This window comes from Rhinolophus hipposideros, assembly GCF_964194185.1.
Source record: "Rhinolophus hipposideros genome assembly, chromosome: 21".
In the NCBI taxonomy this organism is placed as follows: domain Eukaryota; kingdom Metazoa; phylum Chordata; class Mammalia; order Chiroptera; family Rhinolophidae; genus Rhinolophus; species Rhinolophus hipposideros.
In genome coordinates, this window is record NC_138067.1 from 46,533,396 (window position 1) to 46,599,373 (window position 65,978).

General features: G+C 42.9%; 3 protein-coding genes across 4 annotated transcripts in view; 1 reads left to right on the top strand and 2 right to left on the bottom strand.

Moving 5' to 3' along the window:
* LOC308489933 (cationic amino acid transporter 3-like) overlaps positions 1-4,926 on the bottom strand; it is a gene marked incomplete at its 3' end in the record, with an annotated part of 5,375 nt that extends 449 nt beyond the window's left edge. The window contains exons 1-9 of the mRNA XM_081031548.1: positions 4,539-4,926; positions 3,791-3,946; positions 2,221-2,398; positions 1,905-2,017; positions 1,515-1,737; positions 1,208-1,347; positions 1,001-1,103; positions 593-795; positions 238-404 (exon numbers count right to left, since the gene is read on the bottom strand). Coding sequence (XP_080887674.1) covers positions 238-404; positions 593-795; positions 1,001-1,103; positions 1,208-1,347; positions 1,515-1,737; positions 1,905-2,017; positions 2,221-2,398; positions 3,791-3,946; positions 4,539-4,911 — 1,656 coding nt within the window. The 5' untranslated portion in view covers positions 4,912-4,926. The remainder of the gene's footprint in view (positions 1-237; positions 405-592; positions 796-1,000; positions 1,104-1,207; positions 1,348-1,514; positions 1,738-1,904; positions 2,018-2,220; positions 2,399-3,790; positions 3,947-4,538) is intronic.
* Positions 4,927-15,461: 10,535 nt separating this feature from the next.
* Positions 15,462-15,755, top strand: LOC308490113 (large ribosomal subunit protein eL42-like; the record flags this gene model as incomplete). The annotated part of the gene is made up of 1 exon (XM_081031909.1): positions 15,462-15,755. The coding sequence occupies one exon, from the start codon at positions 15,462-15,464 to the stop codon at positions 15,753-15,755; it is 294 nt and encodes a 97-aa protein (XP_080888035.1).
* Positions 15,756-37,519: 21,764 nt separating this feature from the next.
* On the bottom strand, positions 37,520-60,619 carry NLRP12 (NLR family pyrin domain containing 12; the record flags this gene model as incomplete). 2 transcript variants are annotated; one of them, XM_081031885.1, is made up of 10 exons in its annotated part: positions 37,520-38,442; positions 39,059-39,229; positions 41,713-41,883; positions 45,926-46,096; positions 47,560-47,730; positions 49,482-49,652; positions 52,318-52,488; positions 53,910-55,611; positions 57,947-58,027; positions 60,331-60,619. In XM_081031885.1, the coding sequence occupies 10 exons, from the start codon at positions 60,617-60,619 to the stop codon at positions 38,355-38,357; spliced, it is 3,186 nt and encodes a 1,061-aa protein (XP_080888011.1). In that variant the 3' UTR covers positions 37,520-38,354. The 2 variants fall into 2 exon arrangements, with proteins under 2 accessions (XP_080888011.1, XP_080888012.1); XM_081031886.1 differs by lacking the exon at positions 41,713-41,883.
* Between the last annotated feature and the right edge of the window lie 5,359 nt (positions 60,620-65,978).

Genomic DNA, 65,978 nt, shown 5'->3' on the forward strand with positions numbered 1-65,978 from the left:
GGAGGTCCCCTACCCCCCAGGCCGGAAGGAAGACCAGTACCATCTGGGCCAAGCATTCAATGCCTGCCTATATTGGATGTCCCACTGGATGTCCCCAAATGGAACTAGTAAAGGACTGAGTGTGGATCATGGTTTTAGCAACTCCCCTTGTTCTTCCCTGGTCCAGCAAAGAATGTCTAGACCTCAAGTGAGTTCATTTGTTCCAGGTAGATAGTTTGGAGATATAAAGTCACCTGCCTTGAAGTTAAGAGGAGTTGGGTTCTGGGGCTGTCTCCAAATGATGAAAGTGATCCCCAAAATAAGCAGAAGCAGCAGTCCAGCTGATGTTGTACATAGTGGGTCTCCAGAGAACAGATGGCTGGGCCATTGGGCCAGTATCAGGCACAGGATTGTCAGCAGGAGAGCTGCAAGGGTCAAGTTGGAGAACAGGTCCAGCTCCAGAAGCCAAATATGTCAAGACCTTGGCTCACATCCCACCCTCAACTGTCCATGTCAAGAAGAGCCATCATATCTCCAAGACTCCTCCTCAGCTGCCAAAGACACACATCCTGTTAATTTCAGGACACCACCAAAGAGAAACCCCACTGCTCACCAAGCAGTAAGGCACATCCATAGACGGTCTGGCCAGATTTCCGAGTGGGGATGGTGTTGATCGGGTTACACAGACTCTTTAGAGTCTTTGACGTTCCTGCTTCAGGTACAGATGCCAAAGAACTTGCTTCAGGTTCAGGCTTTACCTCAGTTATTTCCACCTCTGTTTTCTCGTTCTTGTGTATATCCTGGTCTGGCTGGTACCTGAGTTAGAGGTATTAAGGAAGTATTCACACCAGCCCCTATCCATCCAGCATCAGGCAGCCTAACCACCTCTTCCTTCCCTGCCTTAAGTGTAGCAAGGCACTTAGGAAGAATGAAGGCAGAAGGCATGAAGGCAGAAAAGGATCAGCCCTCCATCAACCCCCATGATGTCAAGATCCCCAGTCAGGAGGTAATGGAGCCTCACCTGAGGACAAGTACAGAAAAGGCCACCAGGGAGTAAGCAAGCAGTGTCCCAATTGACATGAGGTCCACAAGATCACTGAGCTCGAAGAGGAGTGCCATGAATGCTAGAATAGGACACAAACAAGGTCGGGGGAGAGGTATGAAAAACCACTGGGAATATCCAAGTTGAGGAAATTGATCAAAAAAGGAGTGGCTTTTATTTATTCACCTGCAAGAGTCCCAGAAACTATAGTGGCTATGATGGGGGTGCGTGTGCGGACATGGACCCGGGCAAGTCCCCGGAAAAGGAGCCCGTCCTCTGCCATAGCGTAGATCACCCGAGGCATGGGGAACATGGCACCCAGGAGGCTGGAGGAGAAAATGGGAACGTGTGTGAGGACATGGAGAGCAGGACAGACCAGGGCTTCTGCTTCCTAGCCTACATGAGGCAAGGTGTCTCTCCTTCTCATCTCTCAATCCAAGGCAAGAACATCTGAGAATCTAAAGTAAGTGAGGAGAAAGTTTTTGACACTGACCTGGATGAAAGAGCACAGAGGGTGCCAGCAGCCACGACATATCTGGCAGGGCCCCATCCAACGTAAAGAAAAGCCTGTGGCAAGGGGCTGTCAGAATGAATCTGGTAGTAGGGCACCATGAGGGTGAGTGCCGCTGAGACACCAAAATAGGCCAAAAAGCAGATGAAGACCGAGATGACAATGCCGAGGGGGATGGAATGCTGAGGATTGCGGGCTTCTTCCCCTGCAGGACAGGTGGAAATATTGGGTCAGGAAAACACACTGACATGAAGGCACAAAATTTTCTTGCTTCATGAACCTCCAAACGCAGGCTAACCTTCTACCAACCCTGTGTCCAAATGCAGCCCATACTGTGCCCAGACCCCAAATGGGACAGAATGACCGTGTTACCTGCAGTAGCAATGCAGTCAAAACCAACAAATGCGTAGAAACACGTAGCTGCTCCGCGGAGAACCCCATCAAAGCCAAAAGGTGCAAACCCTCCAGAGCCCAGAGGGCCCAAGCTATAGAGAGAAGAATGAGCAAGAACTTGGGTGAGATGTGTTCAGCCCTCTGTACTGGACAGCTCAGTCAGACCACAGTCCTGGGCTCCACTCCCCTCGTCACCTGGACCCATCAGCCCAGATCTCTGTTCCCCACCAGATTCCCAGCTATGCACCCCACCCCCACACACACACTCTACTATGTCCAGGAGTGCCCTCCTGACCTATAGGTGTCATTGGATCCAGATTTGGCCAATTCGTAATCCTGCTGCGTGAGCTGCCAGTGGTGCACATCACCCTTAATGACGCCAGAAAGGAAGACGAAGCTAAGGACCAAAAGGTTCATGCCTGTGAATATCTTGGTGACCAGGGCTGACTCACTAGCTCCCAGAACCAGTAAACCTGTGGGAAAGTGAAATAGGAAAAATCCAGAATAAATGAATTCATAGAAAAGCAGACTAGTAGTTTCCAGTGGCTGGAGGAGGGGGATGGGCAGTGACTACTTAATGGGTACAGGATTTCCTTCTGGGATGATGAAAATGTTTTGGAACTAGATAGAGGTGATAGTTACTCAACATTGTGACTGTACTAAGTGCCACTGAATCATACACTTTGAAATGGTTAATTTCTTATTGAGGTCATCATCTCACAGTGTATACATGTATCAAATCACCGCGTTGGACACATTAAACTGACATGATGTGATATAGCAATTATATCTCAATAAAGCTTGGGAAAATAATAAAATAAAATGGTTAATTTTACATTACATGAATTTTACCTCAATAAAAAAAATAAATGACATCATTTTTAAAAACTCTGGTCTCAGTACGGAGGAAGAAACTTGTCAAAGTCAATAGTTCTCAGCTGGAGATGACTTTGTTCCCCAAGGGACATTTGGCAATGTCTGGAGATATTCTGATTGTCCCATTTGAGGGGATAGGTGCCATAGGCAATATTCTATCTTTCTTTTTTTTTTTTTTTTGCATTTTTCCCCTTTCTTCCGCCCTGCCCCCCACTCCAGTTCAAGCCATTGTTTCTCAGTCCAGTTGTGTAGGACACAGCTCCCTGGCCCATGCTGGTGTTATGAGCCTTGCACTCCCCCTGGCTGAGGCAGTCGATTGCCAGTTGTCAGTCACGGCAGCTCTTGGCTGCTGCCAGCCGCTCACGTTAGCCACTGGCCGCTCATGGCAGCACACAACACGGCAGGCAGCCCTGGCAGCACACAGCAGCCCGCAGCAGTTCACAGCAGCTTACGCCAACCTCCAGCTGCTCATAGCTGCCCAGCTCCAGGGAGAACTGTTGTTCACAATCTTAGCTGCAGAGGGTGCAGTTCACTGGCCCATGTGGGAATTGAACTAGCGACCTGGGCATTAGGTTCATGGTACTCCAACCACCTGAGCCACCAGCTGGCCCCCTATCTCCTCCTCCTCCTCCTCCTCCTCCTCTTCCTCCTCCTCCTCCTCCTCCTCCTCCTCCTCCTCCTCCTCCTCCTCCAAGATCTTGCTTCCCAGCTTGTCAGTTTGGCTCAAATAGACTCATAAAAAAAAAGTTTTGTTAATGAAATCCTATAATGCACAGCCCCCCACACACACACACTAAAAACTGATCCAATTCAAAATGTCAGTAGTTCCAAGGGTTACAATGGTCTACATCTTGCCTCCCTTCCTTCCCACTACAGATCCCCTTTCCAGTCTCTAATTCCCCCCACCATTTTGCCACCTCCAAGCCTTTCAATCCCAGCTCCCCCTCCAAACCCCACTATCCCCATTCTGTCTTTGATCCCTGCCTCACCAGTGAGCAGCAGCACCAGGCCCAGAGAGAAAAAGTCTGGGTACTGGGCCAGGTTAGGCACATGCAGAGAAAAACTGCCCTGCAGGACCCTTGAGATGTGGTTCCCAGTCACGCTGTCAATGGTGGAGCTCCAGGCCCTGGCCACACTGGCACTCCCTGCAAGACAGAAGAAGTAACATTCATTTGCAGTCTGCACCCCCACTAAAGTACCATGGGATATATTTTTGGGGGCGGAAAAAAACAAGACAAAATACCTAATCTCAAAGAATTTCTTTTCTTTTCACGGGGTGGGGAGAGCAGACACAGATGTTTTACAGAACAGGTAAACTTTTTAATGTATAGGAGACCAATGTGGTGCAAGTCAACAGGGAAGTGGGACCTGGAGTGTTGGGAGACGAGCGTTGACATTTTAAATCTGGTGGTCAGGGAAAATCTCACGAAGGCGACAGCTGAGCAAAGACCTCACAATGGTGAGCCTTGGAGAATGTCTCTCACCCACAGGAATTCTTCCCGACTTCCTACAGTTCCCATTCTGAACTAAGAACTTCCTGGTTCTTAGTTCAGTAATTTAAGGAAAGCAGGATAGAGTTGAGTAGAATGAAGTTTTGGGGGGTTTCCTGACACTGTTACGCACTTCCCTCACAAGGTGGATAAAGTGTTCATGAATGAGGGTGAAGACCCCAATCCTTCCTCCTATGTTCCCGATCTTAAGTCTTTTGTTTCCCCCGCATTGGCCCTGTCATCTCACCAATGACATAGGAGAGTATGAGGGTCCATCCAGTGATGAAGGCACACAGTTGTCCCACTGTGACGTAGCTGTATAGATACGAAGAACCGGAGCATGGTACTCGGGCCCCAAACTCCGCATAGCAGAGCCCAGACAACACAGAAATCAGGGCAGCCACCAAGAAGCAGATGACAATCGCCGGTCCAGCTTTGTCCTTGGCCACTGCACCAGCCAGGATGTACACTCCTGCTCCCAGGGTGCTGCCCACACCCAAGGCCACCAGATCCATGGTGCTCAGACAACGGACCAAGCAGCTCTCAGACTCTCCCCTGGTCTCCAGGGGCCGCCTGCGGACCAGCTTCTGACCAAATTGGCAAACACGCTGACACAGCATCCTAGATGGAGTTGAGGAGGCGAAGATCTGCAGAGAAAACAAGACAGAAAGCCATCAAGAATTACCTAGAGAGGGCCGGCCCAGTGGCTCAGGTGGTTAGAGCTCCATGCTACTAACTCCGAAAGCTGCCGGTTCGATTTCCACATGGGCCAGTGGGCTCTCAACCACAAGGTTGCCAGTTCAATTCCTCGACTCCCGCAAGGGATGGTGGGCAGCGCCCCCTGCAACTAAGATTGAACACGGCACCTTGAGCTGAGCTGCCTCTGAGCTCCTGCATGGCTCAGTTGGTTGGAGGGCGTCCTCTCAACCACAAGGTTGCAGGTTCGACTCCTGCAAGGGATGGTGGGCTGTGCCCCCTGCAACTAGCAACGGCAACTGGACCTGGAGTTGAGCTGCGCCCTCCACAACTAAGATTGAAAGGACAACAACTTGACTTGGAAGGAAGTCCTGGAAGTACACACTGTTCCCCAATAAAGTCCTGTTCCCCTTCCCCAATAAAAAAAAAAAAAATCTTAAAAAAATATTACTTAGAGGGCTGCTGGATGGCTGGGTTGGTTAGAGTGGAGCTCTCAACAAGGTTGCAACAAGGTTGCTGGTTCAATTCCCGCATGGGATGGTGGGCTGAGCCCCCTGTAAAGATTGAAAATGGCGACTGGACTTGGAGCTGAGCTGCGCTTTCCACAACTAGATTGAATGACGGCTTGGAGCTGATGGGCCCTGGAGAAACATACTGTTCCCCAGTATTCCCCAATTAAAAAAAAAAATTACCTAGAATAGTCAAATTCATGGAGAGTTTTAATACATTTCAAAGTTACTGGAAGGATTGTTTGAAGAGAGAAGCAAGCAAAATCTCCCAGTATAGTGCCTGGGACATAGTAACTGCTTATCTGGTATGAGTTGAGTAGATAAGAGTGTGGAATTTTGAAGCCATATCACCCAGGTTCAAATCCAGCTCTGCCATGTTATCAGCCGTCTGATTTTGCAAAAGTTACATACCACTCTTTGTCCTCCTTTCCTCTGTAAAACAGAGGAAACTATGATTATTTAATAAGCATCATTATTTCCTCACTTCTTTGATCAGTGACTGTGGGGTTTGGTTATAAGAAAGCTCACACGCCACACATTTCTCCACCAAGGATCCTGAAACCTGGTAGTTTTGTTGTTTGCAGAGTGAAATGGATTTAGAATTTGGAGCTGGGGCAGAAAGAGATGGAATTTGTAGGAAGGGAAAGATTCTAGCCCAGCTCAGAGAAGGCATCAAACCAAAATGTCCTCCCAGTTGCCTGGAGAGAGGGAGGATTAATCTTCAATCCAAATTCAGGAATGATGGAACTCTATTTCCTACTCCTTTGGGGCATGGAATGTCTTCTCTCTAAACCTCTCTGGGCGGGGGGACCTTTAAAAGAAAAGAAATTCTGACACAAGCTACAACATGAGTGAACCTTGTGGATATTATTATGCTAAGTGAAATAAGGCAATCACAAAGACAAATACTGTATGATTCCACTTCTACAAATTACCTAGAATAGTCAAATTCATGGAGACAGAATAGAATAGTGGGGGTTTGAGTGAAAAACATGAAAGGATTAAGTACAAATTGGCAGTTGTAAAACAGGGATGTAAAGTACAGCACAGGGAATATAGTCAGTAATACAGTAATAACTATGTATAGTGTCAGGGAGGTACTAGACTTATAGGGGATTCACATCATCAATTATATACGTCTTATCACTATGTTGTACACCTGAAACTAATAAAATATTGAATGTCAACTGTAATTGGGGGGAAAAGCAAGAAAAAGAAAGTAGAATGGTGGTTGCTAGGGGCTGGGGGAGGGGAAATGGGGAGTTATTAATTAACAGTAAGGAGTTTCTGTTTTGCAAGATGAAAAAAGAGTTCTGGAGATTGGTTGCACAACAATGTAAATATACTTAACACTACTGAACTGTACACTTAAAATAGTTAAAAATATTTTTAAATGGCCAATTTTATGTCATGTACATTTTACCACAATTCTTTAGAAAATGTCAATAATAATAGAGTCGATGGTTAAGGCAGTAAATTTTATGTGCATTTTACCACATTTTTATAAAATGCCGCTGATGGTAATAATAGGGCCAGCTTCCCAGAGTTGCTGGCTGAACAAACAAATCAGCTGTACATGAGAGACTGAATGAAATCATTGACCCCTCCATCCTAAACCCTGAATAACGTTTAACCTTTAATGCTGTTTACCCATGAATTAAGAAAACAGCCTTAGAGCCTTCAGACACTCATTCAGTCTCCCCCACCCCCACTCCTTCTCACACGCACGCAGCTTCCAGTTCCTACTACTTTCATCTGGAAAATGGGTCTTTTCCACCCTTGGCGTGGAGCCAGACTGAGCAACTGCATGCTCGGACTGCTGAAGTCTCTAGGAATATCTGAATTCACTTGTCCTGTCTCCTACAGAAGAGGGGTTACCCAGACTTACCGGACTGTTGGAGCCCAGCCTGGATCACTGGATCAGAATAAGTGAGGTTAAGATAAGCCTGGTGGAGCTAGAGCTGATAATGGCTCTAAAACGGAGCTGGGAACCCATATCAGACAACTCTATCCTGGAAGGGCAGGGTGGGGGTGGGCGGGGCCAAGAGCCTCGGCACTGATGCTATCAGACTCTGTGTATGTGATTATTACTACCTTCAAGGCGCCGTACTAAGATTTTTTTAAATTGTGGTAAAATTCACATAACAAAATTTGCCATCTTAACCATTTTAAACTGTTCAGTTCGGTAGTGTGAAGTACATTCACATTGTTGTGCTGTCACATCCCAGTTTTCACCTTGCAAAACTGAAACTTTGTCCCTATTAAACACTAACTCCCCATTCACTGTCCTCCCAACCTCTGACACCCACCATTCTGCTTTCTGTCTCTGCTAATTTTCTAGATACTTCATAGAAGTGGAGTCATACAGTATTTGCCTTTTTGTGTCAGGCTTAGTGCCCTGAGCATGATGTCCTCCAGGTTCACCCATGTTATAGCGTGTGTCAGAATTTCTTTGCTTTTAAAGGTTGAATAATATTCCATTGTATGTATGGACTACTTTGTGTTTATCCATTCTTCCATCGATGGACACTTGTGTTGATTCCACTTTTTGGCCGTTGTGAATTATGCTGCCCATGAACATGGGTGCACAAATATCTCTTTGAGACCCTGTTTTCAATTATTTTGAATATGTATCCAGAAGGAGGACTGCTGGATGACATGCTTCTAAGATGTTTTAAATGCATGAATTCATTTGACCATCATGGACCCTGGAAGTAGGGGCTATATAACATGGGACACTACTCACAGCCCTTCTTTCTCTGTCTTATTATATCTGTTTGGGATAGGAAAACTTTCCCCATTTCCCTCTTAGAGCTTGTGGCTAGTCAAATAATTAAAATCACACAAGGCAGATTAACAGCAGAAAAATCAATTTCAATACAGGTGCATGGGTAATTCACATAAGCATTAAAATTTCAAAGACAGGAAGGCAAAATGAGGTACATATGTCATTCTGGACTAAGAAGAGTAAGCAAGGGTCTTAGGACTTCACAGGGACATAAGGCAATTAATTTATAAGGAGGTGAAAAGAGTTAATGTTTAGTAAAATGTTTCTTGGGCCATCTTGAAACAATAGAACACAGGGAGGACTTTGATCAAATCGTCTTTGCTAGGTTCCTTCCTGTCTATCATGCCTAGTTCAAATTAAACTATAGATATTTATGATGATATCTCCTTTCCTGGAGCAGATCCTCTATCTTTTATTTTTTTAATTAAAGTTTATTGGGGTGACAATTGTTAGAAAGTTACATAGATTTCAGGTGTACAATTCTGTATTACATCATGTATAAATCCCATTGTGTGTTCACCACCCAGAGACAGTTCTCCTTCCCTCACCATATATTTGACAGATCCTCTATCTGAAAAGCTTTTAGGCAATAAGTGGGAAAGATAAAAAGTTCTTCCTGAGCCTTCTGGGTCTTCATTGTTTCCAGCTCAAAATATTCTGCATGCCACAGTGACACATCTGGGAGTTACTCATTTTGAACCCCCACACACTTCTCAACTTTCCAGTCTGCACAAGACCTGAGATACTCAAGTGTTGAGGACACCCCCGACCCCGACCAGAAGACAGGGAACTTAAAATCTCTGATGTTTGTTAATTCACACGACAAAAGCATTTAACAAGCGTCTGATTACTGAACATCTACTCTTATCCTGCAATGACCTTTTTCCCCTCTGAAGTCCCAGGGTGCCTTACTGCATTCCCAGCTCATAATATCATATATACCTCAGTTTCCCTTTCTGTCTCTGACCGTCTCGTGCATGTGGCGTCTCCTACTCTCTCCTGCACACAGTGTTCCCACACATATGTAATTAAATTTGGTCATTTTCTCTTGTTAATCTTGCACACAGGGACCAAAGAAGATAAAGATGAGTGCGATTTGATCCCATTCTACAAGAAGCTTCGTTTGCTGGGAGACCTGAGAATGCAGGCGGAGAAAGACAACACGCTGTAAGGTGTAAGAAGCACTACTGGTTCACGGACGGAAATACATGGGAGGAGGAAGGGGAGTTGTGCAGTGAAAGCATCTGGGGAAAGATTGACAGATCAGATTATGAGATGATCAAATTACCCACACGCTAAAACACTGGGCAAAACCCACCCAAATTGGATTCAAGTGTACTCATTAACTCTTAACATTGATCTTTAAAAAGCCAGTCACACAAGGACATGATGGAATAAAGGGGCTTAAGCCGTTATAGAAAGGAGCAGTTGATTGTGTGAAATCTCAGAGTTGAAATAAAGACTATTTTAAGTATATTGAGAGTCAATAGACATAGAAAGAAGCCTTCTCAGAGCTTCCCTTATCTGTCTAAAAGCAGAAAATTCTGGGAAATAAGGCTGCCATAAATTCCCTCTTTAGAGAGGAACAACTTCCAAGAGGAGGAAATGGAGTAAACCTGTTACTATTACTCCCCACTGTGGGGAGTTTTATGGCCCCAAAGAAAATGGAAATACCATTCACACTTGTGTAAATAAAAATTATCACGAAGTTTCTTATCTCCCCTTTGTTCTCTTAAAAACCTATTTTTCTTCCTAAGGAAAACTATTTGTTCTTCCCGTAGAAGACTTTTCTGCCCCCTTGTCTTCCCCTACAAAGTCTAACTTTAACCAGTTAGCAAGCTAGCTACTTTTGTTAGCTCCTATATACATAAATAATCCCTTATGAGACAGGGAGGAACCTAGCCAGGCTCATTTGGTCAAATAATCCTGTTAATCTATCTTTTGTCTGTCTATTTTCCAGGCCTCTAGTCACAGAACCTAAGAGAGTAAATAAAAAGTATTTTTCTAGGGCTGGCCTGGTGGCTCAGGCGGTTGGAGCTCCATGCACAATGACGAAGGCTGCTGGTTCAATTCCCACATGGGCCAGTGGGTTCTCAACCACAAGGTTTCTGTTTTGACTCCTCAACTCCTGCAACTAACAACGGCAACTGGACCTGGAGCTGAGCTGCGCCCTCCACAACTACGATTGGAAAGGACAACTTGACTTGGAAAGTCCCAGAAGTACACACTGTTCCCCAGTAAAGTCCTGTTCTCCTTCCCCCCCCAAAAAAGGTTTTTTCTCCCCAATGGTAGCAAGGTTAAAATGCTTCAACAACAACAAAAAAAAATTAAAAAAAAAAAATGCTTCAACAACGTGATGCAGCTACTGAATAAAATATGTGGTCAAGACAAAAAAGTAGAGTATAAATGGCTCAGTTGGTTGGAGCCATTCTCAACCACAAGGTTGCCAGTTCGATTCCTTGACTCCCACAAGGGATGGTGGGCTGTGCCCCCTGCAACTAGCAACAGCAACTGGAGGAGGAGCTGAGCTGCACCCTCCACAACTAAGAGTGAAAGGACAACAACTTGAAGCTGAATGACACCCTCCACAACTAAGATTGAAAGGACAACTTGACTTGAAAAAAAAGTCCTGGAAGTACACACTGTTCCCCAATAAAGTCCTGTTCCCCTTCCCCAATAAAATCTTAAAAAAAAAAAAAAAAAAAAGGGCTGGCCCGGTGGCTCAGGCAGTTAGAGCTCCGTGCTCCTAACACCGAAGGCTGCTGGTTCGATGCCCACATGGGCCATTGGGCTCTCAACCATAAGGTTGCCAGTTCAACTCCTCGAGTCCCGCAAGAGATGGTGGGCTCCGCCCCCTGCAACTAGCAATGGCAACTGGACCTGGAACTGAGCTGCGCCCTCCACAACTAAGACTGAAAGAACAACAAATTGAAGATGAACGGCACCCTCCACAACTAAGATTGAAAGGACAACAACTTGACTTGGAAAAAAGTCCTGGAAGTACACACTGTTCCCCAATCAAGTCCCGTTCCCCTTCCCCAATAAAAATCTTAAAAAAAAAAAAAAAAAAAAAAAGAGTATGGAGTCATCCATTCAACATTGCCAAAGGCCCGCTATATGCCAGGCACTAAAATAGGCACCAGGATTTAGAAATAAAGACATATTCCCCTCTTGAACAACAGTGGGACATTTGGAAATGATTTACAGTCACACATCACATAATGACACTTTGGTCAATGATGGACCACATATATGATGGTGGTCCCATAAAATTATAATGGAGCTGAAAATTTCCTATCACCTAGTGACATTGTAGCCACCATGACATCACAGTGGAATGCATTACTCACATATTTGTGATGATGCCGGTGTAAACTTACTGCACTGCCAATTGTGTAACAATACTATGTACTATAATTTTACTGCACCTGCCTTTTCTATGTTTAGATATGTTTAGATAGACAAAGACTTACCATTGTGTTATAATTGCCTATAGTATTCAGTACAGTAACATACTCATAGCCCAGGAACAATAGCTGTACCATACAGCCTAGGTATGCAGTAGGCTACACCATCTAGGTTTGTGTAACACACTCAGTGATGTTCACACAATAACGAAATTGGCTAACCAAGTGTTTCTCAGAATGTATCCCCATTGTTAAAGCGACACATAACTATATATGGAATTCTTATATTGAAATAATTCCACATGGTTAAAATTCTAACTTTTCAAAACAACCATAAAATAACAGAAGGGATTATGCAAATAGTTTAAAATAATATTAGAACAGTGATTTGAGCTTTGAGAATATCATCTGCAATATCACATTGTATAGAATTTGAAAGACACAAAATCTTTGATGTGGGGGAGGAAGAAACTTCCCTCTACCCTTCTAGGTTCTTCTGGATGGTCTAATAATTAAGTTGACATGAGACGGATTAACAAGACAAAATGACCAAAATTAATTACATATGTATGGGAACACTGTATACAGGAGAGAGTAGGAGAGTAAGAGTAGGCACGAGAGGGTCAGAGACAGAAAGGGAAACTGAGATATATATGACATTCTGAGCTGGGAATGCAGTAAGGCACCCTGGGGCTTCAGAGGGGAAGAAGGTCATTCATTGCCGGATAAGAAGAGCAGATGTTCAGTAATCAGATGTTTTCTCTGCCCTATCGACAGGTCATACAAAGTTATTTCTGATAGTAATTCTTATTATGGGCAAGACCCCAAATTTAAATTATTTAAGGGAGAGGTAGAAGTTTCTCATGAGCCCACAGAATCCAGAATGCCTTCAGTTCAAAATAATCCACATGCCAAAGTGGCATATCTTGGGGAGGGAGTGCTGTTCTGAATCCCTTCACAGGCATTATTTTTCTCTTATGATTCATGAGAATTTAACTCACTTCCACCTGTGCTTTTTCCCCACCCCCTCTTCTTTCCAATATAATTTACCACTATATTTAATTCATCTGATATTGCTTTGGTAAAGGTAAGAGATATGCTTATATTGGTTTTCTTTTTCCTTTTTCCTTCAATAATTATCCTGTGTTTCAAATAATCTCCCTGCAAGGTGAGCATGCCATTACCATCACCTCTCCCTTAATTTCCTAGCCCCATGACCTCCATCTCTCAAACAGTAACATCTGTTCTTTTTCATGTACATCCCCACGTCTACGAAACTGTCACTCAATTGTGTAACCATAATTGAGTTTGGGTGCTTTGGGTATACATTAAATATGATTACGTAAAATTGAGGTTGAAATCATTGTGACCTGTGATGCACAATCAGAAACCCTGTCCCCCACTCTTCAGTGTTTTAGTCCGTCCATCTTTGCCACTCTTCCTGCCTCCCTTCTCTGTCTTGGATGGAAACACTTCTGCACCTTTCCCTCTGTCGCCTTCTCTCTTGCTTTTTGCTCCTTATGTCTCCTGTTTTTTACATGTATTGGACTCTATGCCTTGGGCAGGGAGATATCCTGTCCCTGCCCTGGTTGCATTTAGCAAATTGTTCAAATGTGTTAGGCCAAGCCAACTGTAACAGAGAAGAAACTAAATCAGAGGAGAGTTGGTAGAAGACACATGACCAGGGAGGAAGATGAACAGATTCTCAATGCAAGTATAATCACAGTTTCTTCCACTTACCAGGAGGACACTGGTAGCAAAGCAAACAGACACCAAAGGTTTTCTCCGTTACCTTATAAAAGGAGGGATTCTAGAAATAATTGCAATTGTTTGTTACAAGCTTTAGTTTTTAATTTGCTAAACAGGATTTTCTTATGAAGGACCTCTGTCGAATCAAAAAGAGAAATTTAAACACCCCTAGGTTAATTTTTTTCTTTTTAATTTTCTGGGAGTACAACATTACAAACAAACAAACAAAATTGCACATATCATAGGATAAAGGTTGATGAGTTTTCACAAACTGAACGTACCCATATTAAGAGCATCTATGACAAGAAGAAAACATTACCATCACCCCAGAACTTCCCCTCCCCCCACGTTCCTCCCATCCAGTCCCTACCCCTCCAGGGATAAACACTGTCCTGATTTCTAGCAGCATAAATTGACTTTATCTAATTTTGTATATTATATAAATGGATTCATAGTGTGTGCTCTTTGGTCTGGCTTCTTTCATTCAGTTTTCGGCTTGGAGATCCATCCGTAGGGTTGGTTGTTGCATGTCACAGCTTGCCCATACCTGTTGCAGTAAGATATTTCATCATTGTATACCTTGAATTTACACAATATTATATGTCAATTATATCTCAACAAAGCTGGAAAAAACATGTATTAATAAATGTATCACGGGGTGGCCCGGTGGCTCAGACGGTTGGAGCTCCGTGCTTCTAATGCCGAAGGCTGCTGGTTCGATTCCCACATGGGCCAGTGGGCTCTCAACCACAAGGTTGCCGGTTCAACTGCCACAAGGGATGGTGGGCTGCGCCCCCTGCAACTAACAACAGCAACTGGACCTGGAGCTGAGCTGCGCCCTCCATAACTAAGATTGAGCAACTAAGATTGAAAGGACAACAACTTGACTTGGAATAAGTCCTGGAAGTGCACACTGTTCCCCAATAAAGTCCTGTTCCCCTTCCCCAATAAAATCTTTAAAACAAACAAACAAACAAACAAACAAACAAACAAATGTATCACAAATTATTTATCCATTCTATTATTGATGGGCTTTTAAATAGGCTGCAGTTTGGGGCTATTACAAAATAGTACTGCTACTAACACTTAGTAGATATCTGATAATGAATATGTGAACAAAATGTGTTGGGTGTTTACGTAGGAGAGGTCACACCAATTTTACTTCCAATAGCAGAATATCTTCATTCTACATTCCCACCAGTCCTTGTTTTTTTTCCATCATTTTCATTCTAGGTATTCTGGAGCTATATAATGGTATCACTTTGTGGTTTTAAACTTGTGAAGGATGATGAGACTACAACTCAATATGTGAACTAAGTAAAGTTGAGTTTATTGATTACTGTAGCAACGAAGTGCTATGCTGGCCAGGTACAGTCTCAACAAACAGAGCAAGTTGTAGGGAATTGTGGACGTTAGGTACAGATGGACTTTCAGAGGCATGAGTGGTGGACATCACCTGTAGAATTAGGATCACTCAGGTGTAATGCTTGTCGATTACTTAACACTGGGGATGTGTGTTTATTGGACTTTGCCCATTCCTAATTGGCTGACTTTCAGAAGTTAGAGGCTATTACTTACTGATTGTCTTGCAAAACTGTGTTCACTGACGTAAGTTATTGTTGGTCAATTAAAGGAATTTAAAACTAGTTCTGCTGGCTACTTATCATGCCAACAGAACAGTCTTTTCCTAAGAGTGTGTAAACATTTTCATTCTCATTCTCATTCTCCCCTCTAGGTCCTCACTTGGACAAAACCACTGGAGAGATCCTCAGGGATTGTACAAACATTGAACACTATTTTTCATTGTAGAGATCTGGTTAACAGTTAGAGCCTTGGTTAGCATGACTTTATCCTGTTGGGTTTTTGTGTGTTTTTTTAATCATTTATCCATTCACCTCTGGGATTGTGGATATGCAGAAGCATTTAAGATCATGGACAACAGCTTTTTCTGTTAGGCGCGAACCCCAGGCAAGAAATGCTGAGTTTCCAGTTTTCATCGTGTGGACATCTCTACTGTAAAGATGGTCAATGTGCCCACAACCCGAAGGACTTTCTGTAAAAAGTGTGGAAAGCATCAGCCTCACAAAGTGACCCAGTACAAGAAGGGCAAGGATTCCCTGTATGCCCAGGGAAAGAGTCACTATGATGGGAAGCAGAGTGGCTATGGTGGGCAGATAAAGCCGATTTTCCGGAAGGGGGCTAAAACCACAAAGACGATTGTGCTGAGGCTTGAATGTGTTGAGCTTAACTGCAGATCCAAGAGGATGCTGGCCATTAAGAGATGCAAGCATTTTGAACTGGGAGGAGATGAGTAGAGAAAGGGCCAAGTGATCCAGTTCTAAGTTTTGGGATTCTTATTTTTGAGAAAAATGCTGAAGCTTTAGAAAAATACCTATATGAAAATAAATGCAGTGATATTCTTTAAAAAAAATGATCATGGACAGCAGATATTTAACAATGCTGAGACAACCAAAAGTATTATAAAAAAGGTCTGTAAGACACTCCAGAACTATGACTCCAGGTTTCCTAAGCTTGACTTAGGAAACAAGACCCAATGGTTCCTTGAGTTTACTTAGGTAGATAATCAGGATGACTTTCAACATAGATAAAGGGGATTCCTACACTCACCTGTAATGTTAATCTATGAACAACATGAAATATTAGCAATGGCAAAGGCCAAAATAAATGGTTGGCCAAAAGAAAATGTAAGGCTATTTCAATATTTATAACTACTTGGGTTAAGGAAGTTAAACTGTTTCTTTGTTCCCCTAGGGCTTGGGCTGGGCTGTATTATTTACTATAACAGACAAATGAGAGGTCAGAATCTGGATGACTACTTCACATTATCCAACTCTTATTTATGGAGTAGGTTCCACCATTTATAACAAAGAAGGGTGTTGTTCCTTTTGGACTCTTTGTAATATGTCATTGTCAATTGAAGATATTGGGGAGTTATATGCTAAGAAGGGCCTAAACTCCACAAAGCAATTAGCCATGAGTCTGTGTTGGCATTGAAGAAACTGATTGCCAAATAGGAAAAAGAACCCAGAATTTGCACAGGTGATGCAGTGTACATATATGGTGTACGTATATGGTCTCTAGGTGTTGTTATGACAAAGTTATCAGTGACATCCCAAGAATATATATTCCATTCTTCTAGCTGAGGACATTTTTGTTTATTAAAGTGTTCTCTACACTATAATATTATTGATAAATTTAGTGTAATTCTTAGGTAATGTGTAGAAATAATTCATGGTTTGAGTCATTCATATCTTTGAGTCTTGGGGGAATTTGATCTATAGTATTACGAAGTAAGGAAATACCATGTAAAGCCAACAAAGGGGATATGGGTTGAACCAATTCATATGATCAAGTTGAGTCGTGGCCTTCTCATAAGTATAGATATAGCAACTGTTTTTGTTTTTTTAAAGATTTTATTGAGGAAGGGGAACAGGACTTTATTGGGGAACAGTGTGTACTTCCAGGACTTTATTTTTTCCAAGTCAGTTATTGTCCTTTCAGTCTTAGTTGTGGAGGGTGCAGCTTAGCCCTAGGTCCAGTTGCCGTTGCTAGTTGCAGGGAGCGCAGCCCACCATCCTTTGCGGGAGTCGAACCAGCAATCTTGTGGTTCAGAGCCCGCGCTCCAACCAACTGAGCCATCTGGGAGCTCAGCGGCAGCTCAGCTCAAGGTGCCGTGTTCAATCTTAGTTGCAGGAGGCACTGCCCACCATCCTTCGTGGGACTTGAAGAATCAAACTGGCAACCTTGTTGTTGAGAGCCCACTGGCCCATGTGGGAATCGAACCGGCAACCTTCGGAATTAGGAGCATGGAGCTCCAACAGCCTGAGCCACCGGGCCACCCTCAACTCTGTTTTTTTTAAAGTAAATTTTTTGGGGTGACATTGGTTAATAACATATAAGTTTCAGGTGTACAATTCTAATACATCATCTGTATACTCCATTGTATGCTCAGCATCCAATGTCTAGTCTCCGTCTGTCACCATATACTTGACTCCCTTTACCCTCTTCATGCTCCTGTGACCCCCCATCTTAACCATTTTTAAGTATACAGTTCTGTATGGTAAGGACATTCACACTGTCATGCAGCGAATTTCCAGAATCCTTTTCATCTTTCAAAAGTGGAATTCTGTCCCCATTAAATAGCAATTGCCCATCTCCCCTCCCCCCAGCCCCTGGCAACCACCATTCTACTTTCTGTCTTGATGAATTTGACAATTCTAGGTACCTCATGTAAGTAGAATCATATAATATTTGTCCTCTCGTGACTAGGTTATTTTTCTGAGCATAATGTCAAGGTTCATCCATTTTGTAGTATGTGTCAGAATTTCCTTCCTTTTTCATTGAAAAATTTTTCTGCGTGGGGAGCACACAATGTGATATATAGATGATGTATTATAGAAATGCACACTTGAAACCTATATAATTTTACTAATCATTGTCACCCCCATAAATTTCATTTTAAAAAAGAAAAAAATTTATGTGGTCCTACTTATCAACCTTTTTATTGACTATTGATTTTGAGTCATACTTAGAAAACTTTAGCCTACACCCAGTGAATATAGGAATTGACCTATGTTTTCTTCTTGCACATTTGTGGTTTTAATTTTTACATTTAGATCCCTGATCCATTTGGCATTTGTCTTGTACATGGTGTCAAGTATTAGTCTAATTTTATTTTTTCAAGTGGCTAACCAGACATACTGGCATCATTTATTTACAGGACCACATTTTCTTCTGTGATGAGATGAGACTTTTTTATCAGATACTAAACATCCTGTCTGTTTCTCTTCCACCAGTCAGTTTGCCTCTGTATGCACCTATACCACACTGTTAACTAGAAAGTCTTCCTGGTTCTATTTCATATCTGTGGGATAACAGATATCTGCTCCCCTCCCACAGCTTTTCTTTCTCAGTGTTTTTCTTGCTATTCTTATATGTTTGTTTTTCCATATGAACTTTAATCTCAAGTAAAGGAGCTCCACTAAAAACTTATTGCTTATTTGTTGGGATGCTATTAAATCTGTAAATTATCTTGTAAAGAGCTGATGTCTTTATGATCTTGGATCATCCTACCAAGAAAAATGAATATTGGTCCATTTGTTCACGTCTCTTCTGTGCCTTTCAAGAGGGCTTTAAGGTTTTTTTTTATACTGTTTTTTTTAAAAATCCTGTCACGTTTATTCCAAAATATTTTATCATTGTTGCTTTTGAAAATGGGTTTCTAACTGGTTAATATTTGTATATTTTGATTAGGATATTGAAGGATATTGATTTCTGTATGTTAAATTTATATCCTGCCACCTTACTGAAAACTTTTACTTTAAGACTTAGCTTCATCATTAATTCTCTAAGGTTTGCTAGGTATCTTTGGGTAATCAAGACAATAGTGGTTGCCCAAATCTGCTTTGCTCCATATAGCCTCTAAAAACAATTGAGAAAAATAAACAAACAAATTAAATATCATGTCCTTAACATAAGGGAAATATTATGATGCCATGCTAAGGTACGGCTGCCTGCCGCGTACAAAAGTTAAAAATCAAGAGATGTGGTTGGTGGAAAGAAAGCAGGTCTATTCGGAATGCCGGCATTCTGGGAGGATGGCGGATTCCTGTCCTAAGGCCACCTCTCCGGTCCTAGACTGGTCGGAAGGTTTTATATAGGCAGGTAAATGGGAAAAAACAAAGGAAAGCAGCCCTCAGGGCTAATAGTTGAGAAGCTGTCTCCTGAGGTCTTCTGAGGCCTCAGGTCTGCCTCCATGTTATTTTAAATCTCGTTGTTTATAGCAGTCTGCAAAAAACTGCTAGGGAGTTGTGAAAAACTGCTAGGGAGTTGTGAAAAACTGCTAGGGAATTGTGATCTTGGGTCCCAATGTGTAGGTGCCTGAGGATTAAAGAAGCTGCTCTTTTCAGGTTACGATATTTGTTAATTAACGAGATGTGGGTAGCCTTGAAAAAGAGAACAGAGTTCTTCAGTTAATCAGTGGGAGGAGAAACAAAGAGGAAACAGCTGAATATTAGGATGGGTCAAACTGCAAACTACCGGTAGCTAAGTTTAATTACAAATCTACCAAATTTCACCCTTACAACTGGAGTGGTGAAAGTCTGCTTATGGTGGTGGTGGTTTTAACATTCATTCAATTTACTAAAAATCACTGAATTATACACTTGATATGGATGCGTTCATTGATATATAAACTATACTTCATTAAAGTTGTTTTTAAAAATTAACCTAAATTATATGATCCAAATTTATATATACATATAAGCACATATACCTATGTCATACATATTAGCTTCATTTAAATGAGTAAGCTACTGCTTTTGATAATACCTGGACAATATTTGTATGTCTCCAATGCAAGTGAAGGTGTTGGAACTCTCCTCTTCAAAACACCCATAGGCTTCTATGATCTGGGCTATGTCATAAGGAATAGAAGACAAGGTAGGGACTGTGGCCACTAGCCTGTCCAGCTGAGAGTCACACTGTAGGGAACTCCATTCTGGGTTACACATGCAGGTTTCTGAGGGACCAGGCAGAGGTGTGCTGTGGGGATCCAAAAGTTTTGGAGGAACAGAGCTTCTGCTGTCACGGTGTCTGAGGGCTGTGGCCCTCCTCCCTTTGGCTAGATGGAGGTGGCCTGGGAGCCCTCCTTATTCTTTTCACTCACTGTTTCTCCATTTAACTTGGTGGTTCTTAAACAAAGCCTGTGAATAGAATTGAGAACCCAGAAATAAAACCATATAAATATGGACAGATAATTTTTGACAAAGAAGCTAAAAACATACAATGGAAGAAAGACAGCCTCTTCAATAAATGGTGCTGGCAGAATTGGATAGTCATGTGCAGAAGAATGAAACTGGACTGTTATCTGTCACTATGTACCAAAATTAATCCAAAATGGATCAAAGACTTAAGCATAAGACCTGACACAATAAACTGCATAGAAGAAAACATAGGTATTAAACTTATAGACCTTGGGTTCAAAGAGCATTTTATGAATTTGACTCCAAAGGCAATGGAAGTAAAAGCTAAAATAAATGAATGGGACTATATAAAACTTAAAAGCTTCTGCACAGCAAAAGAAACCATTGACAAAATAAAGAGGCAACCAACTGAATAGGAGAAGATTTTTGCAAACAGTGCCTCCGATAAGGGGCTAATATCCAAAATATACAAGGAACTCATGAAGCTCAACAACAAAAAAACAAACAACCCAATTGAAAAATGGGCAGAGGACCTGAAGAGATTTCTCCAAAGAGGACATACAAATGGCAAATAGACATATGAAAAAATGCTCAACATCACTAATCATCAGAGAAATGCAAATAAAAACCACAATGAGATATCACCTCACCCCAGTCAGAATGGCTTTCATCAACAAGACAAATAGCAACAAGTGTTGGAGAGGCTGTGGAGAAAAAGGAACCCTCATACACTCACTGTTGGTGGAAATGCAGACTGGTGCAGCCGCTATGGAAGGCAGTGTGGAGGTTCCTCAAAAAATTACGAATAGAGTTACCATATGACCCAGCAATCGCTCTCCTGGGTATCTACCCAAAAAATCTGAAAGCATTTCTCTATAGAGACACATGTACTCCAATGTTCATTGCAGCTTTGTTTATGGTGGCCAAGACATGGAAACAACCAAAATGTCCTTCAATAGATGAATGGATAAAGAAGTTGTGGTATATATACAGAATGGAATACTATTCCGCGTTAAGGAAAGATGATATAGGAGCATTTGTGACAACATGGATGGATCTTGAGAGTATAATGCTAAGTGAAATAAGTCAGACAGACAAAGCAGAGAACCCTATGATTTCACTGATATGTGGTATATAAACCAAAAAAGAACAAGACAAACAAATGAGAAACAAAAACTCATAGACACAGACAATAATTTAGTGGTTACCAGAGGGTAAGGGGGTGGGGGGTGGGAGATGAGGGTAAGGGGGATCAAATATATGGTGATGGAAGGAGAACGGACTCTGGGTGATGAACACACAATGGGATTTATAGATGATGTAATACAGAATTGTACGCTTGAAATCTGTGTAATTTCACTAACAATTGTCACCCCGATAAATGAATGAATGAATGAATGAATGAATGAATGAATGAATAAATAAATAAATAAAAACAAAGCCTATGGAGTAAAAAGGGGAGAAGAGAACACTCAGGTTGCTTCCATATCTTGGCTAAAGAATGCTGCAATGAGCTTATGGAGGCATGTGTCTTTTCTAGTTAGTGTCTTGGGTGAATGGATAAAGAGGTGGTACGTATATACAATGGAGTGTTACTCGGCCATAAAAAGGATGAAATCTTGCCATGTGCAACAACATGGATAGACCTAGAGGATATTACGCTGAGTGAAATAGGTCGGACAGAGAAAGACAACTATCATATGATTTCATTTATATGTAGATCCTAAAGAACAAAATAAATGAACAGACAAAACAGACTCATAGATACAGAAAACAAACTGATGGTTGCCAGATGGGAATGGATTGGGGGCTGGGTGAAAAAGGTGAAGGGATTAAGAAGTACAATTTGGTAGTTACAAAATAATCACGGGGATGCAAAGTATAGCATAGGAAATACAGTCAATGTAATAACTATGTATGGTGTCAGGTGGAAACTAGATTTACCAGGGTGATCACTTTGTAAGTTATCTAAATGTCTAACCACTATGCTGTACCTGAAACTAATATAAAACAATATTGAGTATCAACTGTAACTAAAAAGTAAAAGAGGGGACAGCTGCTTAGCTCAGTTGGTTAGAGCCCAGTGCTCTCAACAACAAGGTCGCTGGTTCGATCCCCACATGGGCCACTGTGAGCTGTGTCCTCCGCAACTAGATTGAAACAACTACTTGACTTGGAGCTGATGGGTCCTGGCAAAACACAAATAAATAAAATTTTTTTAATTAAAAGAAAATATATTTGACATTAGAAGAACAAACCCAATTTAAGAACATCAGAGCCAAACTGAGGACCCAGAGAAAGTTAAGTAATCTGCTGAATTTATGAAGTTAGATTGGGGGATCCAGGGAGCATTTCATCACCAAGGAGTGCGTATTTGGAAATGCAACCTACATGGTACAGCCATGGAGGATCTGCTCTAACAAGTCCTATGGTGAGACTTGGACTCCCATCCTCAGCATCATCCACATACCCTGCTGTGTAAGTAGAACACGCCAACAGGTTGCACCGCCAGAGAGGTCCTGTCCTGGTAGACCTTCCTGATTCCTGTCTAGGTTAAGGTTTCTGCCAAACATTTTGACAATCCTTAGTCCTATAAAACACAGTGGAGGTAAGGAGCTATGTCTTAAAAAGTGAGAGGAATTTGCCCAAAATCACTCTTGAAGGCCAGCATCAGAGCCAGAAGTGGAACCCCAGGCCTCCTGTCCCTTAAGTGGGTACACTTCACTAACCCTCTTTCTCATCCACTCCTGACTACAGCCATCTTACTACCCAGCCCCCAGACTAGTTTGAAGGCCTTCTGGGGCACGAATTTCTCCATGAAGTCTTCTCCACATCACTGTGCCTTAAATGTGGTTCCTGATCTCCTGAATCGATGGAAACGTCAGGACAAGAGTCTGTGGGCACTGGGGAGCTCTGGCACACTGAAACCATGACCTCCCGCTTGTGCTCCATTGGCAGACAGTTACAAGAGTATATCTCAATGGTGTTCACAATGAGTCTCTAGAGGAGAAAGGCTAAGGGAAAAGGAGTGGGAGAAACAGGCCAGATTTTTCCTTCTGTTCTTTTTAGATCGGTTTCTTTTCATTTTCTTCATAGAGAAAATATTCACCATAATATTCTTCATTTTAAAGAATGTACGTACACTTCTGTGGGTGTTAGAATATTCACGGGATTATGCAATATCACCATTATCTAATTCTGAAATACAGCCAGGTGATGCTTAGTCTCTCATCGGAAGACTCATCAGTCACTCTAGTGAACTGATTGAGACAAATGTTTTTGAGCAATGTTCCTCGCCAAACACTGTCCTACTGTTTGGACGGGAACTCAAGAATAACATGTCTTCAAGGATCTTATGGTCCCAGTAGAATACAGAGACACATCATTCAAATAGAGATTGATGACCACTGTAATAAAAGAAGTCATATTGAAATAACACTTCTTTTTTTTCGGATGCTTCTCCATCCCCTGGGCCCTTTTGAATATTATATTCCCTTCATTATAATCTATGTTGTAGAAACTGAACCATTGGACCTGTAAGAGCGTCCTACAGTCTGGATTTTGCTAGTTGTATTTCCTTGGCACAGTTCATTATGTTCCTGGGTTCTATTCCCTCCAATTGACAATGACATCCCTGAACCAGGGACTGGTTCAGACTCAGTATACCCAGGATGTTCTTGTTCATTTTGTAACATTTGATTCCCTGAAAAAAAAAAAAAAAGGCAGAGCTATAATAGAAGCTTCTGAGCATTTGAAAAATTGTGATCTGTTGTGAAAAAGAGAAAAATGGGGGGATTTGCTCTTTCATCCTCCTTTCTGAAGAAACTGCATGTAAGTTTAAAAGGATGCACGGAGACTAGCCTGGTGACTAGCTCGCAAAAAGCATTCCAGGAAGAAAAACATCGTATGCTAACAATTACAGTGAAGAAACAAACAGGGACAAGGTTATTTATTTCCTGCAAAAGCTGGTGAGAATTTGCTTTTTCAAGGACACTGGGGACTATTAAGGTACTTTTTAGCTGGGTTTATGTCAGGATAATTACTTGCGTTTTGAAAAGAACGTTCTGGTCTAGCTCCAGAACATATCCCCGGGAAGCCAGAGTGGATGCAGGGCGAGCACATAGGATGCGGATTTGTCACCCTGCTGACATCGTAGGCACCAAAGGGGAGACGGTGGGGTGTAGGGAAGTATTTGCTGCGTGGAATCTCGAGGACTGTGAGTTTTAACGGACTTCAGATGGTAGGGGAGATCTACTAGCAGCGGGGTTAAATACGAAAGATTTTATGGATGCTTATCAGCAAACCAAATTTGACCTCAGTCCAAACTGACTTTCCTCTGAAACGCTGTGAGCACTTCACAAACACAAAAATGTCTTAACCAGAGATGCACTTCCCCAAGCAGGCCACTAGGGGTCGCGCCGAGCGAGGCCATCCCAGGGAAAGCCGAGACGCTGTCCCTGAAAACATTTCCTTTTCTGGCCAGTAGGGGGAGAGAGACTAACCAAACCAGAATTGAGAAGGCTGTATCTTGAGGCCCTGAACACGTTTACTGCCAGGGTCCAGGGTACGAAACCCAACGCCATCACTTGGCCAGCTACTGGATTCCTTTAATATCTATTTCTATGCTTCATTTCCCTCTTTTATAAAATGGGCCAGACACTGGTAAGTGCTGGGTTGTTATAAAAAAAAAAAGTCGTTATAAAAAAAAGTGCTTTTGTTGTTATAAAACACCAATGACCTTCAAACAACCCTTGTGCTGGCCCCCAGGAGACCAGCTGACCTGTGCTAACCGCTTTCTGTGAAACTCCTTGCCCCAGACTGATGTCTGTACGATGCGGAATAGCCCGAGAGGAAGACAAAAAACAAATATTCCTAAAAATAATTTGGAAAATGAAGTCACACAGGTTTGATTCTTTTTCCCTCCTGCCAGACACTGAGATGCTGCACTGTGAATTTTCAAGAGGGACAATGTAGGTTCCAGCATTTCCCCAATTTCTTTTCTTATATTCTACAGTTGAATAAAGACAATAGATTTGATTGTTGATGAAAGAATGTCCAGCATTCTAAGAAAAAGTTTTATAAAAGTTTATTTGAGCCAAACTGACAATATTCCCATGGAACCAAAATCCCACTAAATTGAGAAAGTGCTCTGGAGAATGGCAGTTTACAGTTTCTTTTATGCATTAAAATCAAAGGAAGTGAGTTACATGAAATCCATTGGTGGTAGATTAGGGAGGTGGGAGAAAGCAAAGCAGGAAAATCTCTGGGGTTGGATAAAAAATAAAATGGAGAGACACATACTTTTACCTGGGTGGGTACAGGATAGTTAATAATTAACATTTACAGCACACAGAGATGGTATTCAGGGAACAAGATAACAGTGAGGGCTGAGGGGTTCTGTGGTCTCCTGCTCTGGTGGTTGTGGCCTGAGGGGTCTGGAAAATGGGATTACTCTGACATTCCAAGGGTAGGTTATCTTAAATGCAAAAAGACAATAGACAGGCTCACTTAAGGTAAAAATTGACCTTTGTCAAGGAAACTACAAGTTTAGGACTTGATGACCAGCCCTGACTCAGTTTTAGTTAGGAATTTTTATATTCACACCGTCCTAGGTAGTTATTTACTTTCAGTCTCTTGAGTTTCTATGGCTTGCCAAGCAGGCCTCCCTTGGGCTTGTCAGGTTTAGTATGTGGCCCCCTTTTCACCTACAGATTAAATTTACCTTGTTCCAAAATTTTAAAATAATTTGTAAAAGATAAAAAATGCAGCTCTCACTCCTTTTTTCTCTCACCCCTGTGGTATTTGCTTACCACACATACACATGGTAGGCTCTGCAGGTATCACTTAATTAGTGCTTTGTGTTACTTGACTTTTTAAAATTACTTTCTCCCATACTATTTGCATTCTCCTGAACCTTTTTTTTTTTTCTTCACTCAACAGTGTATCCTGGAGATTTTTCCAAATCAAAGAAAGCTTCCTCACTTTTCTGCACAGTTGAATACCATTCCAATGTGTGTGCATGGATCAGAATTAATTTAGTCCCTTATTGACAGATTGTTTCCAATATTTTGTCGTTACACGCAATGCTACAATTAATAACCATGTATTTGTTTAAATATGTATGCATGCAATTTTCTCTGTAGGATAATTAGCAAGAAATGGTAAAAGGGCAAACGCCTCTGTAATTCTAATTGCCAAGTGGCCACCACAGGGTCTCGCCGTTTTGTGCTACAACTTTGGTATCTGAGCACAGGGTTTCCAACAGAGGGAGCTTATTCCCATGGAATGTTCCGTTCATATCCTTTGCCCATTTGAGGACACAGATTTCCAAAGATATTTGACCATCCATTTTGGGGTGCAAACTAATCATCTCTGTTCACACGACACTGATTTGAAAGATCTGACATTCCCTTGCCTTATTTCACCCCCCATCACCCTCATTGTAATTCCACAAAATCAAGACTTTTAATATCCTCATTTAAGAAATTAACACAATGAGGCTGGGCCTACGGGAAAATCATCTGTGAAGTGATAGACATGTCTTACTTGTAATATGTTCTCATTAATCAGAAGATAATGTAAGTATTACTATACGACCACAGTGATAAGCATTTCTATTATTATTATTATTATCGTTATTATAAGCATTACCGTATTATCACTTATTGTTAGTACCTGTAAGAATTACTATCATTAATTACAAATATTACTATTATAGTAATAAGTATTACTATTATTATTAATAGTAGTACTTAAAACAAATAAAACTATTATTATTACTTTAAATATTGCTAGTTTTCTAGTAAAAGTATTACTCTTGTTATCACTATTGTTTGTGCTACTATTTAGAATAGTAAATATTACTATTATTATTTGAGTTCCAAGCTTACTGGCCTTCAAGGACTGTGCTCTAATCACTCTCCTACCCTGCCTGCCTTCTCCCACTGAAGGAGACTCCCAAGTAAACACCCCATAGCCCTTAGCCAAATAACAATGCTCACTCAGATGCCTGAGTGTAAATTCTGGTTTGTACCAGCTCTGTGACCTTCAGCAAATGGTTTGATATCTCTGGGTTCGCAAATATACAAAGAGAGCTGCAGTAGCCATTGCACTTCCTTGTGGTTGGGACAAATAAATGAAAGAATGCTGCTTAGCAAACAGTCAATGCTCAGTAAATGGAGCCATAAACAATTGAGCTACCTATCAGTCTTCTTGGGGCTCAAGGCTCCAGGCCCAGATCTGCTGTATGGGGCTCACGGACTCATCCACCCCACTCATCCATTCAGGCCAGCACCTAAGCTAAAAGATAAGTAGAGATGTGACTCACATGCTTTGCTCCCAGCCTGATGGGATAGGCGGCCACAGCCCAGTGTGGCCCAAGCATTGGAACTTATGTGTCAAGTCACAGATCTCCCCAGTAAATATAAGTCCTCTCTCTAAAAGGAACTCCTGGGTGATTGCAGACATTTGTCTTCCTGGGGATTTATACCTCATCCTCAATGTTTATTTCTAGTCTACCCAGCCCCTCTTTCTTTCTTCTCCATGTTCACCCAAAATGTTCTTCCCTGTCCAGTTAGAGGAGGTGACAGCTGGGACTTCAGACTCTGTTGGGGTCTCAGTGTGTCTACATGTGAAATGGGGACAGTGGCCATCTAAGTATATTTTATTGGCTCCCAATTGTTCACGATAAAAATCAAACTTAACAAGATACTATTCATAATTGACTCATCAAATATTGAGCGCAGATGCAGCTGTCTCAGAAAGATGCTATGGATTAATTCGGACATGTTCTCTCCTCCCAAGGTCATTTCTGACTGAAGCGTCAACCCTCCTCACAGACCTCAGGATTCCAGACTCCAGCCTCTGGAGAGTATCCTTTCAAAAGTCTTTCAGGGCAAAGCTTTTATCCTGCTAATGGCAATTCTCACAGCACCTTCCTACAGACCCCTCACCCTTACCATGCTTGCCAGTCTTCCCACTCTTTAACGTGGGGACCCACACAGACACCAGAGGTGGGAATAAAGATTATTTTGTCTTTAATCTCAAATGTTTGCACTACAGGAGATGCACAAAGAAGTTACATGAACTTCCCTCATTTCCACCCCCGCCACACACACAGCTGCTCTTAACCCCCCTCCGAGCGAGTTTCCTGCTAAGTCCGAGGCCACAACAGACTGACCATTTTCTTTAGCATCAAAAAGCCTAAGAGAACCTTCCATCCGCTCCCAATAAAGCCCTAACACCCTTCCTTTTGTTAAGTTGATAAAAACTTTTCTTCTGGCTATTCCTCCAAGTTTCACACTACTGGAAGATCCCTCATGAGAATTTAAATAAACCTTATCTTTTCTTCTGTTAATCCATCTATTGTTAATTCATTTTCAGGTTCCCCAACTACTGAACCCAAGTTGGAAGAGGAAAAAATTTTTTCTCCCCACACTTTCTTAAGAACATCTTTCATAAAACTTCCCCAATTGTGGGGAGTCACCCCTGTACTGACCCCCTCCACGCAACTGCCATAGGTTTTACCCTTTTCAAATTATGAGTTCTTGACAATGGGTCCCAAGTACTAAGATTTTATCTCCTATTCTTACTGTTGAATTAAGGCCTGGAAAATAACTGACTTCAACTAATACTTGTTGAATAACTAAATACATTACAAGATTCTTTAGGAATGTCCAGCAAGATGGAGTCTGGACATTTAAAAACAGTCCGCCTAGTAAATCCTCAACAGATAGAGAAAATGAGATTGTACCCCACCCTGATCCTTTTTTAAGTCTCCACTAATGTGAAGAAGAATTCCCTGTCACTATTCTGTATGTAAAAAAAATAAAATTTGGCACCAACCTAGCCATCAGACCTACTCTTTGAAGTGACCGGCCCTGAAATCTCTTTTCCCAGAAGCTGTAAAGTGTGTGACTCATATATTGGAATCTAATCACATTTTTTAGACCTCTCCCCTATACCTGCCCTCACTTCCCCTTGCATTCCTTCTGCAGTGTCCCTCTCCATCCCAGACCTGATTCTTTCCATAGCAGCCATGTCATAGGTCAGCAATAAAAGATTCTGAGAGGGTGTAAATATTCTATATCTGCCTGTCTGGTGTGGTAACCACGGGGCACTACTTATTAATATTTGGCTGCTGTAGCTGAAGGAGGGTTGCCAGGTTTAAGACAAAAGAAATGCAAGCCACACAATTAAATGTGCATTTCAAATACACACACCTTTTGGGACACACTTACATTGAAAAGTTACACCAAAAAACCATTCATTGTTCATCTGAACTTCAGATTGAACTAAACATCCTGTATTTTGCCTGCTAACTTTAGACGGAGGAGCTGAGTTCTTAATTTAATTTAATTTTAATTAATTTGAGTTTAAGGAGCTACACGTGGCTAGTGACTGTTGTATTTGACAGCACATACCAGGAGGGCAGACGGCAGAAGCCGGATCACTGAGATGTAGGTTTCCCGACGACACAGACCAGAGAAGTCCTTCATAGCCCATCTCATTTCCCCAACCTGTGTCTCTGTCCCTCATGACTTTGTCATGTGCGCTCTGAATTTTTTTTTAACAAGTACCCCATCAGTAAAATGTTTGAGCATGGGGGCTTAGTATAAATCACACAGCTGAGTTTGACAGTGTGGGCTCTGGAACAATTGTGGGGGGAAAAGTTATCCACAGGATACTTGTTAAAAATAAGGAAGTCTTCCCACTCAAGACAAAAGACACACGGTCAAGACTATTGTAATAGGGGAGAGAGATTGAGCTCAACTCCAAATACAGGAAGGATCCAGGGAGTCATGGCCAACAAGTAGAGTGAGGGGGTCAGTGGACAGAAAATTGCTAAGAAGAGATATCATGGGTGAGGGGATTCCTACCAAAGGAGCCTAACAGGAGTCTTGCTAAAAGGTAGGTCAAAGACTTGGACACCAAGTGCAAGATGAGGAACTTGGTCAGATATCAGGGTGGTCAGATACCAAGGGTGGTGGGTGACTTCTCAGGACTCTGCTAAGACTGGACAGGGCAGGCCAGGAGCAGATCAAGGTCCAAAGCTGAGACCTTGTTAAGGGAGCTCAGGAAAACCTGACTCAAGTTTGGCCAAAGAGAGGGTCTTGGTCGGCGTCCTCCTGAAATGTGATGGAAATGACATTTCCGTATATGGTCTTTCTCCTCCAAATCAATCATCCCAGTCTAATCAGGAGGAAAATCAGCAGACAAATCCCAGTGGAAGCACATTCTACAAAACAACTGAGCAGTATGCTTATCACACTATCAAGTTTATCAAAAATAAGGAAAGTCTGAGAAACCCTCACAGCCAAGGGAAGCCTAGGGAAACATGACAATTAAATGTAATGTGGTCTCCTGGTGGGGATGCTGGAATAGAAACAGGACATTAGATTAAAGAAAAAAACTAAAGAAATATGAATAATGGATTGTGGCTAATAATAATAGTCATAATATTAGTTCATTAATTGTAACAAACATGCCATACTAAGATATGTAAGATATTAATAATAGGAAAAACTGAGCACAGGTATGATGGGAACTCTGCATTAACCAGCTTTTCTGTAAATCTAAACTTGTTCTAAAATTAAGTTTTTTGTTTTTTTTTTAAAACCTTTCTGGCTTGGTAAATTCTTAGAAATCCAGTGAATGGAAGTATGTCCCATTCATTGTCCCTACCTCCACCCCTAGGTTTCCATAGTAAATAGAATTTGAATTTTCCATTAACAGATGTAAGCCTACTCTTTGTGTTCTGAGATAGTTTACATATTCTCTAAACAGCTCATCAAATCTCATTCTTTGCCCTGAATGAGGGTCTAAATGTCTTTCCTGAATCCTGGAGAGGGAAGAATTCTTGCCTCAAAGTCCCCATTTCCGTTTTAGATCACCCACACCCACCCCCGCCCCCACTGCCCTCAGTTTTCCCATCCATTCTCTCAGCTCTGGCCCCCAGCTTTGCCATCAGTCCCACAAGTCACGTTTGTAATTGAGAAAATTATGACCTCGACCTTGGCCCCTGATTTGCCTCTGGCCTGCCCAGCCCAGTCTTAGCTAAATCAGTCTCTCCACCCTTAATATCTGATCAACCGTGATATCTGATCACCTTCTTCATCTTCCAGCATTTACTGTTTAAGTCCTTGACCAGCCATTGGCAAGAATCTTGAAGGCCAGTTTCGTAAGAATCCCCTTACCCAGGGCATCTCCTCTTAGTAATTTTTCGTCCACTGACCCCTTGCTCTCTTCTTTGGCTACAAATCCCTATTTTTCCTTCTTATAATTGGAGTTGAGCTCAGTCTGCTGCTCCTATGGAGATAGTCTTGACCCTGAAGAAATTTGGAACATGCCACCCCAAACTGTCATGCTGCATATCAACTATTTTGAGTGAAAGGTACCTGAAAACACAGCAAATACAAGAAAAACACCCTGATCCTTTTTTTTTTTCCTTAAAAGCAAGAGGTGAAATTTCCATATGAAAGCTATTCTACTTGTGCTGAAGGAAAGCCATTTGTATCAAGGCCTACAAAGATAGGAGAAAAAAAATTGCATGCTTTCTTCTGTTGATCTGTCTTATGTCAATTTAATTCTCAGGCCCAGCCAAAAAGAGCCTCCAAGAAAGTAAAGGTAAAAGTTTGCCTCCTTACACTCATACTGCAAATCTTGAATAACCTCTTTCTTAGCATTTTTAACAAGCATCGGAATAAGAGTAATTTCTCTTCCACCATCCACTTTGCCTTAATATAAAATTACTAGCTTTTTGAGCACAGTGCTTAAAAACACGAGCTCACAAGAAAGACGGCCATGTCGTCTTAGTCTAGTCCCAGTCACCCTAATACAAAGGCCAGCCAGAGCTTTTTTTGTAAAGGGCCGTAGAGCTAATGCTTTAGGTTTGGGAGGCCACGTAGCCTCTGTCACAATTACCCAACTCTGCATTTGTCACAAGGGGACAGCCACAAAGGGCATATGAAGGGATTAACGTGGCTGTGTTGCAATGAAACTTAATTTATGAACACTAAAATTCGGGTGTAATGTTCATGTGTCATTAAGTGTTAAGTCTTTTTTTCAGATTTTTTTCCCCCAACCACTTGAAAAGGCAAAAAATAGACGTTAACTTTAAGTCTCAAGCTAAAGGGTGTTGGAAGGAACCTATGATAGGATTTGGGCTTTGAGTGGGTTTTGTGGGGTAGGGTCTGAGGATGATAGGTAGCAAGGGGGTTGCTGTGGATTGAACTTCAGAAAGCAGGAGCAATTCTAAGACGGCCTTTCTTGACACCAGTGACCTCGGGGTGTGTGTGTGTGTGTGTGTGTGTGTGTGTGTGTGCGCGCGCGCGCACTGAAACAAAATTATTATGTGGCCTTGTTTGTTTTTGTGTAGACTACACCTGAATCAGGGTTTTATTTTTGCCTTTATCATTTTATTCCCAGTACTTACTGAGGACCAAACAAACAAAAAACACTGAGGGCAGCATATTTTAGATGCACAGTATATATTAAGTGATATGTATTAAGGCTTGGAGGTGTCAGACACACATGACACCAAAGTGCCCTTGACAAGCATCTCCTCTAGTCTGGAAAGAATTCTTCCCCCATTTTTTTCCCCTTAACCTCACCCCAGAGTAGTAAATGTAGATAAAATGGTAGAATTTCCCTAAACCTCAGAAATGGGATTATGGCCCATCCACTTACCCCCAGGCTATCGCTAAAACTGTTCCAAAGAAAATTAGGTATTAAAGGAGTGAATACTGTGCATAAAAGGATTTCAAAAACGGCTGGAATTTTTACAAAAGAAACTGTTCTTATTGGTATGGAGACCAGTCAGATAATGCTAAGGACTGGGTGGGGAGGGTGGAGAGTCCAGGGTAATTGTAATGACAACAAGTTCTAGTGATTTGCAAATGAAGACCTTTCAATGCTGCAGGAAGAATTCCTGATTACCCCTAGCCTCCCCCAAATCTCATTTCCTAGCTCTTTTGGGATTTGATTCCTTCAGGAGCCAAAAAAACAAAACTCATGAAAGAGTAAAGACTTTGAGACTTAAAGGTAATGTTAATCAATAGTTAATAAACCAATTATACCTCAATAACTCTGGGAAAAATAGAAAACAAAATGTTGGAAAAAATAGTTAAGATATTAACTTGAGACGTTAAATACACATGTTAAATGACCAAAACAGCAAAGACTAGACCAAGCATAGAATTGTCAATGCTGAGGAGTGAAAGTGGGAGAAGCACATCGTTTTACAATGTTATGAATCATAGAAAAATATGAAAGTGGGTCTTTTGCTTTAAATTTACTCAAAATCATCTGCGAATGTCATCTTTAATGTTCCTTCAATCACATCAATAAAGTTTGTCATCCTTAAAGAGAATGAATGTCCCATGCCTGTTTACTATAATGCCACAAGGCCCAGGACGGGTTTTGGGGCTGGGGGACACAGGTGAACAAGACAGACAAGCCATTGTCCCCTCAGAAACTAATCATGTGAGACAAACTATGACAAATAATTGAGAACCAACCAGCAAGTAAGTTATTAGACAAACTGCTGAGCACAGAAAATTTGCAATCACAAAAGGGATTACAGAATGCTATTAGAGATACATGCTATTCTGGAGGTCTCCCCTCTTATCAAAGTTCTCAAAAATGTTTCAGCATTACTAATACATTATCCTAAATGTATAAAAATTGTAAATGTCTAACAGTACGGGGTTAATGAAATTATGGTAAAAGCATACTCTATTGCCACTCAACCATGGAAACACATTTTGTTTTCTATTTTATTTGTTTCCTGGAATTCATCCAATCATTCTCAGCAACTGCCATGCACTTGAGATACTCCTTCCCAAAGATTTGTCATAGGGAGAATTGTAAGGCTTCGTTCATATGTGTGAACGAAGTAAAACTGTACATACTTTAAAAATCTGATCGGAAATACATTGAGAAATTGTATTCTAATATTTATAGCCGTCCAAACACATTTTAAATACTTTTTAACAGACTGTTGGATTTAAAGAGCACAGAAATATGTTCTCAGTATACGTGTTTATGTAAATATGCAGAGACGGAGATATAACAAATTAATATGAACACAATTATATGTATGTGTGCGTGTTTTTTTGTCTTTTGGGTTTTTTTTCTGCCTATCACCTTACTGCTACACCAGTGAGTGTCAGCTTTGGCACTACTCACATTTTGGGCTGGAGACAATGCTTTATCATAAGGGACTATCCCATAGCTTAGGATGTTTACCAGCAGCCCTGGCCCCTAGCCACTAAATGCTGGTAGCCCCCCCACCCTCCCAACCCTGTTGTGACAACAAAAAATGTCCCCAGACATTGCCAAATACCCCTTGGGAGGAAAAAAGTCACTCCAGGCTGAAAACCACTATTCTAGACTACAAAATCCATGGTCTTAGCCACCCCTCTCCCCCCAGGAACTAACAGAGCTCCTGGTATCTTGTTTGCTCAATAAGTATAATAAATATATTTAAATATTTATTGCAGGATCACTTCATAAGTTATATAAATGTCTAACCACTACGCTGTACACCTGAAACTGGAGTATTAACTGTAGTTGAAAATACAATATGGAATATTAGCTGTAATTGAACATTTTTAAATTTGTAAAAAATTTGTTAAATGCACAAATTTGTTATATTCCCCCCAGGACATGGAATTACTTTCTTCTGGGTAATTCTCTGCATTTTCCCATTGTTTACGATTAGTTCTGGTGAGATAAACAATAAAGGAATAAACAGTTTAAAGAATGTGAGGTGTCTCTGACCAAGACTAACTCCAATCAAAGTGAGCAGGGAGGGTCTGGGTGGAGACGAGGGGCGGGGAGTGGTCTTGCTTCAGAGTTGGGGAGGGTGAGTGAGTTTTCTGCTTATATAAGAGCCCAGCGGCGCCCACCTGTTGCTGCCTGGAGACTTTTGCTTCACCTTTTGTAAGTATCACCAGCATGGTTACTCCTTTATACTTTTCGTATTTTGGCGCTTTACCTTGCCTTCTAGATTCTGAAATTCTACTGAAGATGCCATAATTTCAATACCCTGTTCCCTGTTCTTCTGTTCTTGTGTCTGGGCTCTTGGAACAAGAGGATATGGGTTGGAGGTATGGGGTCCTTTATATCCGTGGATGCCTGGCAGTGGCATTCCTTGGTGCAGTATTTTATGAGGCATTGATTGTATATCTGACAACCTCAAGTGCCTGTAAATGGATACAAAACAGCCCCAAAATGGAGCCACTTAGGCTAAACCTAGGCCACCAAAACGAAACTGTAATTAACTCTAGTATTAAGTCTCGGTTTGGTGGCGTGGGTGCATGCACTAAATTCTAGGATACCTTCTAATGTGCAAGCTGGAGGTGGTGAAAGTGCCCTGATCTCAAGAAATTACCGTTTTAATTCTCCATCTGTTTTCCAGATTTTAGGATTAAGGCGATGCTAACCTTTTTACCCTTTGCACGAGTTCCTCGTCTGAGACCTTCGGTTGGTGTTGCCGTCCCTCGTGGAGTTCCTCAACCTGTGGGACTCAAACTGTGGGGGCACTTTCTGTTCTGTCGAGGAAAGTGCCGCCATCTTTTGAGTTTTACCGGTTGAGACCGTAACTTCTGAAGATTAGAATGGCTGTCGACCGTCTTTTTGGTCCTGTAGGTGTGAGCGGACTCGGCCAAATCGAAGCGAAGGTACTGGGGGGCGCTGCTCGGCCTGTGGCACTCAAATGTGGAAGCACTCTTCGGATGTCTAGGCGGAAAGTGCTGCAATATTTGAGTGTCACCGGTGGGGCACCATCAAAGGAACCAAATTTCGACGGCTGCTCAGGCTTCCCTATGTAACTTTTTCTATTGAGTTTTTTTGCGGGGCTCCTGTTTTAACAACAAATTGTTTTCGAATATAGGAAACCCCGTAGTCACACGGAACTGCTACCAGGGTAACCGGTGTAGCTGGTGGCTTCGGGAATGGTTTGGGTCACCTCCCCAGTGACACACGTGTAGTACTTGCTGATGGGAAAGGAACCTGAAATGGGTTATGAAAAGCTTACCAGTTATAAAACCCGTTCGTTCATCGTCCAGTCGTGCAACTATTGAATTCCTTAGCTGTTAGTGACTAAGTCCACTTATGAAGCTGTATAGTGTGGACTACTTTGCTCTCTTAGACACATGAATACATTTCCAGCATTTTCTGCAGATTCCTGTGAATGGGAACCCTACATCAGCGACCTCCGTGGATACCTCAGACCAGGATACTCAAAATGGGCGCACTTGCCGTGTTTGGGACTGGAAAGTGCTCCCTTTTTGTGTGTCTCTGTTCGAGAAAAGCATCCGAGGAGCTGCTTTGGGAACGAGGGTTGGACTACTTGATATGCTAATCATTTGAATTTCCCAGCCCCTTCTGGCCTGCTCGCTTCAAACTGGCCAGCACCCACTAGCCAGATTGACACATTCCGTTTCTCACACAGGGATTTTGTACAACTGGGAATTTTCACTTCAATGTATTCTGCAATGGCTAAGAAAACGTAAAAATAAAGTGAAGAGTATCCATGTAATGCTTCTGTGTAATTTGTCTCCCTGTGGGACCTTTGGCAAATACGGTCACAACTTACTCGTACACAGCAATTGGGGTGGGGGAAGGGCAGGGCCCTGGGCCTGGTGAGCTGTAGTCTCAGCTACTCACCACAGGACCGTGGGGGTCGGTTTGGGGGGGGAGACCTTGACTCATCGGTATGGAACGCTGGAATCGGTTACAGAACAAGCTTGTTCTCCCTAACCTACACTTCACACTCGGTATTTGTAGTTTTGTAAACTTTAGATACGTTTTGGCCATTAATAACTTGATCCAAATCTCAGGAATTGGATACCTAAAGTACAAATGTTGTCCTCCAATTTCAAGGAACAGCAGCTTTCTGACTTAGGTTTGTGCTCCTGGATATTGAGCTTGGGAGGGCACAAAATTGGGAGAAGGGAAGATAAATGAGTTTTATCAAACAACTTAACCTAGGAACTAGTAAATGGGCAGTAGGTTTGCCAAAACTCAATTAGGTAAAAGTACAATAAAAGTGTCCTTCAGAAATAGCATTTAAATTATCTCAGGGCAAGGTGGTCGCTTTTAACAAAATGAAAATAACATGACTTCCATTGGGCCTTCAGGTAACTGAACTGAGCTCTTAAGTTCAAGCAGTTATTTCCTGCTAAAGACAACTCCCACCATCGATACTCTAAAATGTTGCTCAGTTTATTGGCCCTCCTTACAAGGCGGCCTAGAGGTTGGTTAACAATGGGGTTTCTTGTTTAGTCAGCTGAATGAGAGGGGAGTTTCAGAAATAGCTGTTAAAGGGGGTTGGAGACCCAGTAAGCAAAGAAAGTTGGATAAACTTTATTTCAAGGAAGTTTTTCAATAGTTACAGAATGTACGTCCACAGGCACGATGACTTCAGAATCTTGTTATTATTTCCTTTCCCAATCTTGCAGAGGTCACGGTCATTAAATCACCTATCCTCTAGTAGTCTCCCTGCTTCCCAGTGATTTCTGGTCTCAACATGACGCCACTCATAAGGCTTTCCAACAGTCCATTGGCTGAGTTCAAGTCCTCAGTAGTAAAACTGGTTTGTTTCCTTCATGTTTTCATCCCAAGACTGGGGTAGGTTACTGGCAAGCCTAATTGTGGCAGGTGTCCTGTCACGGTTTGAGGAGCTACAGTTGGGGCAGAATCATGGTGTAAAACCAGATTGCAAGGGTTGTTGGGGCTGTTGGCCTCACCAGCCTTCCAAGGTTTCTAGTACACTAACTGCACCATTATTCTTTGAGAATAAGGTTTCTCAACTTTGCCACTATTGACATTTTCAGTTAAATGCTTTGTTGTAGGGGGCTCTTGTGCATGGTGGGGTGTTTAGCAGGATCCCTGGCTTCCCTAGCATCGCCCTACTCCAACGTCTCCTGACATTGTCAGTGTCCCATGGCTGAGAAACTGCTCTAGAATTGGCCCTGCCCTAAATTATCTCCATGGCACCAACATTCCCAAAACTAGAGCTCCAAGCTCCATCACACATGGATTATATAGACCCCAAACAAAAAGCACTTCTGCCTATGAGTATGTCTCTTGAGGAAATACAGAGCCTGATCATGTTGATTAGTGGGTCCTGAGATGTTCTTCCTCTGTCCAGACTTCCAGACAAACAGCAGCAGACAGAACCAGTCAGCAGCCAATGTCCAGGTACGATTTTGTTTTGCGGAGTGCTGCCAGTCTTCTGTGGGTCACTTTATTCAGGTCCATTCCAAATAACCTGAGGACAGAATGGCAAATATTCCAGCCCCATTCAGGGCATTATTCAATTAATATGTCAAATATATTATGTGTCTTGCCCTGTTAAAATAATTCCATTACCTAGTACTTCATTTAAAACCAAACCCTCTTGAAAAATAGGCTTACTCTAAGCTACACAGTTTTAAGTCTCTCACCAGTGTTAACTCATTGAATTTGTAATTGTTATGTGAGGAAGCAACCATTTTCCTCATTTTCATAGTCAAGAGGTACTAAGAGGGTGAAGAATTTGCAAAAATATGTCACAAAAATCACAAAGTGATGGAATTAGAATTCAAGGCCGAGTCATTACAGATTCTCACTAAACTACGATGGCCTCATTTGACAGATTAGGAAATAGATATTCAGCACATTCTTTAAGGTCACACAGCCACTAGATGATAGTGGTATCACCCATGATGCAAAGTAGTCCTCTATATTCCACATGAATTGCATATATGAGGTGAATGAATGACAAGTGAAATATTTCCGAATTTTCTAGATTATTTGTCCAAACTGGGGTGTCTTAGTTATTGATCTTCACTCCCAACTCCAAGCCCCACGTCCTGCCTCCTCCAGAGCCACGAACTATCTCTCACCAGAGGACCCGAAGTTTGCAGCCAGGATGACTCAGCGGCTTGCATAGCAGCCGGACGCCCGTGTTGCCCAGAGCATTGTTGGTCAGATAGAGCTCTGTCAGTGTCTGGTTGACCCCCAGGGTAGAAGAAAGATCCTCACAAGCTCTGGCAGTGAGGCCACAGCTGTCCAGCCTGTTGAAGATAAAGAGTGGTTGAAAAACTACCAAGAGTTGGGGCGGATGGAGCTCTGGGCAAGGGGGCTGCCAGTTCCATTCCCACATGGGCCAGAGAGCTGCGTCCTCCGCAACTAGAAACTACAGTGAAGTCAATGAGCAGCAGCTCAGCTCCCAGGTGGCCAGTTGGCCCAGTTGGCTGGAGTGCCAGCTCTCAACCACAAAGTTGCCGGTTCGATTCCCACTAGGGATGGCGGGCTGCACCCTCCACAACTAAGATTGAAAGGACAACACCTTGAGTTGGAAAAACTCCTAGAAGCACACACTGTTCCTCAATAAAGTCCTGTTCCCTTTCCCCAATAAAATCTTAAAAACAAACAAACAAAAACTACCAAGAGCTACTTTTGGAAAGTCTTATTTTCATAGGGAATCAGGGTAAAGTTTTTAGGAGGTTAGTTTACAGGAAAGCAGAGGAGAACCAAACCCGTCTAGGTCAAGGTGCTTGATGGCAAGCAGTTAAGAGATGCATTTAAAGACATTCCTTATGTCATGCAGGGCGGCCTGCGGGATCTCTGGGCCCGCTCCCCACATAAGAACGCAGGATATGGTGAGGCCAGAGAGGAAAACCCACGGAGCCATAGATAGGGGAGTCATATCACTATATTCTCACTGGAGGCTGGGTTTACACGACGTGCGACCTGCTGTCCCCTTTGCTACCAACCGACCGACTCTCCTCGCTAGCTGCAATCCGCCATGCTAACTGCAATCCGCACTTGCTAGCTCAGCCACCATCTTCTTGCTAGCCCCCATTTTCTGCTAGCGTAGCCACGGCAGTTATATTAGTGGCCAATGACTCACTGGTTACAGCTGACGGCCAACTAGCCACAGCTGATGGCCATGCAATCACAGTTGATGGCCATTTACTACCTGAGCCAGCACCTTTCCATGTGAAGCCGAGAGCCTGGAAACTGCTCTCTGGAGCTCTGTCCTCACACCTTAATTCACAGCTCCATCTATAATGGGTACCCACTGACTCTGCAGCCAGGTACCCATTTCCCCTTGTGGTAATTATACCACAATTTCTCATGGAAACCTCCATGTCTGTCCATCAGGGGCTCACATTGTCCTCAAGCTCTAGAAGTGGATAGAAGATCCAGGCCTAAGTGGGTTGGCTTCCATGTCCCCAGCCACATGAATGGTTCCATCTGGACACAGGTTCCAGTCAAACCCAGTGAATTGGAACCATACTTTTCCTGGAGCTTTTTCTTTCAGAACTTGGACTTGGAAAGATGTCATCTATAGAGTTGCAGGCATTTTGCTACCAAGCAGAGTCAAGGTTAACCTTATCTTGTAATGGAGCCAATACAGCATTGGGTACAGAAGCTGATCATCAAGATTGCAAACACCTAGATCAAGCCATGCCTGAAGCATATATTTTTAGTTACACAAGTTAATAAATCCTTTATTTTTAGAAACCAGTGTGAATTGGGCTGCCACCTACCCCAACAGTATATCATCTGATTCTCTCTATTCCTACTCTGTCTCCAGTTGTGTTTCTTTACTGTATTCTCTGCTTTTACAAGTAAGAATAGGTAGCATTTATTGAGATAGAAAGGTTCTAAGGGCTTTACATGTACTGTATCATTTATTCCTCACCGTGCTATCATAGCTGGGATGTTAAATGGAAATATTTTAATCTTAGTTTGACTGAAGCTGTGAGGCTGATAAACGCCAGCTTCCAAAAGGTACAAGAGAACAGACTTGAAAAGGAAGAGGGGAAAAAACAAAAACAAAACAGCTTGCTAACATATCGCCACCCACATCACACGTACAGAAGGTCAGAAGTAGATTATAGTGAGAGCTGGGGACGGGGCTGTACGAGGAGGTTGACCCAGATAAATTAATCCACATCAGGACACTGGAGGCACCGGCCATGGGATTCCCTCCAGAACTCACACACAGTCCCCATGAGAGGGGAAGCAGTTGGATGCCTGCTGGATCAGGGGGAGGTACTGACACCCCAGAATAACCCTAGTAGCACCAATTAAGGGATAAATCCTGTCCCTAAATTCCCGTTTTCATTCCTATTACCCAATACCCCAGATAAGCAAGACTCAGAAATGGAAGACAATTTTAAAAAGTCAATATACCTCACCTCATTCTAAGTCTTTCAGGTTGGGGCTCAGGCTAGTCTTGGAAGAAGGAGGAAGTGATAATTCGCATTTGACTGGAGCTTATTATACTTTGAACTTTTATTAAATGAGGGTGACTGAAAAGCCAGGTATCTGCCCAAGTAAATGTCCAGGGAAAGGGGGTTTTACAGAAAAAGTTTAGAGGCAACTATTGAAGGAAAAATTCAGCATTTCATGTCTGTATTCCCCCAGAGTGAATTCTTTGCACAGTTTTTCTTTTTACCTGTAGACTCCTGTGTCTTCCAAAACAATGGAGGAACAAGCAAACACTGGCTCTCGAGGGACCCCAGCCCCCGCCCCAGTCACTCACCACAGTTTCTGGAGTCTGCAGGTGGGGTGTCGCAGCCCCTCACACAGCAGCCACATGCCCCGGTCTCCCAGGTCATTAAAACTCAGGTCCAGCTCCCGGAGGTGACGGTTGAGCTGCAGAACAGTGGACAGACCCTCACAGGCTATGGAGCTGAGCCGACAAATGCCCAACCTGGAAAGACACGATGCACAGAGCAGACATGACATCTCTGGGGACATCTCCCGGGGAGCCTTATGTGCCAGGTCCTGTGCTCAGTGCAGAGAGAATAAGACTTCATCGTTACCCTTGAGAGAGAAAACAAGGGTGAGGAAGAAAGGAGCAGGCAGGTAGGAAGGTGGAAGAGAGAAATTTTTAAGAAGGTGGGGGGGGGATAGGAAGGAACATAGGAAGAATAGTATAAAGAAAGAATAAAGAATAATATCTAATAGCTAGGGCTGCTGTGACAAGCACCATAGACAGGGCTGGGAGTGGGGGGTGGACGGCAAACAACCCAATGTTGTTTATTGTTGTTTATTGTCTCTCCCAATTCTGGACGCTGGAAATCTGAGATGAAGGTGACAGTAGGGTTGGTTCCTTCCCAGGCTGTGAAGAAGACTGTGTCCCCCCCCCCCCCCCCCCGCCTCTGGCATTCTCTGGCTTGTAGACGCATCCCTCATCTCTGCCTTCACCTCCACGTGGCTTTCTCATGTGTGTGTCTGTGTCTGTGTCCAAATTTGCCGTTTTCAGAAGGAGCCCTCATTAGGGGCCCACCCTGCTGCAGTATGACTTCATCTGAACTAAGTACATCTGCAATGATCCAGTTACAGGCTGAATTGTGTCCCTCCCCAAATTCATTTGTGGAAGCTCTAACCCCTAGTACTTCAGAATATGATTGTATTTGGACACGGGGGCCTTTCAAGACGTGATGAAGTTAAAATGAGGCCATTAAGGTGCACCCTTACACAATCTGACTGGTGTCCTTATGAGAGGAAATTCGGACATACAGAGACACCAGATGTGTGTGTACAGAGAGACGGCCACGTGAGGACACAGTGACAAGGTGACCATCGGCAAGCCAATGAGAGAGGTCTCAGAAGAAACCAAACCTGCTGACACCTTGATCTTAAACTTCCAGAGTTGTGAGAAAATAAATGTGTATTTTTTAAGCCACCCAGACTTTGCTATTTTATCATGGCAGTCCAAGCAAACTAACAGATGAATACAGACCTTATTTCCAAATAAGGTCATATTCTGAGATACTTGGGGTCAGAACTTCAACATACAAATTATTTGAACATATGAACCCATAACACCAAGTGATTTATAGGTATCACTTCATTTGTTCCTTATAACAGCCACTAGGAGGAAAATGACATCATTATCCACTGTTAGCACATGTGTGAGGACTGAGGCTCTGCTCAGGTCTCAGAGCTCGGGCCTATGTCCATGACTTAAGTGTCATGCTTAACCACTGTCTATGCAGTTAGTGTGGCCACCGTTGCAATTGGGAGAGTGTTGAGGGCTTAAGAGAGTCAGAGTGCTATTATATTATGTAGTTTTCTTCCCCTAATTTTCAGAGATCCTTGCATTTCCTTAGATATAGCTACTATACTGTGAAAACCGGAACTTCCCTTTCCTTTGAGTGTCAGTGTTCTCAGGTGACATGTGGGGTTTACATAAATATGAATATCTGACTGGCCAACTGCCACTGGACAAGAGGAAAGGACCCAGCCTTGGCCAACGAGAGCCACGAGGTAACTGGACCAACGCATTCTAAGATTTCCATGGAAGAATAAATGTCTACAAATAGCTTTGAAAATTTGCACACACCAACAACAAAAGACAATAGGGCATTTACAAACCATAACAATTACAACAGCGAAAAATTGGAATAGGAACAGAGACAAATGGAAAGGATAGAAGCAAACACAGTATGGGAAAATGATTTATAATAGAATTGGCATTCCAAATCAGCAAGGAAAGGATGGATTCTTTATTAAATGGGGTTGCAAAAACTGGAGAGAAAGACACTGGACCACGCCTAACTCCACAGATAAACATAAAGAAGAAATTGAGTATGTCTTGGACATTGCATTGGCAAAGGATTTCTTAGATATGTCACAGAAATATAAATCAGGACCGGCCCGGTGGCTCAGGTGGTTGCAGCTCCGTGCTCCTAACACCTAGGTCGCCGGTTTGATTCCCACATGGGCCAGTGAGCTACGCCCTCTACAGCTAAGATTGTGAACAACAGCTCTCCCTGGAGGAGAGCAGCCGTGAGCAGCAGTAGGTTGGCGTGAGTTGCCGCTGGCTACTGGGTGCTGCTGTGGGCTTGTGCTGCCATGGGTGGCCGGTGGCCAGTATGAGTGACCGGCACCCAGCGTGACTGGCCAGCAGCCAGCATGAGCTGCTGTGTGCTACCGTGAGCTGCTGTGAGCAGGGAACCGACTGGCGACTGATTGACTCGGGGCAGGGAAAGTGCAGGGCTCATAACACCAGCATGGGCCAGGGAGCTGTGTCCTACACAACTAGACTGAGAAACAATGGCTTGAACCAGAGTGTGTGGGGGGAGGGGAAAGAAAGGGGGGAAAAGAAATATAAATCATAGAAATATGTATGGGTTTGACTTCAAAGCATAAAGATTTCTGCTTGAAAGAATCCACGAACAAGGTGACAGATTGATGATCTGCTTCATATGCAGTAAACGAAGCATTAGTCTTTAAAATATTTAAGGGATTGCAAATCAACAACTATAGAACACATACTAAAGAAATAAACTGCCTGCATAAAAAATAAATTACATGCACAAGCAATTCACAGAGTGGGAAAGCCAAAAAAGCTAATAAACACATGGAGAGATAGATGCTCAACTTTACTAATTATGAGAAAAATACAATTGAAGAATATTTTCCACCCACCAGAGTTTGAAAACTAGAAAGCTGGGAAACCATAAAGATATGGGGGGGAAGCAGGATGGTTCCTACTTCCATCTTTCGAGAGCAATTTGGCATTCTTCTGAGATAGCCAGTGGGCAAATTCATCTGATCCTGCAATTCTGTATCCTTAGGGGGAATTTTACAAAAGAGACCTTTACAAGAATACACATCATAGCACTGTACATAACAGTAAAGTTATTTGGAACAACCCAAATGCCAGAATAGGGAGATGGATCAATAGTGGTATATTGCAAATCATGGAATATAGGTCAATTTCAAGGAATGAAATAGATAATCTTATACCGACATGCAGACACTGAACAGATCTGAAATGTACAAAGACAATTGAAAAAAAACACCGGTTAATGAGATATTTCATTTATGTAAAATACAGATGTGAGTGCCTATAGATGACATTTGGGGAGTATAATGAAGGGGATGTGAATAAAAAGGGGACATGTGTGGGTCCACAGTGATATTATGGTATCAATGAAGAATTCTGAACATTCTAATTATGTGTACCTGCACTCCAAAAAAAAAAATGTTTAAAGAATGCAGTAGAGAGAACAGTGTGAAGAAATGGGGCACAGATTTATCCTAATCCTCTAAAAATAAAAAAAGCCACAGAAACCGTACTTTGGCTTAAGGGGAAAAAAAAAAATCTCCCAGAGAGAATAACATCAGATGATTGAGGATGTTACTATAGGACAAGAAAATAAAAACAAAGAAAAATGAATGACTCTCTTTTGGGACTACAAAGAAAAATAATTTTCTGAAAATGGACAGCCTTGCTGCATTTTCTTTTTGTTCATTTGTTTATTCATCTGTTCATCCACTTAAAAACATATGTATTTCTAAGGACCTCTGGTCTTATAACAGCCATTGAACGTCGTTGAAATATAGAGTTGACATAGCTCCTGAGCTTTTAGAATATCACACAAATGATAAATTTTGAACAGTGATGCTGAGGAGAAGTAGAAGGTCAAATAGGATCATAAAACTCGGAACCCAGATCTTATCTTAGGGGTTGGGGAAGGCATCCATGGAGAAGAAGATTTATTTTGAGTCCTAACAGATAAAACAGATGTTATCAGGGTATAAAAGGGCAGAGCAGAAAGGAATTCCAGGAAGAAAGAGCTTGTGGTGCAAAGGCCCTGTGACGGAAAAATCTTTGAAAGGAGGCAGATGGAGCTAGAAGTTAGGAGAAGAGGGGAAAAAGCATGGCCTCAGGGAGCACAGACAGGAGAGCAAGGATTGAGAATTTGGACTCCTATGACTATGAGCAAAGCAGGACTCACCGGAGGGTCTGGAGTTTGCACTGGGGATGCCTGAGGCCTTTACACAGCAGCAGCACCCCAGGGTCCCCCAGGTCATTCAAGCTTAGGTCCAGATCCATCAGGCTCTGGTTCACACAGAGGGTGGAGGCCAGGTCTTCACAGGCAGTAGCCGTGAGGTGGCAAATCTTCAACCTATTGAACATATGTTATGGAATGTTTTCTATACAAAGCTAATTTTATCCTCCTTACGCCCAATCTTCAAAATAATGCATTTTCAAACAAACAACTTGTTTTTAAAAATGTGCAAAGGCCTAAAATAGACAGTTTGCAAAGAAGATATACAAATGGCCATGAATCACATACAAAGATACTTAATGTCACTAATCATCAGGGAAATGAAAATCAACACCACAATGAGATACCACATCACACCTATTAGAATGACTATTATATGAAAAAGAAAAAAAAAGTGAACAAAGACAAAAACAAAACCCAGAAAATAACAAGTGTTGGAAAGGATGTGGAGAAATGGGAAACTTTGTGTACTATTGGTAGGAATGCAAAATGGTTCAGCTGCTGGGGAAAACAATATGGCAGTTCCTCAAAAAATAAAAATAAAAATAAATAAATAAATAAATAAATAAATAAAAATAGCCTTATGATTCATCAATTCCACTTCTGGTTGCATACCCAAAATAATTGAAGTAGAGGTTCAAAGAAATATTTGCGCACCCATGTTCATAGCAGCCTTATTCACAACAGCCAAAAGGTGGAAGCAACCCAAGTGTCCATCCATGGATGAATGAATGGATAACAAAGTATATATATACAATGGAATATATAACATAAAATTTACCATTCTAACCATTTTTTAAGGGAATTTTTAAAACATTTTCTTTGAGACAAACTGATGATATATGCTGGGGAGAAAAATCTCAATTGTTACCCATTCTAACCATTTTTAAGAGTATAGGTCAGTGGCATTAAGTATATTCACATTGTTGTACATCTATCATTACTACTCATCTCCAGAACTTTTCATCACCTTAAGCAGAAGCTCTGTACCCATTAAACTCCCCATCCCTTTCTGCCCTGGCCCCTGGCAACCACTGTTCTACTTTCTGTCTCTATGGATTTAACTATTCTAGGTACCTCACATGTGTGGAATCATATAATTTTGTTTTTTTATGATTGGCATTTCATTTAGTCTTCCAGGTTCATCCAGGTGGTAGCATGTATCACAGTTTCATTCCTTTTTTTTTTTTTTAAACTTTTATTTCTTTAAGTGTGTTTTCCCAGGACCCATCAGCACCAAGTCAAGTAGTTGTTTCAATCTAGTTGTGGAGGGCACAGCTCACAGTGGCCCATGCGGGGATGAACTGGTAACCCTGGTGTTACGAGCATCGTGCTCTAACCAACTGAGCTACCTGGCCGCCTCTCATTCTTCTTTTAAGGTAGAATAATATTCCATTGTATGTATGTACCATATTTTGTTTATTCATCCCCTCACTGATAGACACTTGGGTTGTGCCCACCTCTTGGCTACTGCAAATAATGCTGCTGTGAATGTGGGTGTACAAATAGTGAATGCATATTTATACCATCCTCCGATACAAGTAGATTTGCCTTTTAAGTCTGCACCATGAAGAACTCACCACAAGATCTGCAGCCTGCAGACTGGGTGTCTCAAGCCTTCACACAACAGCCTCACACCCAAGTCCTCCAGCGCGTTTCCTGTCAGATCCAGCTCCAACAGGTGTCGGTTGGTGCTGAGCACCGAGGCCATCTCCTGGCAAGCTCCAGCCTCCAGCTGACACTTCCTTAACCTCAGGAGGAAAGAAACATTGGGGAGGGAGCTGTCTTGCTTTTCTGCATCCTGATGGCTCTTCCCTGGGACCATTTAGTTACCCAACATGAACCCACTCATGCCACTAAAGCTACAGAGAACAAGACTTCATCATTTGCAGCAAGGAGTGTCCTGTCTAATAAGACAAAAATGTAAGCAATTAAAATCCAATGTAGGGGGTGCCATCGATAGCAGTAGGGGTCTCTAGAGCTTAGTGGCCTGTTTCCTTTCATCTCTACTACCTGCCAACCCTGTGACCTCAAGCCAGTTTTCATCAAGTCTCAGTTTTCGGTTTCATGTGCTACCATGTCTCAGGTTCACTGACTCTAAGGATAATAATAGTGCCAATGGTATAGGGCTATTGTGAGGATTACGTGACTTACTGGAGGTAGAGGGTGTGGAGTTGGGCGTGGCACATGGAGGGAGCTACTGTTTATCACCACCATCATGGCGGAGGGGTCACCCAACTCAGCAGACAGCGTGTGCATTTAGGGAAGGCTCTCTGGAGACTGAGATGGTTCTCAAAGGCTAGTAAGCTTCAGAGGAACAGAATGAGGGAGGCTGTGAGATAACAGAAAAAAAATATATATATATTGGTCTCTGTCTCCGGGTCCTGGCACAGAGCTCCTGAAACCCTTGTGATTTCCTAAGGGATGAGAACACTAGGAGGTATTCTATTGAGGTGACTCTGGGTGGGCTCCTGGGTGGGGTCTGGTCACCAGAAAGACCAGGCCATGATTAATTACAAGCTTGGGATTTTTTAGCCCCACCCCCACTCTCCACAGAGGGGAAAAGGGCTGGAAATGGAGTTAGTTACTTATTGGTCATGCCTATGTGAGGAAGTCTCCATAAAAATCCCACTAGTACAGGGCTCAGAGAGCTTCTAGGATGGTGAACACATCCACCACCAAATGAGAGGGTGATGCACCCCAATTTCACAGGGACAGAAGTTCCTATGCTTGGGACCCTCCCAGACCTCTCTCTAAGTATCTCTTCACCTGGCTGTTCATCTGTGTCCTTTGTCACATCCTTTAATAAACTGGTAAACCTAAGTGTTTCCCTGAGTTCTGTGAGCCGCTATAGCAAATTAATAGAAGGAGGGTCATGGGAACGTCTGATTTGTTTGTAGCCAGTCAGTCAGAAGCACAGATGACAATCTGGACTTGCAACTGGTCTGAAGTTGAGGAGGGCAGTCTCCTGGGACTGAGCCCTTAATCTATGGGATATGACACTCTCTCCAGGCAGATAGTGTCAGAATGACATTAAATTGTAGGATACACAGCTGGTGTCCCAGAGAATTGCTTTGTATGGGAAAACCCCACACATTTGGTGACCAGAAGTGTCACAATTGAAGTGTGTAAGTAGTAAAGAAGGCACACAAGTGGGAACCCGGGTTGTTTTTCTAGAATGGTGGCATTGCAAGTATAGGGAACTGCACAGCCAAAAACTCTTGGCATGGGGAGCTCTGGAGTTCTGACTACCCAGGACGGGTGTGGGTTCTGGGTGGACAAGTGGCCCCAGGGACTCCTCACCATGTGGAAATGGTGGGGTCATTGGAAACCAGAAAGAGGTTCTCTGAAGTGCAGAGTCCAGGGCAGAGTCTGAGGTCATCGGACAAAAGGCAGCCCTAATTTCAAGACAGAGACTTGGGGATCACCACTGTTTGAGGAGCTACTTCATGCCCAGGAGACAACGACTTTGCCCAGGGAGACCATGCAGATTAAGACTCACTGGACCATCTGCAGCCTGCATTTGGGGTGCCGGAGCCCCTCACATAGCAGCTGCATGCCTGGCAGCCCGAGGTCATTGCTGCTTAGGTCCATCCTCATTAAGTTCTTATTGGCCATCAGAGCTGCTGTGAGGTCCTGGCAGGCAGAGCTGGAAACCAGGCACCTCTTCAGCCTGGAATGGAAAAAAAGGAGAAAAGAGCCAGGTCATTTTCCTTGTGGTCTGTCTGTGGGTTCTGTCCCTTATCCTTTCTCTCCCTCCCTATTTTAGTCTATATCTATTTCCCCCTTTTTTTAAAACCAAAGAAAGGAGATTCATGGTTGCCTGGGGCTGTGGGGAGTGGGGATCAGAGGAGTCACTGCTAATGGGTAGGTTGTTTCTCCTGGGTGTGATCAAAATGTTCTGGGATTAGATCATGGTGATGTTTTGCATAGTCTTATGCAATATACTCAAAAAACAAAAAAAAAAATCACTGAGTTGTGTGGTACGTGAATTATATCTTAATAAAAAATAATGAAAGCAATAAGAATAGTATAAAATGTTTTTGGATCTTTGCAGTCAAGGAAATGCTTTCACAGAGGTTGCTCTTAAGAAAGGAATCTGAGACCCCTCACATTCACTTCTTTCCACTTCTTTTTTCTCCATTACTATGAGAAGAAGAAGGTACCATGTCCTGAGCAGGTCCCAAGGTGCTCACTGGGCTACATTTGCTGATTGGCAGGGCCACCATGCCTTAAAAGCATAACATAAATTTTATCATTTTTAAGTGTATAGTTCAAGGGCATTAAGTACATTCACACTGTTGTGCAACCATCACCACCATCATCTCCAGAACTTTCTCACCATCCCAAACAGAAACTCTGTACCTGTTAAATAATAACTTCCCATTCCCCATTCCGTCCATTCGCTAGCAACCACCATTCTACTTTCTATTCTTATGGATTTGCTTCTTCTACACATTTCCATAGGTATTCTTGGCACCCTAGTTGAAGATCAGCTGGCTGTATGCGGCTTTATTTGTGGGTTCTCTAGTCTGTTCTGTTGGTCTGTATATCTATTTTTATGCCAGTACCATATTGTTTTAATTACTGTAGCTTTGTAATATATATATAGAGGGTGCTAAAATATGTATACACATTTTTTAAAATTAAAGTTTATTGGGGTGACAATGGTTAGTAAAGTTACATAGGTTTCGGGGCAGGGAGATGGCTCAGTTGGTTAGAGCGTGAGCTCTGAACAACAGAGTTGCCAGTTAGATTCCCACATGGGCCAGTGAGCTGCGCCCTCCACAACTAGACTGAAGGACAACGACTTGGAGCTGATGGGCCCTGGAGAGACCACTGTTCCCCAACACTTCCCCAATAAAATTTATTTTAAAAAAAAGTTACATAGGTTTCAGGTGTACAATTCTGTATTACATCATCTATATTCACATTGTGTGTTCACCACCCAGTGTCAGTTCCCCTTCCATCACCATATATTTGATCCCGTTGACCCTCATCTCCCACCCATTTCCCTCCTTCCCCTCTGGTAACCACTAAACTATTGTCTGTGTCTATGAGTTTTTGTTATTTCTTTATTTGTTTATCTTGTTCCTGTGTTGTTTTCAGTTTTATATCCACATATCAGTGAAATTATATGGTTCTCAACTTTTTCTGTCTGACTTATTTTGCTTAGCATAATAATCTCAAAGGAACCCTCATACACTGTTGGTGGGAATGCAGATTGGTGCAGCCGTTATGGAAGGCAGTGTGGAGAGTCCTCAAAAAATTAAGACTAGACTTACCATGTGACCCAGCAATCCCTCTCCTGGGTATATACCAAAAGAATCTGAAAACATCAAATATATGATGATGGAAAGAGAAATGACTCTGGATGGTGAACACACAACGTGATATAAAGATGATGTATTACAGAATTGTACACCTGAAATCTATTTAACTTTACTAAGAACTGTCACCCCAATAAACTTTAATTTAGAAAACATCTGAAAACACTTATCCATAAAGATATATGTGCTCCGATGTTCATTGCAGCTTTATTTATGGTGGACATGGAAATAACCAAAGTGTCCTTCCATAGATAATTGGATAAAAAAGATGTGGTATGTATACACAACAGAATACTATTCTGCCATAAGAAAAGATGAAATAGTGTATACACATTTTAAGAAAGGAAAAAAAACTGCATTGAAATTATAATACTCAATATATATTGATAACAAAGGTTGAATGCAAGTTATGTGTATACATTTTTTGGCACCCCCAGTAGTCTGAAATCAGGAATTGTGATTGAAGATAGGAAGCCTGGAAAGGAGGAAGTAAAAACAAGAAAAGTGAGAGATAATGACGCCTGAACTAATATTGATCTTGATCAGTTATGGACAGAACTGTGTCCCCCACGAAATTCATACGATGAAATCCTAGCCCCCAGACCACAGAATGAAACTGAATTTGGAGATAGTGTCTTTACAGAGGTGATTCAGGCAAAATGAGGTCATTAGGGTGGGACCCAGTCCCATCTGACTGGTGTCCTTATAAGAAGAGATTTGGATAACCCACACAGAGGGAGGATCACGAGAGGACACAGGGAGAAGTCATCTGTCTAGAAGCTAAGGAGAGAGGACTCAGAAGGAACCTGCCCTGCCGTCACCTTGATCTTGAACTTCCAGTTTCCAGAATTGTGAGAAATAAATTTCTGTTGTTTAAGTCACCCAATCTATGGCTCTTTGTTATGGCAGCCTGAGCAAACTAACACACCATCCTGTGTTCTTTCTGACTCAGACCCATGAGAGGGTGTGGTGGGACCGTCAGAAGCTCCCAGACCAGCCTAGACTCACCTCAGGTTCTGAAGTTTGCAGTTGGGGTGTCTGAGTCCTTGACACAGCAGCTTTACCCCCCGGTTTCCCAGGGCATTGCGGTACAAAGCCAGCTCTATCAGATTCGGATTGGTGCTCAGAGCCGTGGCAAGCTGTTGGCTGTAGGCATCTGGCAAAACATTCCTCTCGGGCCTGCGTGAAGCAACAACAGGTCAAGTCTAGTTTACCCAGTCGATTTACAATGACTACGTTTGGCACTTCATTGTTCCCTCATAATTTATGAAGCATTCTATCATCTTCATGTTAATTTATCTTCTGAACAACTTTGTGTTACTTGCCCAAGGTCACATACTGTGTTTCCCTGAAAATAAGACCTAGCCGAACAATCAGCTCTAATGCGTTTTTTGGAGCAAAAATTAATATAAGACCCAGTCTTATATTTTACTATAATATAAGACTTGATATAATATGATATGATATGATATGATATACCAGGTTTTATATTAATTTTTGCTCCAAAAGATGCATTAAAGCTGATTGTCTGACTAGGTCTTATTTTCAGGGAAACACGGTAGCTAGCAAGTAGTAGAGACCAGGCTTAAATCCTTGGACTAGGGTTAGAACATGCCTTTCATCTCACAGATATATATATACTTTTATATTGAGGTAACTGGTTAATAACAGTATATAAATTTCAGGTGTACAACATTATTATTAAATCCTAGCTGGCTTTTTACTTTATTTATTTATTTATTTTTTTTAAGGAGGGCACAGCTCACAGTGGCCCATGGGGGATTGAACCAGCAACCTAGGTGTTATTAGCACCATGGTCTAAGCAATTGAGCTAAACAGACACCCCAAGGTGTACAACAATATAACTTGGTATCTGTATACTCTATTGTGTGCTCACCACCCAAAGTCTAGTTTTCCATCCATCATCACATATTTGACCCCCTTTACTTATTTCACCCACTTCCACCCCCCTTTCCTTCTAGTAACCACCAATCTGTTGTCTGTGTCTATGAGCTTATTTTTGTTTCGTTTTGTTTGTTGGTTAGTTTTTTGTTTTATATTCCACATATGAGTGAAATCATACAGGTTTTTGTCTTTTTCCATCTGACTTATTTCACTCAGCATAAGACCCTCAGGATCCATCCATGTTGTCACAAATGGCAGTATTTCGTCTTTTTTATGGCTGAGTAGTATTCCAGTGTATATATGAACCACTTCTTCTTTATTCAGTCATCCATCGATGGACAACGGCCTGCTTAACATTTGTTGATTGAATACATTCCCCTTGACATAGGTCCCAATTTAGTCCTAATAAGTATTGTTTAAGAGCAGGAAACAAACCTGGACACTATGGACATTTCGGGATCAGATCGCTCTTTGTTGCAGGGACCACCCTGTGCACAGTAGGATGTTTCAGCAGCATCCCTGGTCTCTACCCCCACTAGATGCTAGGAGCACTCCTCCCATCTCTCCAAGTTGTGACAACCAGGTATTTCTCCAGATATTGCCAAGTCTTGGGGCAAGGGAAAAATCATGCCCATGAAGAACATGAATTTGGCTAAGAGCGTGGACTTGGACAACAAGCCCCAGCTAGTACTTACGAGTGTGTCAGTAGCGTCCTGGGCCCTGAAGTCCATCTCAGCCCGTCTTCCTTGTCAGCGCTGTAGGCAGCCCCATTCAAGTGCAGCACCAGGACGCCCCTGCAGTTCTTCACACAGAAGGAAGAGACCATGTGCTCCATCGTGGTGACGATGTTGCTGACCACCACCACTTGGAAGTGGCTTAGCGCCTGCTGGATGAAATGTTGATCCTGGATCTCGTACAGACAGCTGAGGAACTCTAAGGCACCCCGCTGCAGGGTAGAGCCCTCACTCTGGGCTTTGCTTTGGATCCAGTCCAACAGTTCCACCTTGATGTGAGGTGAGACCCTCCAGCAAAGCCTCTTCTCCAGGTAGCTTGTTGTGTCCTCATTGAGGAGTCCAAACAGGAAACGGACCGTGAGTGCCAAGAAGCTCCTTTCTGAAAACCCATACTCAGTCAACAGCCTCATCAGGTTCTGGTCTGGGCTGGATGCACTCTCCCCACCATCCAGGATGTAGTACATGGCTGCAAAGAATTCCTGGAAACTCAGGTGGATGAAGCTGTAGAACTTTTCACAGTTGATGTCCTTCTGGAAGATGTTCATGTTGAGGAAGGAAGAGACATCTGCCCCGTCCAGGCCATGCTTCCGGAGGTCCTGCTCCTCGAAGAGGATTTTCTGATTCCAGAGGCCATCTGCTGCCAAAGAGCACAGCCCTCTCTGGTTGGGCGGAGGCTGGAGGGTTGGGGAGCCTGGCTTGGGTTGCATCAGACTCAGGAGGTAGAGCATGTACACTGCCGTCGTGGTCCTGGACGTCTGTCTTAAAAGCCCCCCATCCTCCAGCTGCTGCTTGAGGCAGGTGCAGACGACCCAGCACACCAAGGGGACAAAGCACAGAGTGAAAAGGGGCTCATTGTCCCTCACGAAGTTGAAGACTTGGCCAGCCTGCTCCACGTTGTGGAAATACTTGTAGAAGTACTCCTTCCTTTCTGCTTCAGAGAAGCCCAGGATTTCCACGTGCCTGGGATGCTCAAGCAAGCGGTGCAGCTTCTCCAACGCCCTGGGCCTCGTAGTGATGAGCAGAGATAGCTCAGGCAGCAGCTTCTTCCGAATCAGGCTGCTGAGAAGAAGCTCCGTGGGTCGTTTCTCCTCCCAGCAGAGGCACCAAGGGCCCTGAGGGTCGTGGAAAGAGGTTTTGAGCTCGTCAAAGCCGTCGATGATGAAAAGGAGGCGCTCGGGAACTCGGACAAGCTCTTGGAGCGGCACGCTGTGCTCAGGCCAGCAGCTGGAGATGAGGTCTTGCGCGCTCCGCTCAGATACGCTCTGGTTCATTTCCCTGCAGTTGATGTAGAAGAGATAATCAAACCTGTCTTGGAAGAGCCTCCCATCGGCCCAGTCCAGCATCACCTTGTGGGCCAACATGGATTTGCCCATACCTGCTGCTCCCTGCAGGACCACTGTGCGTGGAGGCTCGGGCCGCTCCTCATCTGGCTCGAAGAGGGTCTCCATCTGGATGAAGCTGGCCTGGTGGTCTACACTTCTCGCGTGTCCCTGGCCCATGTCCAAAAGCTTCTGCTGGGCCCACATGGGATTTGAGTGTTCCTTCACCAGGAGGAGCCGGGTGTACCGGTGGCTGAGGTTGACGCATTCCCCTAGGCGCGCATTACGGTCCTCCATCAGCCGGAACTTTCTGCGGACATAGTCTTTGTAGGTTTCCTGGGGATCTAATGGAGAGGAATGAAAGGGTTCGTGGAAGAGTCATCAGCAATCTTTCATGGATTCATGAGTTAAAGCACACTAGGGCCGAGTGCCTTCTTGTGCAATATCCTTGGAACAGTGCTCTAGATAGAGCAGAGAACCTTGGTACTTCCCTATAAATATCTTCCCCTACCACGGGAAACAGGCATTAACGTGAAAATGTTCTCACACACAGCACTCTATTCTTGCTATGCAAATGAGGGTCCAAGCGCCAGCAGTATGGACCTCACTATTCAGGCTGAGGGAAGACCACTGTGAGCCCCTAGAAGAATGCGCCAACTTCCACCACCTGTACCCATGGCCCTGCCTTGTGAAAGAACACTAAACCCCGTGTGGCCCACCAGGGAGCTGGTTGGAAAGGTGGAACCTTGTGTCCCACTCCCCACCAAGTGAATCAGAAACTGTGTTGCTAACAAGATCGCTGCGTGATTTGCATGCACGTTAGAGTTTGGGAAAGCAGTTTTCAAGTTTTCCACGCCCCCTCTGAAAAAAAGGTAAATGCATATCTACAACGGAGAACTTATCCGTTCTATAAACTCTTTGCCCAAAGTCTCTTTGGTAAAGCCTGCTTGGTATAGATGTCTATGAATAGTGTAGGTTCTCAATGGGTGATTGTGTCCCCCCTAGGGGACATTTGGCAAGATCTGGAGCTCGTTCTGATTGACACAACTGGGGGGTGCTACTGACATCTAGTGGATAAAGGTCCGGGACGCTGCTCAACATCCTACAATGCACAGGACAGACCCCTGTTATCTACAGTTATCTGGCCCAAAGTGTCAATAGTGCCAAGGAGGAAAACGCTGATCTAGACAAAATGTATCCCTTTGTATTTGGATGTCACCAGAGGCCTATAATATCAGCCCAAGGGAAGGTATAAAAGATCTGAATTTGGCTCCAAAGCGCTCTCAAAAACGAATGCATGTGCTGTTTTATTGTTTTTAATTGTGGTAAAAGATACATGACATAAAATTTACCATTTTAACAATTTTTATCTGTACAACTCAGTGGCATTAAGTGCATTCAAAATGTTGTATAACCATCACCACTGTCCTTTTCCAGAGCTTTTTCATCATGCCAAACAAACTCGGTGCCCGTTAAACACTGATTCACCATTTCTTCCCTCCCCACAGCCCCTGGCAGCTGCCATTCTACTTTCTGTCTCTGAATGTGAGTATTTTAGGTACTTCATATAAGTGGAATTATACAATATTTGTCTTTTTGTGTTTGGCTTATTTCACTTAGCGTAATGTTTTTGAAGTTCATCTATGTTGAAGCAAGTATCAGAATTTCATTCCTTTTTAAGGCTGGGTAATATTCCATGATATATATGGCATATTTTGTTTATCCATTCATCTATTCAGAGACAAAGTTATCTTTTTAGCTCTCAGTGTGTATTGACAAACAATGTTAAAACTTCTAGTTTACAAAGTCCACCAAGTGTACTACTGCTCTTTTGATAGTCTCATGAGAAAACACTTTTGAATGGAACAAAGGTAATTGGGACAGCGATGTTTGGATTTTGTAAAAGTTTTACAGTCTGTTCTTGTAGAGAAAGGGTTCTTATTTTGAGACATGGGGAATATTAGGGAAATAGAAAAGTTTAAAATAATGATGAGAACAAGAAGGAAGAGTTACCATATCTTGAACAGGTGCTACATCCAATGCATTTAAGGTGCCCTTGAAAGTGTTATTGTTGGTGGTGTTGCTGTCTTTCCCATACTCCTGTTTCTTTCTTGCCAAAAATCCTGATTCTATTCAGGTAGTGGATGTTTATCCCCGGGTTCCAGTAAGCGTCCCTTCAGAAGTCCCCCAGGGATGGAGGATGGTTTTGCTAAACCACTAGTGATCTCATTCCCCTTTGCCAGGGGCTGGCCTGGGGTTGGCCAGGCATCTCGGTCCTGACTGAGAATTACACAGGTGACTGATTTAGGGGAAGAAGCTGACTGCAGGGGTTTTATTCCTGGAAAAATGACAGCCACTGAGGAAGAAAGTTTTTTGCCTCCCTTTTTGTCCCTGCTAAGAATTATTTCATATGAGATGGTTTGGTCATCATCTTGCAGCATGAGGAGATAAGTCTTAGGACAAAATGCCAACGTTGGGAGGTTGATAGAGTTGAAAAACAGGAGGAATTTGGGGCTTTGATGATGTTAATCCACCACATGAGCTCTGTAGCCACCCACCCCAAGACTTCTTGTTATAGGCAAACATGAAATAAATGCTCTTTTGCTTGATCTACTCTCCATTTGTAGTTTGATACGTATAGCCCAATGCATTCTAATGGGCACCTGGCTCATGGCTCACCTTTTCTTGGAGCTCCAGGAAAGACTTCCAGGGAACATGCCAACTGGCTCCCTAGGGAAGATGGGTCACCTCGTGGAGTACCTGAAAGAGAATTTGGGGGAGATCAGCTAGCACATACCTTCCTAGCACTCAATAACATTAGCTTCTTTTACATCAAACTGTCTACATGATAACTCCCTGCCCACCCATACCTCACACATAGTATCATTGAAACATTTGTTTTTCATAACCCACTCTCCTTCCTGGGTACCTGTCATTGTGACTGGTACCTCCATCCACTCGATGAATCTCCTCAGGCAGGAACTTCTGAGCCAGCTTGGATTCCTCCTTCTCCTTCAGCTCTTGGCCATATCTGATTCATCTATCCATTCATCCATCTTTCCATCCATCCACCCATCATCCATCCATCCATCCATCCATCCATCCATCCATCCATCCATCATTCAGCCATCCATCCATTCATCCAACAAATATAAATATATTGGGCACCAGGCATTTTTCTAGACATTGGATACATAGCAATAAACAAGACACAAGGTATCTGCTCCATGGACCTTACATTCTAACGGCACAGAGAGCTCAGGGCATAGAAAATAAACACCAATATAACATCAGATAATTTTATCACAATTTTTAAAAAAGTAATTATTGAGTGTTAAAGCTGTAAAAGACCTCAAAGATGTTTTACCTTAGTGTTTTCTGAAGCATGTCAAGAGCACCACCTACATCCAAATGCAGGTTCCTGGTACCCCAGACCTGCTGAATCAGAATCCCTAGTGTGGGTCTTTGATTTCACATTCACAAGGTGTCCAGATGACTGTTTATTAACACGTGAACTGCTGATCTAGTGCAGTGTCTTACAGATGACGAGACAGAAGCCCAGAGAGGTACACTGATTCCCCAGCATCACACAGCTAGAATAGAGCAAAGCTAGACACCTGAACTCCTTCAGATCATCGGGTCACCTCCTGGTGAAGTAAAAGAACGTAGTCTGGAGGAGGACGCTCACCAAATAGTTCCCAACTGTTAGTGCCAGTGAGAGATCTATGTGAAACGGGGACAAGAGAGGCACTTTATACTTATATATTATTTGAATTTCTTAATAAATATGTAAAATGTCTATAAATAAATACAATTCTACAGAATCATACATGAACACATTTATGCCTTTTTCTTTCCTCATTGCTGTAGCACTTTTTCATCTGGCTCTAAGTAAAAATGTGACCCAACCTCATATTCCTCAAGTCCAATGCATCTTCAATATTCTCCAAGAATGGGGATAGGAAGAGAAGGAACCATATGTGATAATATCTGAGAAGGCTTTAAGAGCTTATCTCTTTCCATCACACATTTCCAGCTCAAGAGAGCCTGTTGTTAAATTTCTGTGAATTACAAGCCAGGTGACACATCACATCGATAACTTAAAATCAGCCATGCTGGGGGTACTTACACAATGGAAATTAGCAAATGCCAGAAACCAGAGCCTTTCTGTTTTCGGAGTCATTAAAGACTTTATTTTTTCAGAGATGTTCAACATTACTGGCACGCCACTGCCATACACCTTCTTTGAGACACTGAGCCTCACAGAAGCAACTGTGTATAGCCACGTATTGGCACAACTTGAACGTTCATTTAACAAACGTTCGCCAAACTTACTCTGGTCCTGGCCATAGCCAGACCCTGGAATCACATAGAAGAATCAGAAGTACCCTTGCTCTTGGGGGACCAATGTTCTATTTGAGGTGACAAATGACATTAAAAACCAGAGGTCAAATGCTATCTCTGCCCCTTCCAACAAAAGCTGGTGTTTGCTGAGCACTTACTATCTGCTGGGCACTGTGTTAAGCACTTGGTGTGTACGATCTCAAGAGCTTTTGTCTAGAAGCAAATCACTTATTTTCTGAGTCTCGGTTTTCTCGTCTGTATAATAGGCATAATAATAACAAAATCTATCATACAGCATTTTAAACATTGAATGTGTTGATGCATTATTATGCACAATGGATGCCTTATTACAAGAGGGAACCAATAAGTGTTGGTACCCTTGTGATTATTTTCTAGGACAGAAGATATAATAAAAGAAATCTGAGTGCTAAAGAAGCACAAAAGGGGGGTCTCTAAGCCAGCTAGGGTGGGTGAGGGTGAGGGACAAGAGGAGGGAGAAGAGGGGCAAAGAATTCACAGAGCAAGTAGTGCCTCCAAGGTTCTAATGGATAGATAAGAATTGTCCAGGCAAAGAAGATAGAGGGTGTTCTAGGCACAAGGCAGCATGAACGAAAACTAAGGAAAAGTTAGAAGCCAGGTCTTGTGAGCTCAGTGATTATCAGAAGGGAGAAGGGAATTGCTGGGTGGCAGCCATAACAGTCCCATCACCATCTCCTTACCCCTGGGGAGGTCCTCTCTCTGTCCTCTCTCCCACAGGTCCTTCCTGTTGATCCGATCAAAGATGCTAAGAGCCAGCAGCCAGGCCTCCCCTGTCCCACAATGGGCCACCAGCAGCCGGGCCATTTCCAGGGGACCAGCCGTCTCCATACGCCCCCAGGGAATCCTGCCCTCCCTCATCTCGGTGGCTGGCCCCAGGTACAACTTGAATTTCTTCAGCTCCACAGCCTCCAGTTCTTCCAAGTAGGCGGACAGGAGACACAGGCCATCCCTGACTGTGGTTCGGGGCATGGGGACGTTGTGAATCCTGGAGGAAAAAGGCTGCAGACCAGGATGTTTCTACACGCAGGACGAGCGATTCCAACGTGCCCACCATCTCATCGTGCGCAGGCGGAGGCTGCAGGAATGAGAGACAGGAAAGTCCTGCTGTTGAAATAGTGCTTCCTCACCCTTCAATTCCTGCCTGCCCTGCCCCTCTCACCAACTGCGTGTTCACTTAGAAGAAGAGGAAGTGAGGAGGGATTAGGAAATCGCAGGGGCCATTCGACTCACAGGAAAGACCTTCACTTCTGCTCCCTTCTCTGGCTCCCTTGACCAAATAGGTGCTCTTTTCTTTGTCCTACTGTAAGAGACTGTTAGCGTGAGAACTGCTATCGTAAGGTCAGGGTTAACGGCCCCTGGCTTGAAACACAACCTAAGTGTAAACACAACCTGACTGTAAATTCCAAGATGTGGGCAGTGACAGCGAGGAGACAAGCAGCCCTGTAGCTTATCTTATACTCTTTGAAGCTGTGTAAATCCTGCAGTTTATCATATACTCCTTAAAGCAGAGTAAGTCCTGTAGTTTAATTACTGTGTGCCTTGAAGATGCTATATAAACCCTGGGTTTTAAGTGTTTGGGGTCCTTGTTGAAACCCGCTGCATCGGGCAGATACTCGGACCCCAGCTAGCTGGAAATAAACCTCGCTGTGTGACTTACATTATCCTGTGTGACTTACATTATCGTGTGAATTCTGTTCACTTGAGGAGGGGTTGACTCCGGACCCTAACACTACCTGCTGTTTTCCCTTGCCTGGCTAGTGTCCCCAATCAATTAGATCATCATCAAAACAATTACTTTGCCTCCTCCCATTGGTGTCAGACTTGCACAGGTAATTCTCATCGGCTAATGGAATGTGAGCCAACGTGACTGTGAAATGTGGGCAATGTTGGCAAATTTCTCTTCCAGGCATTTTCTCTTACAGATGAGGAAACAGAAGCCCAGAGAGGTACATGGATTCTGCAACATCACACAGCCAAAAGAGAGCAGAGATGACACGTGATCTCCTTCAGACTATGGTGCTGCCTTCTGATGACTTAAAGGGACACAGTCTGGGGGACTGTGCCATGCTGGAGATACTGAAATGGAAAGTTGTGAAAGGTTTTTATTGTTATTATTATTGTCGTTGTTGTTTGATTAGGAGGATAAAAGAGTTGGTGCAAAGCAGGAGATAGAGGGAACCATGAATGTGTTGTTCCACCAGAATTCATAAAACTGGGCGGCCGTCATAGGTAGCAGGGAGTCAATAAAGGGTTTTGAGTGTGGCGCCAGCGTGAAGCTGTTTGGGGAGATGAGTGTTTCTGTTGTCTTTCCAGGGACAATGGAGCATTGTGGAGACCCTGCAGGCTTTGCACGGCCCTCTGACCCTGATCCCACACAGTGCTACCTTACTAGCCATGTGACCCCAGAAAAGTCACCTTACCTTCACTCTAAACCCCTGAAAGCTTGGCAAAGGAATGAAATTACTGTTTCTGGGTACAGTCTCAAAATCATTTCCCCAGGGTTTCTCAGACTCCAGTCTGAGTGTGCATGTGACTCATCTGGGGATCTTATTAAAGTAAAGATTCTGCTTTAGTGGGTTCTGAGAGTCTGCGTGCCCTAAAAGCTCCCAGTTGGTGCTGATGCTGCTCGTTCAAGTTCACATTTGCAAGGAGCCAGATTTCTGTAGAGGACAAACCTCTGTGAGCTGTCTCCAAAAGGTCTTAGTATAGAGCAAATGTGAAAAAAGAAATAAAGGGCATTTATATACTGGAAAACAAAAAGTATGGGATAACTTTGGGTTTTCCAAAGCCATGGAGTTGAGAGTTTTAGAAGCCAAAGATGTCCCAGCGGCTATCTGAGTGACATCTATTTAAACAGTTCTTTATTAAGCACCCACTGCATGCTGCTGTTTGAGGTGCCAGAAACAAACCATGGAGATGGAACTCATTCTCTATGGGGACTTATTACCTAGTAGAGACGACAGACAGAACACAAATAAATGGAAACGGGCATTTGTATTTCAGATGATGAGAAGTGCTATGAAGATGATATAAAAAATGCTATGAAAGAAAGAAAAGAAAAGAAGAAGGAAAAAAATATGGGGTGGACCGTTGAGGAAGATTTCCAGAGGGCGTGATGTATCTAAAATGAGTTTTGAAGGATGAGAGTATTTCAACGGAGAGGGGAAAACCACCTTTGCAGGCCAAGGGAGTGGTTGGATGTGGCTGGGAGGTAAGGAATTTCTGAGTAGTCAGGTGGGTCTGGAGAGTAGAGGGAGTAGGTGAGATAATCAGAGGATATGTCAGAAACACCTTGCATGAAGCGTGGACTTTATTCTGAGGATAATGGGGGAACAATGGAATGTCTTTTTTTAAATTGAGGTAAAATACACAATGCATAAACTTCACTTATTTTAAAGTATACAATTAAAATAAAATGTGCAATTCAGAGATATTAAATATATTGGCAGTGGAGTATAACCATCACCAGTATACATTTCTAGAACTTTCTCACCACCGCAAAAGGAAACCTCATACCCATGAAGCAAGTCACTTCCCATTTCCCCCTCCCCCAGGCCCTGGCAACCACCAATCTACTTTCTCTATGAATGTGTCTCTTCTGGATATCTCCTATGAATGGAATCATATAATATGTGACTGTTTATGGCTGGCTTCTTTCACTCAGCATAATGTTTTCAAGGTTCATCTATGTTGTTGCACGTATCAGTTCTTTTCATGTCCAAGTAACATTCCATTGTGTGGTGTAGTTTTGAGCAGGGGAGGGATGGAGTCACATTCAGGAAGGTCCTTCAGGGCCCTTGTGGAGGATGGACCAAGGGGGAAAACTGCTAGGCCAGGAAGGAGGCTGGAGCTATGGCTCAGGGACATCTGTGGGGGCACTGGATGTGTTTGAGGGATATGGGGGATGAGCAACAAAGGTTCTAAGGTAAGAGAGGAAAAAGATGCTGCTGGCCTGTACTCTCTGTGGCTTACATTTGAGCTTTCATCATCTCACATCCATCCACACCACTGTCTCAGGAGGGAAAAGACAAATTTCTAGGAATTCAGAGGGATGGTGGGGGAAGCTGAGTCAGTAACTACCTATTTCCTACATCCCCTTTCAAGAAAACCCTTCTTTCTGACGGAAGACAAAGAGTTGGCAAATTCTGTAGCTCAGCACGGTTTCTGGAACTACAGGAATGGATCCATTCCAGCCCCTGACTTCAAGGGCCTCAGAGTGTGAAGATAATTTCCCACGGCAGCACGTTCAGGAAACACAGAAAATGCTTCCTGAGAGTTTTTTTTTTCTCACCAAGAAAATGTAATTTTTCTGATTACAAAAATGCCATATCTTAATTGTAAAATATTCTAGTGTGTTACTAAATGGAAAGAAAAGTAAGGGGTTTAAAGAATGTTTATTATCATAAGGACTAGCCCCAGGATTGAAGTTAAAAGACTTGTGTCTGTTTGGAAGAGAACAGTGATGACCAGGTTGGTGTTAAGCCGTATTTAGGCCAGGAGCAGAAACCTTATCCTAAAAGCCATTTTGTCTTGATCCTGTCTTGCTTTATCTCCTAGGGGCCTGTGCTCAGTGGCCATGGGCAGTCTGGACAGCGACCAGGGGTCAGAGTGTGGAGCTGGAGGGCTTGGTCATGCCCTGAAAGCCTTTGTCAATGAAAACCCCCTGAAGCATTGAAGGGGGAACAGCCTTGTTGATCCCCTCCTGTAAAACTCCATGACCTCCTGCAGCTCAGACATGCCAAATAAATTCTAATAGACCAATCTTGGTCTCCCATGACTCATTCTTCCAGTTGTGCCTAATAGTTGGGAGAGCAAGATGAGTATTAAGGGTGAAAAGGAAGGAGAAAGGTGTTCTTCACGATGTGGGTAAAAATGATGTGTTGTTTTGCTCCCGCAAGACACACTATATTAGTCAAAGCTCAATATAGTCAAAGCTCAATTCTTATTTAAGAATCTAGGGATTACTGTAAAATGGTGTAGCAATGGCTTTCCAAATTGTTGGAAAATAATTTTGCGGTTCCTCAAAAAGTTAAATTTTCATTCCTAAGTGTACTCTAAAGGATTAAAAACACGTCCACACAAAAACCTGTACATGAATGTTCACAGTAACATTATTCATAATAACAAAAGAAGGAAACAAGTGAAATGTCCATCAACGGATGAATAAACAAACTGTGGTCTCTCCATACAGTGGAATATTATTCAGTCATAAAACAGAACGAAGCACTGACTCACACTACCACATGGAGGGATCTTAAAAATATGCCGAGTGCAAGAAGTGAGACACAAAAAGCCATGTATCGTGTGATCCATTGATCTGAAATGTCCAGAATAGGCAAATCCGTAGAGACAGAAAATAGACTAGTATTTGTGGGGGGTGGTGGGAGTGACAGTTACGGGGTCTCTTTTTGGGAGATGAAAATCTTCTGGAATTAGACAGTACTGATGATGGCACAACTTTGCAAATATAGTAACCCGCCCCCCCACCCCCAAAGAAAACACCCAACCTTGAATTGTGCACTTCTGAAAGGGTGAAATTCTGGTATATGAATTACATCTCAATTTTAAAAAATTACATGTGAAAAAGGAAAGTCCAGGGGTGGTCCTCACTACAGGGATAGCTGACCTAGGTAAACCACCATGCCATCAGGAATCTCTTAGCTCTGCTTTCTCTTGCATTTGTTTGTTTGCTTATTTGTTTGTGTGGCCTACACAGCTAGAAAATGATAAAGATGATTTTCAAATTCAGCTCTGTCTGGCTCCAAGTTCAAGCTTTTATGCTTTTATCAGCCACCAGGTGATACTTCCAATTTGAAAGAGGGGTAAACTGAGGCTCTAAGAACTGAAGTCACCTGCGGACCACCATATAGCACCTCAAAGTTGTCAACGACAGCCAATCACTATGCCTACTGCCCAGGACCTGATTGTCCCATGGTCAGTCATACTTTTACTCAGGCCTGTGTACAGGGGTTGTGAAACTTCCTCCACATCTGCGTACTCACTGTCTCTGACCACAGACCCTGGCAGGAAGCTCCCAGCCTGGCTGGCCCCTCCACCATGGGGTTGCAGGGACGGTGAGATCCATTCTAGCCCTCCAGGCTACCTGACCAAGCTGGACAGCTCGGCCATTTGCTGAGGATGTTACAACGTTGTGGTGCAAGGGAGAAGTGAACGGCTCTTAAGGAAAACTTGTTAACTTTCCTAACATCTCAGACCAGGTCTTGTCTCCCTGTTACTAGCTCTCTTAGACCCCAGTACAGAATGTAGCCTGATATGAAATGACATATTTTCCTTACCTGAGTAGCCCACGACCACCAGGAGCAAACCT